This window comes from Carya illinoinensis, chromosome 14 (assembly GCF_018687715.1).
Source record: "Carya illinoinensis cultivar Pawnee chromosome 14, C.illinoinensisPawnee_v1, whole genome shotgun sequence".
NCBI lineage: Eukaryota > Viridiplantae > Streptophyta > Magnoliopsida > Fagales > Juglandaceae > Carya > Carya illinoinensis.
In genome coordinates, this window is record NC_056765.1 from 5613239 (window position 1) to 5684257 (window position 71019).

The following is a 71019-nucleotide window of genomic DNA, read 5'->3' on the forward strand; positions in this document are numbered from 1 at the left end:
GTGAGTTACCAATGGCCTGGGTTAAGTGGCTGCCTTGGGGAGTATGTCTATAACACCAGCGCACATTTAAGAACGGGAAGAACTCCATATGCGGTGATCTATGGTCGGAAACCTCCAACACTCCTCTCCAATGTACATGGTATAGCAATGGTGGAATCAGTGGATCAAACACTTGAACAAAAAGGCCGGCTATTAAAGAAGTTCGCCTCAAGCTCCACCAAGCTCAGAATAGAATGAAAATTTAGTATGATAAGGGACATCAAGAGAGGAGTTTCCACCCAGGGGAGTTTCTAGCCAGGGGATTACGTCTATGTGCGCCTATAGCCTTACAAGCAATACACAGTAGAAAGAAAGACCAATATGAAGTTGTCGGCTAAGTACTATGGGCCATTCAAAATTATTGATGGTGTGGGTCAGGTAGCATATCGGCTTGAACTTCCTCAAGGTGCACAGGTTCATTCAGTATTTCACGTATCTCTCTTGAAATTAAAACTTGGGCAAAACACAAAAATGACTACCAAGTTATCAGAAATTTCACTCAATGCACCATCAATCACTCTCAAGGCCATTTTATCCTATCGTGGCCATGGAAGGAAAGGCTGAGGTTTTAGTCCATTGGAATGATAGCAATCCAACTAAAGTAATTTGGGAGAATCAGGTGATGATCAAGGCTCAAATTTTGAAATTTTTCCTTGAAGACAAGGAACGTTTTGAAGAGGGAAGAAATGTTAAAGTTTAGCGTCAACGTGGTCAATATGGCAACTGTGATGACTCCAACTCCTACATATGGATACGTGAAAATCGAGGTGTCGGAAATGATGACAACACGGGTCACAAATCCTATCGCTAAGTGCCAAGTGTGTGTGTAAGCGAAAGTGTACAATAAAAAATAACGCAGCGGAATAATAAAGACAATCGACTAGTACTAGAATTTGTTTAAATACAAACTCGCTTCAAAACAAGCGTATTAAAAATATTACAAATAACCAGTAAAAATATAAAAGTTGATATGAAATAAAAATTTAATAAAATATTATTAGAATATTATTTTTTAATATTTTTATTATTTTGAGATTTGAAAAAACTGAATTGTTTTTATATTTTGTGTGAAAATTTAAAAAAAAAAATTGTATTGATTAGATTAGATGAATTGGGATCCCTTTTGTATCCAAACCAAGTTCTTTTTTTTTTTTTTTCTTTCTTTTTGAAGTAATAAGATTTCATTTCATCAAAATCAATCAGTACAATATTTTTCCTTCAATACATTATTGATAATAGAAAAAGGTCCCTCCACGATCCAGATTTGATCATCTTCCACTATATATAAGTCCAATCTTTCCAAACTAATGAGCTATGGTATTACCTTCTCTATGAATGAATTATATCTTCTAGCACTTCATCAAACATCTTATTTCAGAATTATTTGGCCATAACTTGTCTAGTTTTTTTTTTGCATCATTATTATTAATGTCCTCGATTATGCAAGTTTGGACATCCCCTTCAAAGATGGCATTTGAAAACCCCATATCCAAGCAAACCTCCATAGCTCTCCACAATGCAGGACATTAATCAATAACTAAATGAGTATGTATTCTATGTGCACAAAGTGAAAGTAGTAATTCACTTTCTGAATCTCAAATTATCACTCTTATACCCATCTATTTTGTGGACCTATCTATTGATAGCTATGTATATTTCCATTTGTATATTTTCATATATTTAGCCTTCAGGAAATCAGCACCAATTAGCTTCTTTACCATATGTGATTATTTCCATTTTAGTTCATTGTAAACGTCTATTTATTTGTAAATCACTACCTAGCAATACAAGATATTATACTCAAACCATTCTCTTCTCTTTAGTTTTAACATGGTATCAGCCTAATCGATCCTTACCCCATAGCTATATGGCCACCGATCCCCCCCTCCCATTCTCTTTTCCTACCTTCTTCACCCATCAAATTCTCCTAGCCTCACCCTCGTCAATGGTCTCCTCACTAGTGAAAATTTTCCCAAATGGTAGAAAGCTATGACACAGGCACTCAATGCAAAAAATAAATTAAGCTTTGTTGATGGCACTCTCACCCCTCATAACCCCTCTTCAGCCGCATATCCTCAATGGAACCAAACAAAAGACATGGTTCTTACTTGGCTCCTTAATTCCATCAATCCATCCATTACTAATTCTCTTGAATACCCTACTGATCTCATGCTATATAGGTTGATTTATCTTCCCGTTTCTGTCATGGCAGCAACACTCAAATTTATCAACTCAAACGAACCCTCTCTTCCCTGCAACAAACAACCAACTCTGTCCATGAATATTATAATCAAATTAAACAGCTTTGGGATGAACTTGGTCATCTCCAGCGTAGTACCGACCTTAAAGACCTATAAAAACAGGTTGAAGATGAGCAAGTTTTTCAATTTCTCCTTGGCCTGAATGATTGTTTCGCCTCTCTTCGAACTCAAATCTTGGCCATGGATCCTCTTTTCCTCCATCAGCAAAGTATTCTCAATTCTTTTCTAAGAGAAACAACAACGGCTGCTTCACCTTCACATTCACACCACTCCATCTGAAAGTTTGGCTCTGGCCATTTGTCCCTCTGGTAGACCCAAATCCACCTTCAAATACACCGTATGCGGCAAGGATGGTCATACACGTGACCGGTGTTGGAAAATCGTGGGCTACCCACCAGGTCGTGAGCCACGTCCCAAGCCACAGACCTCTATCCTTGGTCAAGCTCCATCGTTGGCCCACCAGATTCCCACCACCAACTCGGCGTCGAGCCCTGTCCCTGGTCTCTCACCGGATCTCTATCAGAAACTCATCTCCTTGCTAGTGCCGATGACCCCATCTCCTTCCTCCTCCACTGCTCATTTTGTTGGTAACAGTTTCTCTACTCCTTCCTCTGTTTTTCCATTTAATCGAGATCATCATTGGGTGGTAGATAGTGGTGCAAGCCATCATATTTGTAATCAGAAATCCTGTTTCCGTGATTTACAAAGACTGGCAACCAGTCACTTCGTACGGCTTCCCAATGGACATGAAGTCCTAGCCGAAGGCATCGGGACATGCATTCTTTCTCCCCTTCTCACTCTCTCAAATGTCTATTATATCCCTACTTTTTCTTTTAATCTCTTATCTATTTCCCAACTTATCCTCCATAATTCTTGCGTTATTTTATTTTCTTCTAACACTTATATTTTTAGGACCCACAATTGATGAGGCCGATTGGAACGGGTGATCTTTGCAATGGACTCTATGTATATTGTCCTGAACCTCCTCTTGCATTCGTTGCCCCCACTACTGATAATAAGCTCATATGGCATCAACGTCTAGGTCATCCTTCTAGTTTTATTATTCCCAATTTTTTTAATTCTCTTTGTATTCTTTCTGATTGCGACATTTGTGCTCGTTCTAAGCACGCTAGATTGCATTTTTCTAATTCTTCTAATAAAAGTATTTTTCCTTTTAATCGTATTTACTGTGATATTTGGGGTAGCTATCATACTTCTTCTTTATGTGGGCTCATTATTTTCTCACTATTGTTGATAATTTTTCTCGCACTACTTGGATATATCTCATGCATTTTAAATCTGAAGCCTATACTCATTTAACATATTTTTTTGCTCTTGTTCAAAATCAATTTAACACCACCATTAAAATCATTCGAATTGAGAATGGACAAGAATTTTTATCTCATCAATTCAAAATTATTTCAAGGATCACGGCATCATTCATGAACGTACCTGTGTTGAAACTCCTCAACAAAATGGTGTTGTAAAGCGTAAACATTGGCACCTTCTAAATATTGCTCGAAGCCTTCGCTTTCAAGCCTACCTACCCTTAAAATTTTGGAGTGATTGCATTCTCACTGCTGCTTATCTCATCAATTGTACTCTTAGTCGCATTCTCCAAAATAAATCCCCTTTTGAAACTCTTTTTGACAAACCACCCAACTATGATCACCTACGCGTGTTCGGGTGTCTTTGCTATGCTTAAACTCTATCTGCGCATCGTGACAAATTTTCTCCCTATGCTACCTAATGTATATTTCTAGGCTATTCCAGTACTCATAAAGCCTACAAACTCTACAATGTTGCCACTCAGTCTATTTTTTATTCCCGTGATATCACGTTTCATGAGCAACAATTCCCCTTCCAACATATTTCTGACTCTCCTTCCCACTCCACTTCCATCATTCATCTTCCTGTTCCTGAACTTATAGTTCCCTCTCCTTCCCCCTCTGATTTCCCCATTATCCCCTCTTCTCCACCTCCATCACTTCCCTCTTCCCCCCCTCACCTGTCCCTCGTCCTCGTTACACCATTACTCGCCCCACCTATCTCCACGACTATATATGTCCTACCTTACATGCAGAGTCCACGTCATCCTCACCTGCTCCATCGGTCTCAGGTACTGCTCATCCTCTATTTTCTTTTCTTTCATATTTTCGTTTTTCTCCTTCCCATATTTCTTATTTAACTGCTCTTACCACTTGTATTGATCCCACATGTTATTCTGAGGCTATTTGTCACTCTCATTGGCGTGAGGCCATGTCTTCTGAACGTCGAGCCTTAGAAGACAATTTGACTTGGACTCTTGAGTTTTTTCCTCCTGGTAAGAAACTCATTGGCTGCAAATGGGTCTTCAAAACCAAACTCAAAGCTGATAGTTCTATTGAGCAGTACAAAACTTGTCTTGTTGCCAATGGCTATACTCAAATTGAAGGTCTTGATTATCATGAGACTTTTGCCCCTGTTGCCAAAATGACCATTGTAAGGTGCAAAAATTGGGTCATTCATCAACTCGACGTCAATAATGCCTTCTTGCATGACGATCTTGATGAAGAAGTCTACATGACCCCACCAGCCGGCTATTGCCCCAAGGGGGAGACCAGTGTCTATCGCCTCAGGAAATCCCTTTATGGCCTCAAACAAGCCTCTAGGAACTGGTTTTTTAAACTAACCAATGTGCTTCTTGATGCAAGTTTTCATCAGTCTCAGGCTGACCATTCTTTGTTTACTTTTGTCACCTGCACTAGCATCACTCTTGTTCTTGTTTGTGTTGACGATATTTTAGTCCCTGGTAATGACATCTCTTAGATTGAGTTTTTCAAATGTGTTCTCTCTACTCATTTCAAGACTAAGGATCTTGGTTCTCTGAAGCACTTTCTTGGCCTCGAAGTTGCCCGGTCTCCTAATGGCATCTTCCTTAATTAGCGCAAATATGCTCTTGACATACTTTCTGATAGTGGACAGCTTGGTGCCTCGACTGCTTCTTTTCCCATGGAACAACACTTGAAACTCAGTACTCAAGACGGTGATTTACTTCTTGACCCTTGTTCCTACCGTTGTCTCGTTGGTCGTCTTATCTACCTGACCATTACCAGACCGGACATTATTTATGCCGTCAACATTCTCAGTCAATTCATGCATGCTCCTCGAGCTCCTCACATGACTGCAGCTATTAGAGTTCTCCGCTACATCAAAGGCAGCCCCGGCCAAGGCCTCTTCTTTCCTTCTTCTACAAGCCTCCATGTCACAGCCTACACTGATTATGATTAGGCCAGTTGTCCTACCACTTGTCATTCGACTACCGGCTACTTTATTCAGATAGGTCCTAGTCTGATCTCCTGGTGTACAAAAAAACAGACTACTGTGGCACGCTCTTTCGTTGAAGCAGAGTATCGAGCTATGGCTGTCACTACCTGTGAGCTCACTTGGCTCAAATAGCTTCTCACTGATTTTGGTCTCTCTCATCCTGAACCTTTCACCTTACATTGTGATAATCAGTCTGCTCTCTATATTGCTCACAATCCTGTCTTTCATGAGCGCACCAAATACATTGAGATTGATTGTCACATTGTTCGTGATAAAATTCGTTCTGATCTCCTCAAAGCTGTTCACACCTCTTCACATGATCAAGTTGACGATATCTTCACTAAAGCTTTAGGCCAGGATCTCTTTCATCATTTTTCGTGCAAGTTGGGCATTATGGATCTCCATGCGCCAACTTGAGGGGGAGTATTGACAGCTATGTATATTTCCATATATTTAACCTGCAAGAAATCAACACCAATTAGCTCCTTTACTATATGTGATTATTTCTATTTTAGTTCATTGTAAACGTCTATTTATTTGTAAATCACTACCAAGCAATACAAGATATTCTACTCAAATCATTCTCTTCTCTTTAGTTTTAACACTATCAATTGCAGCATCCCAATTTATTTTAACAAAATTAGCGTCAAGATTTGTTCATATTAAAGATCTTATGTTTGTTTTACTTGTTTATGATCTTTCTTATGTATTTGTTGTGCATCATGATATTCTTATGGAGCTTCTCTTGCTACTTGTACCTTCTCTTGAGGGCTTGCAAACTTGAACGTTTTTCAAATACCAACAAACTTCATCTAAGCCATAGCATTCTTATTGTCATTGTAGTCCATTCTAATTCATCTTGGTGCAGTCTAGAGATCATTTTCTCCCACAATTGTAGCAAACCAGCTTCCTTTGTTGACCACTTTTGTAGAGGGCTAATATCAATAGCTAACACATCACTTACAGTTAAATAAGCCCATAAAGCATGTGTTGATCCTTAAAAAATCGTATAACATGTTGAAATGAGAGAAAAGTCATTTCCTGCCCACTATGGCGATTGGGGCCTTGATCAGTGGTGATCTGGTGCCCTTGGCAGTGGTCCAATGCGATTGTATGTGATGGTGCGTACATCCATGGCAGTGAAATAAAATTAGGTACATAGAAAGAAAAGAGAGATGGACATATTGATTTATGTAGTCCGACATAATGTCTACGTCTACTTGTGTTTGAGAATGAAAAATTCATTATAATATCCTTATTACAGTCTTTCACAACCTTTCATTCTCATTATACAATGAAGATCTTGAATATGTTTACTAGAAAAGACTCATTTGCTGGAGCTCCATTTCGATTGGTTGAAGGAGAAATTGAAGTCGTAGTTGAAGAAGACCGTTTTGAACGTGTATGGACGTCCCATTTTATTTGATACCCCTTTCCACATGCCCTGGACCCTATAGTGGTGAGGCATAGTCTGCTTTGCGTGTCTAACTATCTCTCCCTTTCCCACTTTGTCCTGACACTATCCCTTACCTCCTAATACACTCTTCTCCCTTGCCTTCATGCTTCTTCTCTTATTTCTTAATGGTGGCCTGGTGGGCTAAGCTTGGTCTTAGACATGGATACCTTACCCCCTCAAACCACGAATAAGAGTTTTCCACCTCTTGGACAAATTGGGCATAAAGGATCATCAATCACTTAATTTTTAAAAACATTCCAAAGAAAATACTTCACCACCTTTTGGAACTTTCAATACCCATAATTTTTTATCATTGTTCTTATTGCTAGTTGAAGTTTATCCTTTGAAAGTAGTGGGCACTAGTATTCCTATTTGGCATCCAAGTAAATTGCGTGGAAAATAATAGATTTCGCCGAAGGTTCCGACTGAAAAAAGAGACATGTGCCGAAGGTTTCAACGAGTCTCGTTGACTTTTTTCAGAACGGCTGACGACAGCACATTCATCATCTAAAAGATGAGATTTTGCCGAGTCTTATAGACGATGCAATCTGCAAAACATCGGAAGTGTTGCATTGCATGCTTCTGTTCTGTTTCCCTAGGCTGCAGATACACTTTGTTAGAACTCGTACGGATGTGACGTTGAGGTTTGACATGAGTAAAAATCTTCCAACTGTCATTTGCAAGTAAATTTGAAGGAAATTGACGCCTTAATTCCACCCACTCTCCAAGTTTTCTCGTCTTATTACCGCCTCTCTCTCACTCTCTCTCTAACTATATAGCTAAGTGTACAGAGACGCAGAAAGGGACACGAATACCGTCAAAGCTTTCATCCGTGCGTATGGCAGGAAAGCTTATGAAAGCGGTTCAGTACTTTGGCTATGGGGGAGGAGCTGCTGATTTGAAGGTTATTTTCATATTTATATTCGTCTTTGTTTCTCTATATTACCTGTGGTCTGGATTGAAGGACCATTTCTATCGAAATATATGTTTTTTGTTTTCGTTCCAAATCCCTTTCGCTCATGTGCTGCAGTAGGAGCTTGAGATCAAAATATTTTGGCGATGAATTAGGAAGTTTTTGTTTTCTCTTCAACATATTAGTAATTAAGTGAAACTCCAGTACTGCCTATCATCTTGTGGAAATAATGATTTCGGAAGTAAAGCAATTGGGTAGTTTGGTTATTGCAGTGATGGAGCTTCTATAACTAAATATTATCTTGTATGTTTAAAACAAAAGTAAATAATATTGTGAAAAGTGTTAGGAACGATAAGAGAAAAGTAAAATAAAAGTTGAATCAATCACACACGACACGAGATTTATGTAGATTCGACACCATGCTTACATTCACAGACCTCTAGAGGATTTCATTCAAATGATAATCAAAGATACAACGCAGCAGCCTTATAAGAGTTTAATACGATATAAAGGAAATCTTAATTACGGGTTCGATAGGATTAAGAACAGAAAAAGGGGTAAAAAGAATTTGCCCAATAATAAGGGGCCTTCATTCTTTCTTTTGCAAAATTATGTATCTAATCTGTATTGATTTTTTTGGTTTCTGTAAAACGTTAATATAATTATAGAATTCACGACAAATAGTTTTTGGATGTCTCCCAGATAAATCCTCTCCATTTGAGATATGATAAAACTTGTTACTTTCTAAACTGTCCACTTAAAACTTGTTTGAGGTACAGGTTTTCTAGAATTGCAATACTCTTCAAAATCGTTGAAGCGGCTTTGATATTCGAGATTGTGATCGTTGATACATTGGTGGAAGGAAAAAAAAAAAATCTTCTTTTAGAGAGAAAAACACAGAAAACTCAGTGCCCATGATACAATTGATCTTTCTTGCGGTTTTGTTCGTTGTTTCCTTTTCCTTCATGCTTTATAAGTTTCATTTCTCAAACTGTTTGCACTGCTAATCTGAATCGTCTATGCGTTTTGGGTTGCTAACATTGTATAATTTGGATTTTCTTTTTGCATTTGCTTCTTGCTTTACAAAGCTATAATGTCAAAAGTCATTGACATTATAGGAGAAACTCTGTATCTGCCTAACAAATTAATATAAAGAAACATAATTTTCATTTTTGTTGTAGCATGTTGAGGTTCCAGTTCCCACTCCAGGAAAGGATGAGCTCTTGCTAAAACTGGAAGCAACTAGTCTAAATGCAGCGGACTGGAAAATTCAGAAAGGCAACCTACGGCCTTTCTTACCTCGCAGGTTCCCTTACATACCTGGTAATTCTTCATTGTTCTTTGCTTCTATTAACAAAACTTTATGTGATGCCTCATTTCACCTAAGGAACGAATTTTAATATATATATATACACATTTAATATGACTACATCAATGTGCAAATAGTTCAATGACACTATTGAATTGAATGTGGATGGTTGCATGTTGCAAACTTTTCGGAAGTTTCATTTTTCCCTTCCTTGCTGATCATATTCTTTGTCAGAAAAGGTCTGGATGTGGCAGGAGAGGTCGTAGAGGTTGGAGCAGGGGTCAAAAGTTTCAAAGCTGGGGACAAAGTCATAGCTACGCTTTCCTTTTCCGTGAGTATTAATTGTTATTCCTTTAGTTTTATACTTTCCTGCTATTAACTTGGATATTTCTCATGCTCTTTGTTTGTATGATTGGTGACAGCTAAAAATTTTGAAACGAAGTTTTTTTTTTCTTCCTCTTCTCCAAAATTTGTGGAAATCAGATGTACTTAATATCTTCTCCCGCCCCTTAACTCTTAACAGAATCAAGCCCTTTGTGATATTTAGAAAATCCTTCCATCCTGTTATTTTGTTTAATGATTGTAGAGCATTTCCCGCTTTGTACTACGTGAGTTTGACATGGTACATAGGAACAAAACAATAATGATGTGGTGGCATGGCAAATTAAGTGTTGGATATGCATATTGCTGGAAAAAAACAGAAATTTTTATCAATGGTGCTAATGTGAGATACCCCAGGTGGGAGTTATTAAATTAGTGTACGAAAATGAAACTCTGACCACATTTAGAAACAAGTGATCCTTGATTAGTTCACTAGGTAAGGAGCACGTTCTAGTGACTCTGGTTTGCAATGTAAGTTGGCCTAGGCATTCCTCGAATATATCCATTTTAGAAACTACTTCTGAGCTTAGGATACATATAGTGGTTATCCATCACTTTCCAAGCCGCGCTCATCATTGTCCTTATTTGATATTCTATCCTTGCTTTAGATATGGTGTGGCATGATTTTTTGATGAGGTAGGACAATTGTATGTAGCAACTCCAGATCCATTCCAGCTGTGATAATACTCGGAATTGAGTTATTTTTAAAACCCTCATTCTTTTTGTCTTTTGTTGCGTTATATATCGACAGTATGGAGGCGGACTAGCTGAGTTTGCTCTGGCTAAGGAGAGGCTGACAGTTTCTAGGCCACCCGAAGTTTCAGCAGCTGATGGTGCTGGCTTACCTATAGCTGGTATGACAGCTCTCCAGGCCCTCACCCAATCTGCTGGGATCAAGCTTGACAGAAGGGGCCAGCAGGTAAGCATTCTAATCACTGCCGCCTCAAGTGGTGTGGGTCACTATGCGGTTCAGCTGGCAAAGCTTGGAAACACACATGTAACTGCCACTTGTGGGGCCCGCAACCTTGACTTTGTCAAGCACTTAGGGGCTGATGAGGTTCTCGACTACAAGACCCCAGATGGGGCAGCCCTGAAGAGCCCATCTGGTCGGAAGTACGATTTTGTGATCCACTGTGCAACAGGCATTCCTTGGTCAACTTTTGATCCCAATCTGAGTCCAAATGGAAAGGTCTTGAATATAGTTCCCAGCTCAAGTGGTCTACTGACTTTTGTTCTAAAGAAAGTCACCTTCTCCAAGAAGCAGCTTTTGCCGGTATTTGTAAATCTCAATGCTGAGAGCCTGGATGATCTTGTTAAGTTAGTGAAGGAAGGTAAACTTAAGACTGCAATTGACTCAAGGCATTCCCTGAGCAAGGCTGAAGATGCGTGGGCTAAGTGCGTTGAGGGCCATGCTACTGGGAAGATCATTGTGGAGCCTTGAGAGTGGATATAATATCCTGAGAGTTGTTAAATCTTATATGTACTTGATAGGGTTGTGTATCGATAAATAAAACCATGTATATGTGGTTGAATGGGGGTGTTTGGCCTGATATTGTCAAACATAAATGTAATGCAGATTGCTTAGTGTTTGCAGCTGTAATCTGTAGGCTTTGAAGAAGCCTTTTGTTTAAAACAAGAACCGAGTACGAATGTTTGGCAGCCAAGTCACAGTACTTGCACTCAATTCATCCAAGCATTTGTAACTTTATAATTAGACTTTGTAAAAGTATTCATAAAGATAGGAGGAAACATGTTCTTAATACAAATATGGATTGTTTGAAAAAGAAACGAGTTGTACATGAAAATAAGATTAAACTCGGTTACAAGCTAGTGCTTGACTCATATTCCAATAAATTAAATAAATAAGGTTTGGCAACTTGTAATTCAGTCAAACTCGACTTGATTACACCCTTGACCCAAACATGTCTCTAATATAATAAACAATCTTCTCATTTAATTGCATCAAGATTAGCAATTCCAGGTCCATTACATTTACTTTAAGGCTCAACAATAACCTTCCCAGTGGCATGGCCGTCAATACTCTTAGCCCAAGCCCTTTCGGCCTTGCCCAAGGGATATTTTGAGTCAATCACTGTCTTGAGCTTCCCTTCCTTAACCAGGTTAACGAGATAAAGGAGGTTCTCACCCTTTGGAAACAAGATCAGTGGCACCAGTTGCTTCTTGGAGAAAGTAAGTTTCTTCAGGGCAAATGTGATCAGGGAACTAGGAGCAGGAGTAATATCAATCACCTTCCCACTTGGGCTCAAATTAGGTTCAAAAGTAGACCAAGGAATGCCGGTTGCACAGTGAATAACTGCATCATATTTTCGACCAGATGGGCTCTTCAGAGCTGCCCCATCTGGGGTCTTGTAGTCAAGAACCTCATCAGCCCCTAACCTCTTGACAAGATCAATGTTGCGGGCACCACAAGTAGCTGTCACATGTGCATTTCCCAGCTTAGCCAGTTGAACCGCGTAGTGGCCCACTCCACCTGAAGCAGCAGTTATCAGAATGTTTGCCTTCTTGTCACTTCCATCAAGCTTAATACCAGCAGATTGAGTGAGAGCCTGGTGAGCTGTCAATCCTGCAACCGGGAGACCAACAACATTGACTGCTGAAACTCCAGGTGGTCTTGCAACTGTCAAGCTTTCCTTGGTCACAGCAAACTCCGCCAGTCCACCGCCATTCTGTCATTAATGCAAAAACCACTACAGACATTAGACTATTGAGACAGTAGATACTAAAAGTTTGATACAGGTCCTTTAGATAATATGTCTCATCAACCTGGTGAGTATCCAACATCTTTATCCATAAAAAAGTAATCAGCATGAAATTATGGCATTATCGAAAACTGAAATGATCATATCATTTTGTATTACCATTGCACCCAAGAAAATACATGAATTTAAAGCATGCATTGGATTAGAGTATGGTATGGACCTTGCTAGTTTAAATGGTGCCATGTCATCTGACCCACCATCACAATACATGGTCCGTGAATCCAAAAAAATGTGAGATCAGGTTATTCCTAGAGCAAAATAATAATGTTTAAACTTATATGAAAGTATACAACCATGCATGAGCTCAAGCATATGCTACCATGAAGAAACATGGGAAGTAGTAAAATACTGATGTGAATGAAAAGAGGAAACAATAGTACTCCTTACACTGAAAAGCAAGTCATCATTAATGCTGTGAGGAGTTTCATTGGATAATCTTTGACTTCTAAAGAACTTCCAAATTACTCGAATTACTGCTTCAGTGAATACATACTAATGTTCTCAAATCATTCACAAAACGCTTTAGTTCCCATAAGAATTCACCAGCTGGAATGAGCAATTGACAACCAAGTGTATGCCATTATATTGACTTATAGCGAGAATTATAACAAAACCGATGTAATGGTGTACGTTTGATATGTAAGGCCTACATATCTTTTAGATTTCTGGTGCCTTAAAAACAATCATAAGTCGCAGTCACCAGATTTCTCTTAATATGATGATAGAAATAATGGATCATTGGAATTTCATTTTTAGTCCTCTGGTTATTCTTCCCCAAGACAGAGGACCAGAAGTGTAAAAATTTTCAAATTAAGCAAACCCAGGAATAAACCAAAAGAGTAGATACAATATATTACCCTGGGGTTAGTCATAGCTACAATTTTTTCACCAACTTTGAAGTTTTTGACTCCCGGTCCAACCTCTATAACCTCGCCAGCCACATCAGAAGCTGTTCCAACAAGGAAGGAAACTATCATTGTTACATGACAACCATCAAATCATTTTTTCTGCCACAAAAGGAGTGGGGAAGAGAATGTTCCATGGAAAAAGTAAAATTCATTTACCTGGTATGTGAGGGAACTTGCTAGGAAGAAAAGGCCGCAGCATGCCTTTCTGAACTTTCCAATCAAATGGATTGAGACTAGCTGCTTCTACTCTCAACAAGACCTCATCTTTATTGGGAGTGGGAACTGGCACTTCAACGTGCTGCAAACAAGCATGAAATTAATAGAACAGTCATTTGAGGAAGCCATAGGATCCTAATAATATAATGTCAGTGGCTTAATTTTGTACAGAAAACACAGAGAAAAGACAGCTCTCAGTCATCACTATACAGCCTAAACCTAATTTAGAACTTCCAATTCAGAAAAATAAATAGCAGAATTTAATGGCTCCCTCTCTATCTCCTGTCCGAAGATTTCAGTAAATCAAACAGTTACATAATTTCCATCCGGATGGTCACATACCAACATATATGGAAGAACATCAGGAGGGTTTGGGGGGATTCTCTCTATTTATTTTTATATGAGGTGGGCAACAAGACCAACATCTAGTTTTGGTGTGATGAATGGAATGAAATCAGCCTCCGAAAGTGCCTTCTTGAAGTTGTTTAACATATCCAGCCATTTGCAATTCTCCAACGATAGTCAACAGAGGAACATTGCCTTTATTATTAGATCACTCCATGATTGGGCAGTGGACCTGTTCTGTTTATTCTACAACTTCTTGCACACTTTTTGGTTGAACGGAGGTAGTAAGAATAAAATATGGGGCTCCGGTTCAAAAGGTGGAAGTTTGAAGTTGGTACCTACAATCAGGCTTGACCGTCCCTTTTCTTGGAAAAGCCTTTGGCAAAACATGACTCCTTCACGGATGGCTTTTTTTTTTTTTTTGTATGGACAACAACTTCAGAGAAAATCTTAAACTAGGATAACATGAAGAAGAGGTGTGCCATATGGATTGGTGTTGCATGAAAACAATTGAGAAATCAACCAATCATATTCGGCTTCATTGTGCTGTGGCTGGAGCCTTGTGGGTGTTGCATGTGCAAGTCTTAGGCGTGCAAACCTTATAGAAAAAGGTTGGCCCACTATAAAAACGTAGTTTTTCCGGATGGTAGAGCCTGCTTTTTTAAAGGGCTTGTTCAAATCATTATCGTTTCGTTCTCGGATGGGCGGTGCAAGAGTTCGAAACTTTTGTGCTTAAAGCACTCGATAGCGGCTCAAATCATCCATCTTTTTTCTTCTTTCCTCTACTTTGTATATTGAGTTCTGTCATTGTTTTTCCTACGTGGGGGCTCCCTCTTGTATCCTTCTGTGTATTATAATTGCATTCTTTTACGCTTTTTAATAAAATATTGAATTACATATTGAAAAAAGTGTTTGTCTCACGGCCTATATTATTCTAAAAAATTGTATATATCCTGGAACCTGTAACCATTAAAATAGCAAAATTTCCCCACGCAATGGCAAATCCAAATGCCCTATAACTTGAAGTTTTTCCACTTCGACATAGCACAGGAATCAACATGGATAAGAAAAATTGCATGAGACTATCAAATGGGTCATTACCCCCAAACCCATTTATGAAATCTTATTCAAAACTTCGTCTTCTTTAGTACATCCTGACCCTTCCAAATCGAGAATCTTTACAGCTCCCAGAGACATTTAACAAACCAGAAGGAAATGGTAAAAGACAAGAGATTTGGGTTTCTACAAGCAGAGTTTTAAGAAAGAAAAATTACTAAGAATACCAAGAAAGTACTGGAGAGCAGAATATGGTAGAAAATGAGGAAAACGAAATAGAATAAGACCTGTAAGCCATCTGGTCCGCCACCGTAGGCATTATACTGAACTGCCTTCATGAGTTTCCCTGCCATTTTGATAGGATCAAGAGACATGTCCGCAGCTCAAAGGATTAAAGACTAAAGAGTGGGTGCGAAGTCCAGGAAAACAAGTGTGGAAATGCAAGGGAGGTGTGGCTCTATGGCAACCATTAGCGAGAGAGCGTCTGAAATTGTGCCATTTTGCCCGCCACGTATATCCCATGATATCAATATCAACCTCTTGTTTCTTTCTTCCAATGTAGGACGACGTGATTTTCCACAACAGACGTTAGTGATTTTCCGGGAAAGATCTTCATGGTTGACCGAATTTTAGATAAGTATAGTTATTTAGATAAGCAAAGTTATTTACAGTCAGTTTTCAGTGTCGTATAGTCTTTAGAAAAAAAAAAAAAAGATTTATTATTAAAAAAATTAAATTTTTATCATGTAAATTTCGTAATTATTTATTTTTAAAAAAAAAAATATAACATTTATATATTTTATAATTATAAATATTATTTTTCATTTTAAAAATCGATAAATTTTATCCATAAAAATATTTCTTTAACTGTTATGAAATGTAATATGTTAAATTTTAAAATAAATTTAATATATTATATAGAATCAAGTCAATTTATAAATTTATTTTTATAATATAATTGCTAAAGTTCTCGTCTATAAATACATGAATTATATTATTGAGATTTCGCTTTTATTACTAGTAACTTATTTAATATTATTGACGTTTTGAAAGATGTTGATATTTCTGTAACATTTATAATTGAAAAATAATTTATTTGGTTGTCTATCTTAATCTAACAGTTGTTAAATTTAAGATAGATAACGTTAGGATGCACAGTCGTTTGAATTGAAAAATACTCTCATTTCATATTATCTTATTATTATATATTATTTTTAATTTTTATATAAAATATAATAAATAATTTAACTTTTTTAAATATTAAAATAATAATAATATTAAAAAAATTATATTCTAATAATATTTTATTTAATTTTTATCTAAAATTATTTTATCTTATTTCATTATCTAAATAATGTGCACTCCAAATATGCACATTAGTGCAAATAGTTTTTTTTCTTTTTCATTTAAGCATTTTTTAAATATCTTTAATCATTAAGAAAAAATATAAATTTATTAATAATCACTTTCTTAACTATTAAGAAAAAATAAACATATATAAATGATTAGATTTGATAGACACATTTGAGAGTCATACTGACATATTTCTTCAAAATATTATTAGTATAATTTTTTTTTTTTAATTATAAGATACTTAAGAATGAGTGATTGCATATGTTTTGACTATCCAAGTATTTTTTTTTTTTCTATTTTTTATGCGTTTCGGTTTATTTTTGTTTGCATTTAAAGTTTTTACTATTATCAATTCAACTTTTAGGTTTGGATTGTGCACCATAATACATTTAAGATATTCTACATAAAGCATTACACCATATAACTCTACTTAATTAATATGTAATTTATCATTTTTGTCTTTCTATCTTAATGCTTAAATATGTATATATTTAAATAAAATAATAAAAAGTAATGCTATATATAATTATAGAATGTGCAAATACCGTACACTTCTTTAAAAAAAAGTGAGATTTATAATTAAAAATAATAATATTTTTTACGTGAGTCTCATATTTATCTACTTTTTAAAAAAGGTTGTACAACACTTATATACTCTATGACTATATCTAACATTTTTCTATATTGAATGATAAACTTATTTTTCCTACCAAATGGAATATATTAATAAAATGAGTCGTATGAGAATCATTATTATTTTTTCCTAATATCTACTTAATCAGAATACATAATAAAATAAAAAGAAATATTTTAATTATAAAATGATTTATATTATGTTGGATTGTAAAATTATTTTTATTATAAAATAAATTTAACATATCATATAAATCTAAATTATAAATTTATTTTTATATAATTTATTTATGTACGTAACACTTCTCATATTATTGTGGTAAAACTTCCCACAATGTAACTCACTATAAATATAAAAACTATTACTCATCATAAAGTAGTTTCAAAGTAATAATTTAAGTTATTAAGATATTATATTATTAAAAACCCATTAAAACAACTTTAAAGGTAAAAGAGTGATCAAACTTTACTTTCACATAATTATTAGATAATTATAAATAAAAATTTAAAAATAAGTTTATAGATTAATATTATTTAATGTGTGATTTCATGTCTACTCTATAAAAAAAATTAAGCTTTACAATTAAATATGTAACATAAAAGAATAATACTATATATAATCGTAAAATGTATAAGTACCGTGTAATGGTTTTGAAAATTAGTAGAATTTATTATTAAAAAATTAACTTTTTTATGTAAGTTTCATATTTATTTTTTTAAAATAATTATATAATAATTACGTAATTATAACTATAAATATCATTTTTTTTGACGTGATTGTATATGAGGTAGGCATGTATAATAGTAAATAATTTGAAAAATTATGTTGCTATTATTATTTTTATTCATTATAGATAATTACTTAAAAAAAAAAAAGTAATTCAAAGTTTTATGAGCACAAATTCAAAAAATAAAACTTTATCTGCACGCTGTTCCGTATTTGATTTTTATTTTTAAAATAAAAATAAACTGGTAATCAATTTCCCCTATAAATACTCACCTCGGCCGCCGAATTGTTTCTCCGTTTCCTACATTTGGGGGTGGTGTGGGGTCTTTCTACCGAGAGAACTCCATCAAGAAAGCAGAGAGAGAGAGAGAGAGAGTCGTCTCGTTCATAATCAAACCCCCAAGAATTGAAGATCTGAATTAACTTTGTACTCTGATAGGATCACACGTACAGATACACAGAGAAAGAAAGAGAGAGAGAGAGATACAGACACTTCGATTTGATTGTATCTCTCTTTTCTTTTATTTTATTTTCTTTTTCTGCTGTTTTTCCTTTCTGTCTGTGGGAATAAGATCTTCTCGTCATTCTCCTCATGCAATGTCTGCGTCCTGTCCACCACTGTCATAAAAGAAACCCTCAGATTTCCTTTCTTGTTTCTCTCCTTTTTTTCCCGGGAGTTTTTCTTCTTCTCCAACATTAAAAGCACTTAATTTTAATTCTAGAACGCCTGTTTTTAAATGATTGGTATTTCTTTTATGCGTTTGGGATATTGAAGCTAGGGTTTTCTTTTTCTTTTCTTTTCTTCCTCTTCTTTATGTAAGTGGGTATTGTGCTTGACATTTTTGGTGGTTGGACTTTCTAGGGTTTGGTTACATCTTCAGTGGGAGAAAACCTAATTCTGTTCATTCTAATAAAATACCATTAGGGCTACCGGCGGAGGATTAGAGATTGTATATACAAGGACTTTGGGGATTATATTGTACAGCTTGGTTTCAATTGTTGCTGGAAGCGGGAAGTGTGGGTTCAGTGGCTTTTATTCTGAGTTCGAACATTGAATCTGCGAGATTGGATATTGGGGATTGCCTCTGAACACGAACCAATAGATGCCTTGAGTTATATATTCTTCATGGTTTTGAGGCACTGGGAATTCATCTCTATTTCAAGGTCGTGGTTATTGTTGCATTTGTTATATATAGGTTCTTTAGTTAGGAAATGCTCCTGATACTGGTTTTTGCTGATGGGCAGGTGATTGTATTTTATTGGCCTAGTGAGAAACACAGGTCGACTGATTGGGAATTACTAAATTTGTCGACAAAGCCGATCTAGTGGACGGATCTTGATCGAATATAATCTGGCTAGAGACAGTTGAGCTGATTCAGTATTTATTACAGTGGAGTTTTGGGCTTTTGAGTCTAGCGGCTACTTTTGTCTTGGGGGTTTGATTACTTCGTAGAGTCAGAGAAGTTCTATTGTTATAGAGGGCAGAAACTGGTCTGCAACGGTGATTTTGAAGGGTCATGAAAGAGCTTTTTTGAGCTGGAAATGAGTGCAGGGTCATGTTGCATGGGCAGGGGCCTAGTTTCTGCTTCGTTCCTTTGTTTGAAAAACAGTCCTGGAAGCTAGGAGAAGCAGTTTTGCTGGCAAAAGTATACCATATTTTTGTTTCAAGGATCGCGTGCAATGTCTCGCTGCTTTCCATTTCCACCTCCAGGATATGAAAAGAGGGCTAGAATTGATGATACAGACCTACTAACGAAGGTTTATATATCATCTTTTCTATTAACTGCCGTTGTTAGCTTGAGTTAGGTTCATTCCTCCTTGGCTCTTGCTTATATGGCTTTTATGCGTTCATGTCTGTATTGAATTGTATGATGGTATCAATAAGCTTTGACACAGGGAACTTTGAATCTTCTGTTAGTATGTTTAGCGGAGGAAGTTTTAGGGGGATTATGGAAATACATAAAAAATTTCTGAAGACCAACTTGGAATCTGACTGGTTTAGGAAGAACAATCCTGCTTGGTTAATCATAAACTAAAGGGTAACTTCAAGATCTTACAAATGTATCCATCTTCTTCGGAGATATGCTACCGTTGCGACATATTTAGGACCACATTTCACCAGACAATGTTTGGATGTCCTCATGTGTTCCATATATGCTGGCAATCAGTATACATACCATTTTTTCTAACTCTTGCTTACTAATGGCTTCTCTGATGTCTATTCCTCCTTCCCGGACTGCATTATATGTTGTAACTTCGAAGTGTTTGTAGTTCTCTTCTCGATCGGAAAACAGGAAAACAAGTGTGCTGGTGCAGGACCTGTATAGTTAATATGAATAGGCATAGCCCAAGTACACAAGATGGTACACAAAAGGTAAAGCTATTTAGGAAGAATGTATAGTTAGACACAAATCCAATGCTCATGTCTAGATAGGGTGGACCAAAACATATGTTTACATTGCGATGAGTTCCCTACAGCCATGTCTGACCCCACTTGTAATATGGTTGGGAAAAGGGTTGGGTTAAAGGCCAGGAGAAACTTATAAAATTGCTTGATGATTTTCTTAAGTTTTTGTCGTCTTTACAGGGCTTGTTTAAGGAAAGGTGGACCAGATAGGAGAACTATGAATATACCTAACTTCAGCCTTCTAAGAGTCTCATTTGGTATCTATCTCACAATTATTGAGATCAGCTCTACTGGTGTCCATTTTTTGAAGGGAGAAGAATTGTAAAAGATATAATGATAAAACTTTGTAATTGTTCATTCAAGGCTTTCTTGTCAGTGAAAATCTAAACAACTTAACAAGATTCAGACTGGAGATGGACTTAAAAAGTACAGAACAGACTCAAACTTTGATACCATAATTCTTAAAATTTGCCAGAATACATAGGAAGGTGGAATTTCAAGATGGAACCTCATAGTTCATGCATAGACCACTGGCTTAAGGAGAAAAAAAGACCACTGAAAGTAGTACTTAAGCATATGGCATCATCTTAGAACTGAAGTTGGATGTGAAAATCATTAATATGTTCAACAAATTGTTTTTTTATTCTTCAGTTAATGTTAGGTTATTGTGAACCTACTGGATTTGATTCGAAATTTGATGGCAACGACCAGCAACGTTATATTTGCTAAATATTTTTTTTTTGTACTGAGAGCATTATGTTGTGTGTCAATATTGCCTGAAGTCTTGACATATAGATATCCCCCCCTCCCAGCCCACCACACACATGTTTATATTGAGAACTGTTTGACATCCTAACTAGGATATCTGGTTTACATCGGTAATCGGGGGAATGCCTGCGATTAATATTAATGATGATCTGCATAGCACTGGTCTCCATTGTTCACCATAGTTCTTCGTAGAGTTAAAAGCTTAGAAAATAATTTCAAGTATACTTATTATCTAGGTTGGGAGCTCAGTTGATAGCATTTCCCTACTTATCATATGTTGATCAATCGCATGATAGCACATGTTTGTGCCTGCAATGGGTTGTTCCTACAGAAAGCACCAGTTAAACCAACTTTGTCCAGCTTTTAGCCATTTCTTCTTCCTTTTCTTCAATAAAATGAAATTAAGTAGAGAAAGCAATGTGATTGGGAGCATCATGCATTTCTTTTATAGGACAAAAATGGGCGAAGACAAAGTAATGGCTGTTACTGACATTTCATGGAAAGACATCCACAGTGCAAGCTTTATTGACAAATTTCATGTCGTGCCAGAAATAGATACTTTTTCTTTGTTGATCTGCAATCAGACTCTTTTTTTTAATGCTTTAATAATTCTTATGTTTTACTTGGATGGCTCTTTATCTATCCTTGTTGGTTTTGTATAAAATTTCCTTTTTGCTCTAGCTTTGTTGGTAACTCTAACTTGTTTTTTATTTATTTTTTCACCTAATTGGATTTTTATTTCAGGAGAAGCGCAAGGAGAAAAAGCATAAAAAGGATAAGAAGGGCAGCAGAAAGAGAGAAGGTAAAGAGAAGGAGAATGAGAATAATAAGGAAAAACATAGTGACAAGAAAAACCAAAAGCAAAAGCACAAAGACAAGTACAGGGATAGAGATAAAGTGAAAAACCTGACTTCAGATGAGAAGAGTTTTGCAGGGCAACCAGAGAGCTGTAAAGGAGAGAGGCCTGTTCACAATCTGCTGAATGGTGAGATTAAACATGTGCAGGAGTTGGCCAGGAGAATCAAGGATGAAGAAAGAGCAACCGAAAATCCAATGGTTCAGAAGATTACTGTTACAGGCCAAAGGAAATCTGAATTTCCGAGCAGGGTGGTGGAGGGCAATGTTGCCCATTGGGACGAAGGAAAAGGGAAAACTAAGGAAGAGAAAGAAAATGGCAGGAAGGCCAATGGACAAAGAAACCATGTTGATACAAAAAGTTTGGAGAATGGAATTGATGAAAACTTGTCTGTTCTGCATCACCGGAAAGTTGAAGGAATTGCAAAGCTAATGGAGAAGGATGTTGAGAAGTTAAAGGATGGGAAAGAGAAGAACAAGCACAAGAAAAGTAAGGGTGATAAACCTAGGGATAAAGATCGAGAAAAGAAAAGCAAATCAAAGGATAAGAACAGGGCAAAAGAAAAGAAAAGGGAGGAGAAAGTGAAGGAGATAAGTGAACAGAGTAAACAGCTGCCTAAATTGGAAGACAGTGACTCCCTCGATACATGCAATACTAAGCCATCAGACCTTCCAGGAATGATGGGGAAGAGTTCTTTTGGTGTGGGAAATCTCGGAAAACGTAAGGAGCTTGTCAAAAATGGGCTTACACTTGGTGAGTCCTGTCCCATATCATACAATTGTCACACTGCAGGAGTTCTATTTTGTCTGGTGATTAGAACTACAAATTTGTCCCCCCAATGATGATAACAGAGGCTTTATAGTACTTACATGGTCCTGTAAACACCCATTATTTGTGGGCTACCGGCGGTATATGTTTCTAATCCTTTAAAAGAGAATCTTTTTATCTAAAACTTGGTCCCCAAGTTACTAGTGTTTGGTTTTTGAGCCACTGGTCGGATAGCATAGTCACATAATTTTTTTTCTTTTTTTCCGTCGATCTTTTCTGGGAGATAAATTCTTTTGGTTCTAGATTTTAGCTTACTCTTTTAAGTTTTTCGCAGACAATGGTATTCGGCCTCAAAAGTTGCTGAGACCCATCTGCTCCTCTCATCCTGTCCTGGAAAATGGAAGGAAGTTGGAACCATGCCAAAATACTAGTCAGGTAACATGTGAGAGGCAGGGGGGTGCCAATAATCTTCTGCTGGACATCAAGGAGCACAAGAGTAATGGTTTGGTAGAGCTGCAAAGACCTAATGCATGTTCAGTGAGGTCTTCATCCACCCTAAAAGTCTATGAGAATGGTGAAGCATCTACAAAACCACCTTTGGTCGGGACACAAAGACCAAATGCATGTTCAATAAGTTCATCTCCTCCTGTACAAGTTCATAATAATGGTGGAGCACCTACAAAATCACCACATCCGGACTCCAAGTACCTGATTCAGATACTTTCTATACCGAAAATGGAAGAGTGGTCTGATATTGGTGACCAGGAATGGCTGTTTGGCGGCAATTGTCTACAATCAGAGAAACCAAAGGCAGGCTCTCTTCAAGGCTCTCTTCAGGTCGAAGAGGCACACCATGTGTGGGCAGAAGCTTTGCAGATGGGGTCTGCTGATGTTTATGCTCTGCCATATGTCATTCCATATTAATCGATGTTAGTTGAATATGACTTGGACTTTGATCGCCCCTTAGTGAGGCTCCTACTCCAATGGGCTCTCTGCGGACGTGTTATAGCATATGGCTTCTGGTGTTCATTGGTATATATAAGCATGTTGTTGTGATATTTATTGCATCAAGTAATGGTCTCCTGATTTTTTTCAACACTAATAATTTTTGTTGTATGTTTTCAGGGCCTTTTATGGACTTGTGCTTGCTTATGAGAACTGCCTTCAGATTTCTTTTGGAAGAGACGTCACCCAGCACATTCTTTTGGAAGAGACGTCACCCAAGTGTGCTGGGTACAGGAATATGTCAATATGAAATGCTTCTATGAAAGTTTTGTTACCTTAGAGTTTGGAAATTTAATACAAATGCGAATTGCAAGGTTACCATGGCTCTCTATCTCTCTCCCTCGTATCTATCTCGGGATTTCTTTGTTATTGTAGCACTTCTCTTTAAGATATAGGTAGAAAGAAAATAGGCAATTTTGGTAATCTGAGAATTTTCTTGCAGTTATACAAACAATATTGGCAATTTAGTAAATTATCAATACACAGTAGCGGAGACAAATTACACCGAGGCAATGAAAGGGAAAAAATTAATAAAATCCATGTTACGGTGTTGCTTAATCAAACACTAGGGATTGGGCCACGAAACAGATCCATCTGAAGATGCAGCTCTAATACAGTGTAGCATGAAATTGGTTCTGTATTCTGTTTCTCTGGCGGTATGCTATACAGACTGTAACACCGCACACTTTGGAGGAGAAATATATGGAATCACTGCCATTTCATCCATGCTTCAAAATGAACTTTACATGCAATCTGAGGCAATAGTTTTTCACATCTGTGATGCGTTTGATGTCTCAATAAGTAAGCTTGGAAATAGATTTTTTCTTGTCCAATGAGTGAATAGATCCAGGGTTTATCCTGAAAAAGAGTTCTACAAAATATTGATAATGGGAATAAGGACTTGAATTGCCCTTGATAATTATCTTCTGAAGGGTCTATGCTACTAACTTTAATGTGAAAAAATACAATAAAATTAGAGTGTCAATTTTCTCAACCAACACAACTTAAGAAAGACGGTTTGTCTTCAAGTCTTTTAGAAGATCCATCACAACTTAACAGTGTCATGCTCGCACCACTGCAATTGCAAAAGCCACCCAGAAAGGCAAATTAATGACACGACCTAGAGACAAAAAAGAGGCATTTGAGAAGTTAGAATCATCATTCTTCAGTAGTCGAACTGTTAGGAATACTCTGCAAAAACATAGCCCTCGCAGCAGGATCAGTCGAAAATTGACCCAATACGGCGATTGTAGCTGTATTACTTCCAAATTTCTCAATTCCCCTAGAGATCATACAGGTATGGTTAGCCTCGACAACTACCATTACATCTCCACCAAACAGTGATGAAACAGTCTCAGCAATCTGCCTGGTGAGTCTTTCCTGTACTTGGAGCTTGAAACCATAAAAATGTACTACTGACTGTAACAGGGATTTTCCAATGCGATTGAATCCTTCAGTGCAAAAGTATCCTATATGCACAACACCATGAAAAGGAAGTAAATGATGTTCACACTGAGACCAGAATGACAAATTCAGCTCCGAATGGATCCGTTTTTCACACCGGGTGACTTCCCCATTAGTTTTTAGGAATTCTGGCCTCCCACAAACATTCAGCTTCATCTCCAACTTACTATTTTGGAAGTTCATCAGCCACTTCACAAAACGATAAGGAGTTGCTAAAAGCTCTTTCCTTGATGGATCCTCACCCAAAGACCTCAAAATTGAAGCTACTGCAGTAACCATACCTGGATTGGCTGGTCCATTGCTGGAGGAAGTTTTCTCACCTGAGGAAGATTGGGATGGGCACCAACATTGATCATTTGATTCCCTTCTATGGGCTTTCTCCACATCTATGCCTCTAAATTTCAGAAGACCCAAAAAATCACCCCAAGATTCTGCATTTTCATTTTCAAATAACCCTGAACCCGAACAGACCTGAAGCTTCACCCATCCTTGGTGATTGGAACCAAGAAAAACAGATTCCAAGTTAGGGAAATGAATGTGAAAACATTGGAGAATGACAGCAACACCTGCCGGTTTGATAGTATAATGCAAAGCTGAACAAACTTCGTCTGCTAGACGCTGTGGGTCTTGAAGTCGTTTCGCAAATACATCAGCTACTCGGGAAAACTTACTTAAGCCTACAACTCGTTGACCAGAAGGGACATAACCCACATGACACCTCACCTGGAATGGAAGCAAGCATGATTCACAGTATGAGAAGAGGTCAAGATCTCGAACAATCACAAGTCCACCCACACCTCCAGCATGACCGACTCCATTATCCAGACCAGCTTCAGGGAATAAAGCACCCTGGACAATTTCTTTCACCTTTTGTCTATAACCTTAAAAAAGTTACAAATATGTAGTATTAAGGAATAGAATTAGAAATTAATCGCTTACCCTGCAATTCATCTTAATTTTATATGAAACAGGGACAAAGCTAGTATGAATCCTGGCTGGTCCACAGCCCCCCAAAAAGCCCTTATGTTAATAGAATGAGTATCCCTTCATTGCTAGCATCAGAAAGGTGATTAAGGAGAGGTACGTCTGCTTGAGGGGAAGTCAAAATACAAGCATGTAACAATTTTTAAGTGGAAATAGCATCTACCAGATAAATAATACAAGTGGCCTAGAAATGACAATGTTATACATTTCCTGCCCAAACAATAAAGCATGAGCATTCTAGGCAGGCATGCACCAAAGAAATTATAAGCACCTTGTAGCAAGCCAGTTAATATATCAACATGATATTATTTTCCCTGCTGTTGGGAAGAAGTCGCGAAGTAAAGCTGAATAGAGGCAAGAAACAATATGAATTTTTGGGTGGGATAATGTGGTAGAATACGGTATAACTTTCTTCTTTAATAAATAATAAAATTCTTATTTAAAAATAAAGGAAACAAAATCATACACGACCCAATTAGTGGATGAGGGAACATAGAATTGACCCCATTTTGATAGAGTTGAATTGAGTCGCCTATATAACAATCTGTAAAGGACTTTTTAGTGGGGGAAAAAAATCCGTACAAGACTAAACCGAGGGCATACGGCCAAAAGGAACATAAATCAGAATGCATGCCTGTATTCGTTGAGAACGATAACAAAGCATGAAAGAGCATAGATTCCTATCACCATTTCCCAAAGTCAACATTTTTCAGTAACAAACAGACAGACAGTAATCATTTAGGTATCAACATGCAAAGTTCAAATTATTAGTGTTGAATGTTAAGATGCTAATCTTTGACAATCTATGATTATTATACACAAGCCTCCCAACTACCCTAATTCACAGAAACTGTCTCGTTTGGTTACACAGTTCAGATGGGATGAGATGATTTATTGAAAGTTGAATAAAATATTGTTATAATATAATTTTTTAATCTTAATTTTGTTTTGAAATTTAAAAAAAAAAATTAAATTGTTTATTATATTTTATATGGAGATTAGAAAAAGTTATAAAGAAACGGGGCCTAACTAAGACAAGCCTGTCTAAATCAGCCCAACAACAAAACTGACAAATAAACCTATTCATATAGTTCATTACACGGGATAATACGTCAAAATGAGAAGATCCAAGAGAGAAAAAAAAAACAGGGCAAAATAAAATTATCTTTCTACTAGAATTCATTAATTATCAGTTGTGAATATAGGCACGGTTAAAGAAGGTGAAGGCAAAAGAAAAAAAAGCACCTGTAGTTCCTTCTCGAAGGGCCTTGGCTACGCGAAGAGGGGTCTTCTTGAGACCTTCTCTATCAACATCCTCCCCTAAACCCTGCAACAAAATTTTTACAGCCTCCTTAATGGCTAGAGTCTCTGGCTCTTCTTCAAATCCCAGCTCAATACAACCCGGTTTCACTTCATTCTCAAGTTCCACATCGAAGTGTCCCTGATCCAAAGCGCCCATTGATAGACCACAAATAACACAAACCCAGACACCAAATTTCAACAAACGAACTGAAATAAATCTTCCCAACAACCAATATCCGGTAATGAAGCAGGAAGAAAATTCAAAACCGGATGCACCCAGATGAAGAACAAGAGCGAAACTAAAAAGGGTCACAAAACACCAAAACGAGATGTATAAATCAATCAAAAAATTGAATTTGGGGCACCCGGATGAAGAAGACGACCAACGGAAAGGTAGGTCACCCAGAATATAAATCAAACCCGCCAAAAAAACCAAAACCCAATAAAGAACCAATAAGAATATTCAAAATGTAAGGTACCCGTATAAAAAAACTCAAAACGTAGCAGACATCTCCTGCCGAGGAATCCTTAGAATTATGACTTGAGTTTGCTACCCGTATAAAATAATTCCAATAAATAAAGAATATCCAAAACCTAAGCTTAAGAAAGATGAGAGGGGGGATAGATGGATGGAAGTTGCAACTGGGAAGAGAAACGTAGGGTTGCCGTTGATCGTTGGAATGTATGGATTCTTAGATTTCTATCATCGAGATGCGGCCCCACCTACACCCACCAGAACGTGTGCTGTTGTTTTGTTACTTTGTACGGGAGCGCAGAATGAGGGTCGACTACGCAAAATCACTTTCGCTTTCCTTCACTTTCTTCTGGTTCCGCTCCGATCTCAGATGTGGGTTAGCGGTTTGGATTTAGACGCAGAGGAAAAAGGCAAAGTGTGGTGGGACCCAACTACCAAGAAAAGCAGTAGGGATGAGAGTAGTACCGTCCACCCAAACCCACCGCCAGGCACCAAGGGGAAGGACGATGCGGAATAAGCATTATATATTTTACTTCGTACGCATAGGCTATTGCCCGCACACCTCGCATCTAAATCGATTCGGTCCCATTATCGGAGGCTTTTTGGTCCTTGGTAGGCATAGCCAACTTGCCTTTATTGCTTGGTTTTTTATACTGTGCAAGTCTTTGCATCCTACGATTCACAGGCCAGGACAGAGGTCAAATGATAGGGTTAAACTTGTTCTAAATGGACGGGCTAAGACATACTCTAAACACATCTCATCATCTTAATATTATAATTTTTTTTAAATTTTTACATAAAATATAATAAATAGTTCAACTTTTTCAAATCTTAATTCAAAATTTAAAACAATAATAATATTATTAAATAATATTTTATTCAATTTTCTACTTTTATTTAAAACTATCTTATCCCATTACACTGTCTAAATATCTTATAATCTTTGCAGATTGCATACTTGTAAATAGAAGAATCATTTTAATAAAATTAACTCCTTTCCTTTTTTTTAATTAAAACTAAATGCACCAATCTGTCCATTTGAAACTCAAATACATCCTACAACATCCAACATTTACTTCCTATCCAACAATCTACATCACAATGCTACCATTTTCTCACTTGCTTTGAGATTACTTCCTCATATGAGTCCCACTGGCAACATGTCTTCTTGTTATCTTCCATCTGCTTAAATTTTCCTTCTGCTATTATCCTGTCTTTTTCACTTTTCACTTTCCACTCAACATTCTTGTTCAATTCCTCCTGATTTGATCCCATCTCCATGCTTGATGCCATTTCTCTGATCTACATGAGAGATTACCGCTCCACATACTAATCTGCATATATTCTTTTTTATGCTTCTTCCTGCTAAACTCTTCAGTCCCCATTTCATAACTTCCTCCCAAATCTCTTTCCTGATCATTTCTCAATAGTTTGGCTCCAGATCATCTTGATGAAACCCACTGAAATTAATAGATGTTCCCCTCATTCTATTGCTCATCTCCTTCCTAACCCAATTTCAACATCCTCTCTCCCTCGTAAAGTCTATCACAAGCCATAGACAAAAATGCATGCTTTGAGATTGCTAGTGGGAAGTCAGATAAATTTGCACCTTCCCACTTTTGTAAAACTGGTTGTAATCCTATTCCATGTTTCTGCATTAGTGTAAATTCCCCTTTTCGAAATGACCAAGTTTCACACCATCGGTAACTTTTTCTGAATTTTCACAAAATCTCCTGATCATTCATTGCTATGTACCCATACCTTTCGCACAGTGTACACCCTGGATGCCATCAATCAAGCAAGAGGTGGGTATGATTGCCATATCCTACCTCATTCTTGGTAAATCTCCTTGCAACATCACGCAATTTCAAGATTTGCCTTCAGCTCCATGCACAATTCTGTGGATTTTCCCCAAGCATTTTTTTCTTTCATTGCTCGAAACTACGGATAAGAGGGTATAAATGGTGCAGTGGCTAGAATCCCAACAAAATGAACATTGCTACAAGACATCATGACCTTACAATGCTAGGTGAATGTAATTGAAGTATGGTCTTAGAGGCATCTGTTATTGGAAAACAGCTGAAACATAGTACTAGAAGGATGCTCTCTATCTTTTTTGCAAGAAGGCAGACCCCTTCTCTCTCTAGGATTTAAACCTCTCCCTTCTCTCTAAACACCCACCATAGTTCTCGGCTAGAGGGGGTGGGAGCTTCGGCTCCCTTCCCCCTCCCTCCATCTCCCCACCTCCCTCCCCCTCCCCCCATCCTCTGGTTTATTTTTTTGTGTTTTTTTGTTTTTAGGCCAAATAAGAGAGAATCGCAGATCTGGAAGAATCCGATGACTACCAATCAACATGCGCCCCTCCATGGCGTTGCCTAGCCATCAATCTTCAAGACCACCGAATACGGCTCCAAATAGAGCGACGAATGGCCCGCACACGCAGATTGAAAGTTCCCAGAGTTCCTGCGCGTAGGTCTCACGAACTATCGGGAAGCCCTCTGCCGATGCCATGAGCGGCATTTCTGGTTCCTGTGAGTCACAGACTTTCAAGATCAGCTGTTGGTTCCCTCCCAGCGTGGCACGTGTTATGCACGCACTACAGTACCTAGTGGTTACATTGGTTTTCCGTATACAGTGTTTCCATTGTAATTTATTTTGTGTCTTGTCTTTTCTTTTCAAAAAATAAAAATCCAAAAAATAATACCCTCAAACTTTAGTCCGAATGGAGTGGTCCTCCCCTCTGCTTGGCAGTGCTTATGGTGAGGTTTGGTGTTCCATATCTCGTTTAGTCGGGTAGGAGAATTTGGTAACTCTATCATGGATAGAGTTGTGCTATGTGTTAGATTTAGATCTTTAGAGGTTAGCCGTCTGGACTAGACCATGTCAATTACAGTAATGTGTTGAGAACCTATTAATGTTTATAATTGACTTGTTGTTTAAAGTCAAAATTATATGTTCTCTTTAAAAAATGGAAAGTGATATGTTATTCAAAAAAAAAAAATAGAAGGATGCTCTCTAAAGGCACTTTGTAAAATAATTTTAATTAGTAATTAGCCTCTTTGGTCTCTTCCATTAGAGCCGGGTTACTTATTGAGCTTATTTTTCTATTTTATTATTTTTTGATTCAAAAGCTCTATGGACAATCATTTTTACGTATTTTTTACGCACTTCACTAAGTAATAATAGAAACGTAACCTTTCTCACAACTCTATGCCCAATTATGTTGTAAAATGAAATTAATTTTATAATAATAGTTTTTATAAATTATTTTATAAAAATACCCTTTATTTAAAACATGATTGTGAAAAAAGGGCATTCCAAGACACCGTTCCATCTTCAATATGTTCAAACAGTTTTGACCCCACTGCTACAAAGAAAAAACCATGTTTCTTATATAATGCATGGTAACATATCACAAATGCATGTTATATAAATCAAGTCCATCGCTTGTATCATCACTCTGTAAGCGTGTAACTTTAAACGAAACCAATTCCCATAAAATCAAGTACCTGTCTGCATAGAGCTAGACTGATTGATAATCATAAACTAGCTTTTTCACGTTACATTAATCATCTCATACAAACACCGTGGAGATCTAATGGAGCACGTCTCCTCTACAAAATGTAATCCAACTCCTTCCCCCTTCACTTGGCTAAAAAACAAGTTGATAGCTTTCCAATATCACAAAGAATAGGATCATCTACTTCTTTTGAGATAGACCGGAAACTTGACCTAGGTCATAACAAAGATAAAACAGCATTATTTTCCTGCAGGAAGCAGAGTTACCAAACTATTTAGGGCTTCAAATTTAGCTTGCTGAGAGCGGCAATGATTCTATCTCCTGTGATCATTCTGTGGTTTTCATAGAAATCTAGTATCTCCATAGAGATATTTTTTACCTGTAAAAAACATCACATCATTAATGGTTTTACTATTTTCAAGCTGCAAACCGTAACAATGACCTCAATGAAAATTTATGTGGTTTGTTAAATACATGGTCATACCTGCAAGTCACATGGTGAAGAGTAGTGCTCATGAGGCACAGGACTTAGCAGTGGAGTAACAGACCATTTTCATGCCACTATCATCTATTTGTCACTTGTACTGGATGAATTCTAGTAGAAGATCTAGAGATTCTGAAATCCTAGATAGGTACTTTACTCCTCTAAACTCAAACCTAACCAAAACTACATTCAATTTCTACTCTCAGTATTTGCATTTTCACCATATAGCCGAGGAAATAAGAGAAAAATAAAACTAAAAATAATTCTAAAAACGATATCTTACAAGGTATTTTGACATTTAACCATGATACTCTTCTAATCCATAAAAAAGGCATAATAATGAATTTTAGAGCTTAAAAAAGGTACAGACCACTGGAAATGCTCCAAGACAAGCAATTCAGTCTCTGAATTCAAGGCAAATCAACTAGAAGTTAAAATTATTGGCCGGCCATTAAGACATATCACCTGAAATATGATCATGTATTGTTAAAATTTTAACTAGAATGTGCTCCAATTTTTCACATCCTTTCCCAGTTTCCATCAGTTTTTCTCTAGGCAACTAGACAATCTAACATTGAAAATTGGATGCTGAAGACAGGACCTGATACCATGATTGGTTTTTTTCAACGACTGATTTTAAATGACTTGCACACTGCACAGCGAGTAATGATGAGGCATCCAAAAGAGGCTGCCAGTTCATTGTTTTACTTTAGATTTAATTGGAATGAGAGGTAACAGACAAACCATGACAAAAATAAGACTTAGCTGGGAAAATGTACCGCATGCATATCAACACGAAGCTCTTCGAACCATGCAGTGGTATCTCTTTCCCTGAGTACGCTAGCAATGTAAATGCAAGCTAAAGCAATCAGATGTGGAGCATGTATGAGAACAAGGTCCATCTTGTAGGTGTCATTCACAAGTCCCCTGCATGTTTCAAAGCATTAGGGTTACATCATCTCTATGTTCTTTTTTTTCTCTCTTTTTTTGAAAAGAACATCATGTTTACACTTTAGTAAATTAATCAATCTTTTTATTTTGTCTCCAACTTAAATGAGGTTATCCTTGTTTCATTTTTTTCCCCCATAGGATTCTTTTTCCCTACGGCATCTTCTCACTCTTTTTGCATAAGAAAGAAAGAACCCTATCTAACTCAAACTTGATATATTTAAAAATTTAAAAATTTATACAAGTTTGCTGTGATTTTAGTGAAAAGAAGCCTTCTCAACTATATATACATACATATACATATATATATTTCTACAATGCATATGGTGAAAGATTAGTAATAAAATCAATAATTGGAACAAATCTATCACAAGAATATTGAAACTATATTTGTCCTGAAAAAATTAAAGATAAAAAAGAATAGATAAGCATTGACATTCATCCCAGCAGCCACCTCAGAAAAATGACCATGCTGGGAATTGGACTCTTACCAAGTTACTTGAGTCATACTTATATCATTCAGACCTGCATCATGAAGCAACCTGCCAAAGCAAGGAAAAAATGACAGACTTCACCGACTGGTCATAAAAATAAAAAAATAAAAAAATCGGATGAAGATATCTCACTGAGAAGATAAACTAAAAAGATAAACTAAAAATCTTTCAGAAATGAGCAAACTATTAAAAACATGCAAAAAGATCAACATTGGCATCTTTGGAACCAACAGATATCTTGTATAATACTTGGACATAGGCATCAAGCATGGCACCTAATTTAGGATAGTGCTATCTCAAAGTTGGATATTAACTAGCAGTGACCAAGAATACGAAGACAAACTGCATTTACATTTGAGCCAAAATGTTTAGTATCAGATATGCAGCTATGCTTGTAATCTAATCTCAGTTCAACCACAAGCACAGATATACTATTTGATACTATGACAAAAAATCTAATCACCCAATCAAATGAGGCCTGAGAGAGAGAGAAAAGGAAAGGAATTCAGTGGCTTAAATAAGGGGAGAGATACCAAGTCAAAATAGAAAATGACCACAACTAAAATTGAACACAATGAATTTTACAAGATTTTATCTTAGCATTCAAGTCATTCATCAAGTTGATGGAGCTTATCTCTAACCAATTAAAGTTCACACTAAGAGATTAATTCACAGAAGATAAAAACCAAATATCTTACAGCCAATCTGAAGTTGCCAAAGAAACATGATAAAAAGGATCAAATACATACTGAGACAATGCTCGGTAAGGATGGAACACAACTAAATAATAGTTGAGTGCTTCTAAAATCTTCATTTCCATTTCAAGGATGTCTTTGATCTCATACCTATCGTACCTATACTTTTCATCAGAATCTGTGAAACAAGAATAGGTGTGCTCTAAGAAATTTCAACAGTAAGTAAAATGTCAATGATTGAATTTGGTGGGAATTGAATGATTTAATCTATATAAGTTCAGCATCAAGTAGTTACATAATTTCTTGAGGTAATATACAAGAAGCCTGGCCTGCACTGTGCTTTCTTCTGCTTTCGATGCCAGGTACAAGCAGGTTGGAGCCACGAGGTGCGGATCATATTCAGTCATACTCTTTCTGAGGTAAAAAAAAAAAAAACCAGTCAAGCTTAGCCACTGATTGCAAATCTGGGCTTAAATGCACCTCGATGTATTTTCTTATGAGATGATACTGAAATGGCAACATATACAGCAATCTCAGGTGCTTGTAAGAAAAACAGAGTCTACAAATTCATAAGAAATGGGAACTACTAAGAAAAGAATGTCCTTATAAATATTCAAGAGTAATATAACAGAGAAAAATAAATATTAAACTGCCACCAAGTTAACAGTGCAGCAACATAAAAATAAGAAAATCTATGTTTTTCTTATAAAGCTCTCTCCCAAATTTGGTTAAACAAAACCACATGAAACAGGCTGTCATTCTCAGTTCTATTTTTTTTGCATGAATCAACATGAACATTGTAAGGTTGCTCTTGTAAATGAAATTCAATGGAATCCACAAAGACAATGTATTCATCCATGGGATACACCAGGATGAGATATTCACGTCTTCACGAGTGCAACTATTGCTATACACACTTAGGGGATATGTACAAGTAGCATGACTAAAATTATAACTTTTCCCCGTTAATTAATGTTTTGCTGAGTAAAGATACTGATGGAGCAAAACTACAGACACTCTGTAATGACATGATATGAATAATATCGGAAGTAGAATATGGTTGTAGGGAAAAAATACTAAAAATGAAAAAGTTCTTCATACACATAATACAATGAACTAGCATTAATCAATTACCAAGTGATTTCTAAAAGTCAAAATGAACTTCATAGTTGTTACTCATATCAAAAGCAAAAATTAGGCATAAGCTTGTGGTCACAGACCAAACTTATTTTTCCATCATCAGTTAATTACTTCAAATACCTGGTGTAAACACGTCTCATATATGCCACAGCAGTAGCAACCACCCTGAAACATTTGACCAGTATGATAAAGATTAAGTGGTGAAAATAGTCTAATAAAACTTTTATTTACCATTTTTATGAAGTTAAGGAAATATAATTTACCAAATTAATTGTTATTATGTAGTCCCGGAGTATGCCAAAAAAGAATTTAGTACCTAATGCCCAAAATTTTTAGAAACAAATCAATTATGTTCCACTTGTATCCATAGAAGTAGCAAAACTACGAGCATCTCACTCACAAGCCAATAAAGTTGAGACAGTACCCATTATTTTCCAGGCTGTCTACTTATCAGAAAACAACTTCCAACCAGTCAAATCTAGCTTTGAGAAATTCTGAACATCCTATTCTTTTCTATCTCAAGTTGAAATTGGGTTTTAATCAATTTAGCCATCAGGTGTGGCCATATGTGATATTTTATCCTGGAATAAGTGACTTCTATTATTCCCAATAAACATTGCTCATCCTTCCATTAAAATTAATCTTTCTTTTAGCAAGCCCGGACATTGCAAAGTACAATGTATTTAGTAAGGACGACATATCCAGTTGAATCCTCCAAGAATATCAACAACCATGCTTCAAGACAATGCATTTTGGTGTTGGTTAGAAGTAATTCATTAACATATGAAACTCTGAAATTACATTGTGATATAACCTTTCAACATAAAAGACACAGGTAATCGTTAAAGATACATGCTATGGTATAACTACACATCACACCACTAAAATACAAATATGTTCATTTCACGATGCATTAAAGGAACTTGCTTGAAAACTCTCAAAACCTCTATCAGAGAGGACTATCAGAAAACATTATTTCTTGCTCTAACAAAAGGTAGAACAGTCTTAAGAATCTAATCCTCTAATAAATATAATTATAACTGAATTTTTTAAGAAGTAACTGCAGTAAATCATTGTCAAGATTAGCAGACTTCTAAACAAATGTACTAGACCCTGACAGACTGATGATCTGCCTAAATCTTAAATATCTCCAGGGAAAACTGTACAAGTCATACGTGAACCAAAACTGTGAACACCATCTAAGCAGGGTCATAAAAAAAATAGTTCTACTTGTAAAATGAAAAGAGAATATGAAAGCATAAATTAGGAAATCATTGGTGATAGCATCAGTAGCATTAGGAGCATAAGTTCAAACCTTTGCCTCACTTTTACATGTTGAGCCAATTTCAACATATCTGTAATGACATTAAGGAAAAAAACAATTTTGGAATGATGTAGATCTGGGAAGCAAAATTATTAGCAGTGTCATGTGTACACAAGTGAGTGCCAAAACGCGTTGCCAAGAAAGACCAAGTAATATTTCCATGATTATACAAAGTATGTGGGTGGGATCTTCAGATTAACACAAAAGGACAATTAACAAAGGAAACCCATAAAATCAAGAACTGCAGGAGATGGTATGAAGCCAAAAAATTACATAGCAATTTCCAGCAGGAAACCTAATCCTACTAAAACACTCACATACAGGCAGAGAGAGAGAGAGAGAGAGAGAGCATTTTCCATTCAGCTACACTTTGGCAACTATTGATACATGAATGAATAGTATCTCTAATAGCATAAGAAACCCAATGCAACAACTTGAGAACCATATTCTGAAAATAAAGATTATGCATCTTGTTTTGCAGTTTAGTCTTGTAGAAACCTAGTTAGGTACTTCTCATGTATACTTCCTTAGTACTTGGGCTTTGCCTCCTTCTCTAAATAAAACTTCTTGATTACCTATAAAAAAAGGTCTTGAAGAAACCTATTATATCAAGGTAAACTGCACTATGAAAGCAGAAATACGCAATCATATTCCTTTCAATCCCTTGACAAAATCATAAACCACATGCAACTTTGGCTTGGGTTATGCCTAGAAGAATAGTAGACCCCTTGCTAATTGGAGAGGAAAATATGGTCGCCCACAAAAAGATGGTCCCCATCTATCTAGTGTAGTGTATTTAGAGGGAAAGGAATGATATAACTTTGGTGAATAATGAAAAAACAACTAAAGGAGAGGTTTTGATAGTGAGTTGAGATGAGATGAGATGAGAGTTGAATAAAATATTGTTAGAATCTTTTTTTTAATATTATTTTTGTTTTAGGATTTGAATGAGATGAAATGAGATGTTTTCTGAATCCAAAAAAGTGTTTCTTTTTCAATGCTTCGTTCCTCTGGGCAACTACTACAAATTTTAGTGGACTACGATTTCATGGCTTTCTTGTATCTTTTCCTATTCTAATTAGGTGTCTTCTTGTATGAAAATGATTAAACTACAATTATCTTACAACTCTTTTACAATTCTATATTAAATATATGGTAATTTTGTTAAATTAAAATTCAACTTTAATGGAGTGGCATCATTGCTTTGTTTGGTTGTGAAATGAGTTGTAAAAAAGTTGTAAGAGGGTTGATGTATAAATCTGACATTCCAAGCATGAACAATCATTATTTTCTTCAATATACTTACATAACTTAATTAAAAAAAAAAAAAAACTGTAAGCCTGAAAAAGAAAAGCACCTACAAGTACTGAAACAAGCTGAAAACCAGAAGAAATTCAACAAAAAAAAAAATATTTGAATGAAATCCAACAAGCAAGTGAGACTGGGAGAGGGACAGAGATCATACAATTGGCCATATGCATCTTAATGAGCTTGAAATCTTCAAGAGTGATGCCCTTGTCTTTGTCAAGTGGTTGCACCACATCCACGTCTTCCTGTTCCAATAGCTGTTTTCTTGAAAATAAAATACCCACAATTCAGAAACAAACGACTAAATAAACCAAGACAAATACGAAAAACAAAGTAAATAAAAAATGAAAAACAGGTTGTGTTGAAAAACGTACTGGTGAGAGGATGTCCAGAAATTGGCAGCCATTTTTCGTATCAGAGACCAGGAAGATTCTGAGAGTGCTCTTATGCAACTGTCAAAAGTTGCTTCGATCGTTCAAGATTCAGTTTTTCACGGTACAGAGTAGAAGGAAAAATCTTAGCCTCGAGGCAAGTGGAGGTCGGATTCTTGGAAGGAAAGGAAAACTCGTTTCGGCCCATTTCTTGGTCCCCGAATCCACATAAATCAGGCCGACTCAAGTGCCCAGAAAAACTTTGCCTTGAGTAGCCCAAATACGGAGTTAGGCTGGTTTTGGATAATGAAGAGATTTCCTTTTTAAGGGGGTGAGGAGTACTCCATACCTCAAGTTGAGAGTTATGTCGATGATAATGGTGAATTGATTTTAAATATTCTGTAAATAATAGTAAAAAATTAATAATAAAATAATAAATAATAATGAATAATAGTAAAAAAGATATTAGTGAATAATAATAAAAAGTAATGATAAAATAATGAATAACAATGAAATGTTCTCAAAATACTTCATTTCACAAACGGAGCTGTATAATCATATTTACATAAGAGTTTTACTACTCATTATTTCACATGTCACATAATAATTATTTTTAAAGCTGTACTATTTATCATCCTCATATACCACATACCATGCTTATTTTTACTGTTTTTTTATTCTTTTTAAATTAATTGAATTATTCCACTTATTATTCATTATTCTATTTATCATTTATACACTACACATTTGGTAAAAGAAAAATAAAAATAAATGTGGTATGCGGTGTATGAGAATGATGTGTAGATTTTTTTTTTTTTTTGATTTATTTATTTTTAATTATAAAATTAGATTTTCTGAATGTTACATATTAAAATAGTTTTTAATCTCAAATATGTTAAATTACATTTGAGAAAAGAAAATTTCTACTCATTATCGCTACACTACACACCACATATGATTTTTATCTTTTTATTTTTTTTCTCTTAACAAGTATGTGTTGTAGGGATGATGAGTAGAGGAACTCAATTAGTTTAACAGAAATAAAATAAAAAATAGAAATTCAAATAAAAATTAAAAATAAATATAATATATATTATATAGAATAATAAGTAACAAAATTCGAACGATATTCTAGAGAATCTTATTGGGAAATCATAAAATCCAAGGTTGAATTAAATACCTTGTCGAGAAATAATACAAAGAACACGTTGCTAAGTCCAAAATCTTGGCCAATGCAAACTCCTTTTAAATTAGAAAACTATAGCGATTTCACACTTTAGAATGGGACATTCTATTGCTTTTTTAATCCTTATCCACAAATTTTCTTCTCTCTATGTCATAATTCATAGGAGGTCCTTCATTTTTCTCCCTCTTTCTATCCTTCTCAGTTCTCCCACCAACCCACCCTTTGTCCATATCTTTTTCTTGCATTTTTATCTCATTTCCTTCTCCCACCAAAATCTCACATGCAACACCACCATATTTACCATTTCGACTATATTTAAAGAGAAATGATGTTTATAATTTTAAAATATATAAATTTCGTCTATTCATTTTTTTAAAAAATTAAGTAAATTTAATATACATATGAAAAAATTATTTTTCTAATAATGTATTTCAATTTTTTTAAATAAAATACACGAAACTTGCACATCTTAAAATTAAATTTAACATTACTCATATTTCATATCCGATCCTGCAAATCTCACATGTGCAACACGGCTGTATGTGCAGCATGCATGGATTCCTCTCGTCTCTATTTATTCCAAATCTACCTAACTTTGCTCCACCATCGTCAAAACATAGCCCCACATGTAATTTTTTATTTTTTTAATTAAAAAATATTAAGAAGATGAAACAGTATTTTATATTAAATTTATGATTATACATAAAATATTACATTTGTTACGTGTTTATAACTTAAAGGTGTTTATCTTTTTCGTATATAAGATAAAATAATTGTCAATAATTAAGATTAAATATATAAATTACATATTTATTTAAACTATTTAGATTGATATAATATTTTTATTGAAATTAGTCAATAAATTTATATTTTATACTTTTTTATATATGATATGAAATGCTTAAATGGTATCAGATATGATTTTTAATATTTGTTTTTTATTAATATTAAAATATCCGATTCGAAATTATCCTGAGCCACCCGATTCATAATCGGTCCTTACCCGATCCCGAATTTTCGAGCCTTAGTATAATGACCCATCAGCAATTTAAGACATTTGATCTTAATTACCCGACTTTATTTTAACTTTGTCTCACTGAGAATTCAGAAGGAAATGAATCATGATGCAGGGGATCTCATCAACATCATCGTAACAACAAACTCAATACTCTTCCCTTGTTATATATTGCAGCCTCAAGTTGCATCGGAATGGTTCATCAAATAGGCTATAACTAAGCAAATTGTCATTATAGCGATCCTCTATCTCAGTCAATTAGATTAAGGATGTGACGCCCCCGACTCCCACGTACGGATACGTGAAAATCGAGGTGTCGGGATGATGATAATATAGGTCATACATCCCATTACCAAGTATCAAGTGTATATACATGTAACACATGTACGTAGAAACTATGCAGCGGATAATAAAAGTTTTTAACTAAGTACCTGAATTTTATTTAAATACAAATTTGCTTAAATCAAGCGTAATAAAAATATTACAAGTTTAATATTGTTTCAAATCAAAATTACATAACATAAAAGTAAGTAAAATAATTTCCGAAAATAAAACAACTCTAAAGTCAGTACTCTGGCGGAGCTGCCTCCTCAGGTTCAACCTCCTCCTCCTCATCTGCAACAAAATTTACGGTACCCAACACGGTACTGTAGATAAGTAATAATCCAAACAAACATCAAGATAAAAATATACTAATGAAATAACCAAATGTATGAACATGATACCATATGTATATATCCCAAAAATCCACATTTACCACGCAAGCCAAAATCTCCTTTTTGACCCAAAATATTTCTTTTAAAACATTACTTGTCATTATCCCAGATAATGGCCCGAAGATCCAATCTCGCCATTTTCTCAAAAAATGGCCTATTAACTAAACCATCAAAGCACTGTAAGCGGGAATTGCAGGCGAGACTCTATCACCATCCCTGCTCACCACCATCTCTACGCGTGCACCGTAGGCGAGAATCACAGGCAGAACTCTACCACCGTCCCTGCTTACCACCATTGCTACAAGTCCATCTGTAGGCGGAATCGTAGACGGGACTCTACCACCATCCCTACACGTGCCTCTGACTCAAACCAGTCAATCCAATCGTTCAAATATACCAAAAATTATTTCTCGCTTGAAAACCCAATTTTCAATTTCTAACACATGTACATGCATGCAATTATACGAATACCCAGTTTTTATTTTACAAACATGAACATGCATGCACTATGCAATGCAAACTTCAAGACATAATATCAAAAAAATCTCAACATCAACCAAACATAATTAATTCCATCCTCAAATCCATCCAACCCCCGACTTCTCGGACTCAGTCCAGCACAATCAACCAATCACAATTTATTGTTAAAGTAAAAATATATTTTAATTTAAAAGAAAGCTTGAAAAATACTTACAACGCTATATAATAATTTTCGGATGATCAACAAGTTATAAAAGGTGGAAGAAAAATAACGTAATAGTGCAAAAGCACTGTGGCCGTGGGTTGTAAAATACTCACCTTTGAATGTGGATGAACCTAGGCTTAAGATTGATAGGAAATGGCTTAGAAGTGTTTATGAAACTAGTGGAAGTGAGGGTTGGCCGTGAGTGACGGCGAAAACAGCGGTAGAATGTCAAAAATTCCAAAACGGAAAGTGAGGTCATGAGGGCTGCTTCGGCGACAGATCAGAGCCAAAAATAAGTGGTTTAGAACTACAAGAGGTCAGTGATGAAGTTGTGAAGAGGTGGTGGTCAGAAGTGGAACGACAGCGGCGGAATGGCCCAAAAGCCGTGGGCTTGGAGAAGCTTGTAGGGGCAAACGGCAGCTCGGATGGAGGTGAAATTTGGTAGGGATGATCACCGATCGGAGGGAAATAAATCTGGGTGGGCGGTGTAGGTCACGGCACTGGCGAACGGTGCTCTGGGCAGACAACGAAAACTACAGTAAAGAGGAAGGAAGAACTTCGTGCGAGAGAGAAAGGGAACCGGGGAAAAAGTATGAGAAAAAGGAAAGAAAAAAGAAAAAAGAAGAGAAAAAGAAAATATGAGGAAAAGAAATGAGATACAGTCTTCACATTTAGAGTTCAGAAACTGATCTAACGAAAACAACTTTAAAAGTTATAAATCGAATAAAATAATTTAAACATAACATCTAGCTAAAATATAATAAATAACTAGTAAATACTAATAATAAAATTTTAAATAAAAAACAAACTAAAATAAATTAAACAGCAATTTAAACTCAAAACAATAATTAATATTAAGAAAGCTCTACAAAATAAATTTCACAAGTAAATAAATCCAATTAAAATTTGATAATTTAAAATAAAAGAACCAATATTTTAATTAAATTAAAACACTCATTCAATAAAAATACATGTAAAAAGGAGATATCATAAAGGGGATGTTTGGATACAGAGATTAGATATGAAATTCGCAAAATTTTCAAAATTTTTTATAATTTCATTTTCAAATATAACTCAAACACATAATATTTTTTAATTTCAAATTTTTAACTTTTTTGTCTAATAATTAGTTAATAATTAGAACTTTTACAAATTTTAAAATAAAAACGATGTTAAAAATTTTAACTTTATAATTTTTTTATTCAAACTCTCTCTCATCTCTTATAAATTATTAAAATCTCTTAACTCAAATTATTTCACAAATTATCTTCTTCAATTTATATATGAGAATTATTATAGAGACAAAAAAATTATAAAAAAACAAACTCACAAATTAATATGATTTTATGAAATCAGTTAAGTATACTTTACAATAAAAATAATTTTATAATATAATATATTTCATTAAACCATATTAGTGTGTATATTTTTATATAATCTAAAATATTTTCTTTTATTTATTTATTTTTAGAGTGTGTCTACACTCACTATTGGGGGCTCCCGTTCAGCTGAAATACATATCTTTTTACATTATTGTTTTTAATATTTTTAAATGTTTTTAATAAAAAAAGTTATAATATTATTAAATAATATTTTCTTAATTATTAAAAAATAAACTAAAAATAAAATAAAACTAGAGCAATAGCTCAAGCGGGATCCACCAGCAGTAGAGAAATACTTTTTACAGTCGGGAAATGCAGTCGGTATGCAGTCGTAGAGAAAAAAATAAATTAATATAAGACTTATATGAAAAAAAATTATTTTTATAACTTTTTTTTATTTATGTAAATTTTTCTGAATATAAAATAATTTTTTTATAATTTTTTTTATTTATTTTGTACAACTAACTGTATATCGATTATATTTTCCAACTGTATTTAGCAAATTCTCAGTATACCTAGCTTTTTCCTTATTTCTAAGTAGTGTTCACATTACGTACCTGTGGTCGTCGGTTGGGTTGTCGCTTTTATGGATAATGAAAATCTGGCATGTAAGCCAAATCGAATAAAAAAACGACACGACGTGCGTGAAACACGAAGCCCGCTTTTCTGTGCACGGACATTGAACAACCTGGACCAGGTTACCTGGTTTCGATCGATCTTCGTCTTTTTCTTCTTCAGCTGCTGGGACGCCTAGCCTGCGAATGACCACAGTTTCCTCGAGTGGTGCGAAATGAATCCTTCTCTCTCATTGTCTGTCATAGGACAGGACAGGACAGGCTATGTCAACAGCTTTGGCGCCCACAATCTGAGTCCCTCCCGGTCCGCTCCTGCCCGAGGATATTGATGGCCACCTCAACGAATCACACTACACTTTTTTTAAGCACAACAAAATATTATAATAAAAAAAGTTATTATAAAAATAAATTTATAAATTTAAGTGACTTATTATATTATATTAAATGATAAAATATTTTTATAATAAAATTAATTTAAAATATATTATAAAATTATATCAGTTTATAAATTTAACTATTTTTATAATTAAAATATTTTTCTTTATATAAATATTGTAAGATTTATTTAATATATTTCATAATTTAGGCCTTTTGCCAACCTCTTCCAAAATTTAATTCTACATTAGATTATTTATTTAAACTATATTATATGATGGTTCGAGAGGAGAGAAAATAAACTGAAAAAATTGAATGCCTAAAGTTACTATTGATCTTCATATTATATATTGAGCTCTGTAGCTAAAATTTGATCTTTTACTTTTGAGAAATGATAGGGTCATCGAATTTTTGTGCATATATATATTTGTACTGATTTTTTATTTAATAATGAAAGAATTGTATTTTAATAAGCTTATAAATTTAATTTTATTAACAAAATGTTTAAAGTGATTTTAAAAAAAATATTTGAAGAAAAAAGAGAAAAAAAATTATATTATTCGATACTCATTGGTTACCAAATTTTCTGTAAGAATTGTACGGTACTTTACTTTTTAGAGCAAATGGCTACACCAGTACTTTTATTCTGATAGATATATTAAGAGATTATTTCGAAAGTGTGATGAGATGATAAAAGTTTTGATAAAAATTAAATAAAATATTTTTTAAATATTATTATTATTTTAAAATTTAAAAAATTTAAATTAAGATTTAAAAAAATTATTATCACATTTTTTGTATAAAAATTATAATAATAAAATGAAATAAAATAAATTTAAAGTGTTTATCAATTCCTTTAAATTTGTACAAATCATATTCCTTATTGCTGATAAAATTTCTCCATGCAAATAGGTGCATTAATTTCAAGCTACTGCCTTTACTTCTTCTTCTTCTTCTTCTTTTTATTTTTTATTTTTTATTTTTTAATTCAACAAAAATAAAGAGAAGGACAAATGAATTTTGCTATAAATTACACATGCAAGTCTCGTTTCAATCTGCATTCCATCCCAATATCTTCAAGCTCATATAAGCAACATGGAGTTTTCCTTCCAAACAATCTTAGCGCTTATAGCTTTGCTACTCCTCTTTAGTCATGTCTTGAAAAAGGTTGCATCACGTACCATTTACAGGCGTGACGCCAAACTCATTGCAGTCCCTGAACCATCAGGGGCTCTGCCCGTTTTGGGTCACCTCCATCTTCTAGGAGGCCAAGGCCCAGCCGCCCGAACTCTTGGTGCCATGGCCGATAAATTTGGTTCACTCTTCTCTCTCAGGTTCGGTCTCCGGCGGGTCTTGGTTGTGAGTAGTTCGGAGATGGCAAAGGAATGCTTGGCTACAAACGATAGAGTTTTTGCTACGAGGGCGAGCATAGCAGCGGGAAAATACATGGGTTACAACAACGCCGTTTTTGCGCTTGCTCCTTATGGAGAGTATTGGCGTGATGTGAGAAAGATGGCCATCCTCGAGCTTCTATCAAGCCAACCGATTGAAAACCGAAAGCATGTCCGAGCATCAGAGGTGGAGTCGCTCGTTAAAGATGTGTACTCGGTGTGCGAAAACAACGGGGTGGTGGATATCAGTGATTTGCTCGAGCACATGACATTCAACATCATCCTCAGGGCGCTAGTAGGAAAGCGATTTTCCAGTAGCGAATATGGAGAAAGAAACAGCGAGGGGAACCGTATCAGAAGCGGGATAAAGGAGGCTTTGCGTCTCAGTGGGGTTTTCGTCATGTCGGACGCCATTCCATATCTTGAATGGATGGACTTCCAAGGGCATGTTGGTTCCATGAAAAGAACCGCAAAGGAACTTGACTCTGTGGTTGATGCTTGGCTCAAAGAACATCTACGACAGAAATCGGTGGGTGAAAGTGATTTTATGGATGCAATGCTATCGACCCTTCCGGCAGATGCTGTGATTGCGGGCCATACTCGTGATACTATCATCAAGGCGACAACAGTGGTATGTTAACGTTGTTGTCATGAGTTAGCTTGTTCCTAGCTCGACTGTTTTAAAGATGGAAAAATATAGTTGCAAGTATAGTTGTGCACTAATCTGTATATCAATGTGATGTGATTGGTTAAAAGGTAGATTTTATTGAAAATAATATTAATTTAAATTTTAAGTATGAATAAATTAGTATTAGTACACAGATTAATGCATAACTTTGCTTGTATGTAGCAAAACTCTTTAAAGATTATTCTTCATGGGCTTTCCGTGATATTTTGTGTGGTTGGTATGTATCATGGCCAGCCATGATGATCGAAGACAGTATTTTTCTTGGGTGCAAAATCTAATTAAATATATAACTAGTCAAGAATAACTAATAATATATGATTTAATTAATATTAAGTAATGTTACATATAATTATAGAGTGTGTATATGCTGTGTAATCATTTTAAAAAAGAACGAGGTCTACGATTAAAAAGTTAGTTTTTTTTTTTTTTTTATGTGAGTCTCTTATTAATTCATTTTTTTAAAGAAATTGCACGGCACTTGCACAATCACAACTATAAATATCATTTATCATTAATATTGTATCAAATCACTTAAGATTATAATTTTTTATATATTGTAAAATAGATTTACCTTTTATATCAAGTCCTATCAATTTGTAAATATTTTATTTTTTTAAGATTTCTGTGTAAATCTAGCATTTCTATTTCATATTTTTGTTTATTGACATTGGGTATTTGAGAACAGCAACCCGATTAATTATGAGAGTACACAGGCTCTCGATAAGGAGTTTTTCGCAAGTGCAACTTGAGTAACTTAAGAAAAAAATCTAATCCAATCCAATATCTCCTAAAGATTATTTGCACTCAAGAAAATTCAAACCTTACACTTTGAATGGAGCAGACCATGCACCGAGACCAATATCTTTACCACTTAAAGCCAACCCCGAATTGTTATTTCTCTTTCATAATTAACCCCCAAAGTTAGTTAAAAAAGTTCCAAAAGTTTAAAACACTTACATATAACCAAACAAAGTTTACCAAAAGATTTACATTCGTTAATTATTGAAGGTGATGAAATAGAAAAAGGATCCCTTTAAGGACCTTGATCCCGATAAAATTCATTAATCTGCATGCCCTCCTATGTGCATGTGAATTCCTTATAATTGAGTCACTTGATGATCAATCACTTGCATATATAAAGGAAAATTCTATAAACTACACTGTTATTTTACTTCCATTTCACTATACAAGATGTGGTACAATTATCATAATTAAAGGATCCTTTATTGGATAATTTTTTATTATCGAATGGTAATAAATAAATACAACTTCTTATATAGTAAGATGACATGGTCACGTGGTATATAGCATTTCTCATATATTAATTTTAATGATCTTTTTTTATTTCTTATAGAGATAAATACATATTTTATATTTCATTAAATCCATAAAAATATTTTATGTTCAAGTTTTTTTAAAAAAATCTTCTACTATATTCATTCATCGATTCATTTATTAATTATTTGCAGGTTCTCATCCTAACCGGCGCAGGAAGCACAGCTGCTACTCTAACATGGGCACTCTCGTTACTCTTAAACCATCCGAAAGTGCTCAAGGCTGCCCAAGAAGAGCTAGACATTCACGTAGGGAAAGAAAGATTGGTGCAAGAATCTGATATCAGCAACCTAAACTACCTCCAAGCCATTGTCAAGGAAACCCTACGCCTATACCCACCAGGTCCTCTCACAGGGCTGCGCGAGGCCATGCAAGATTGTAACCTCGGCGGCTTTCATGTTTCCAAGGGCACCCGTTTGATCATCAACCTATGGAAGCTGCAACGAGACCCGCAAATATGGTCAAATCCGTCCGAATTCCAACCGGAGAGGTTTCTGACAACTCACGCAGACATCAAATTCGGGGGCCAGAACTTTGAGTATATTCCGTTTAGCTTTGGCAGAAGGTCGTGCCCCGGAACTTCTTTCGGCTTGCAGGTGGTTCACTTGGCACTAGCTCGTTTGCTGCAAGGATTTGACATCTCCACCATGGGAGGTGTGAAGGTGGACATGCGTGAGGGACTGGGAGTTGACTTACCTAAGGTAGATCCACTCGTACTTGTACCCAAGCCACGCCTTCCAATGGAGCTTTATTAAATGCTTTGATAGGTTGTTAATTATAGTATATATGTTGCTTGTTAGAGGTTAAGAATAGAATAACAATTGCCCTACTCTTTAGGCAATTAATCATCCGCTGTATTCCCCATGGAGCAAACAATCTGTGTTGAAATACAGTTTCTTAGTTGGCAGGAGATAAAGTAAATCTGCTACAAATTTTAGGGGTGTAAGGAGTTCGATCGAGACCGACCAGTCCAGTTTCAAGTTCTATAAATTTTGAGTCAGATTGGACCGAATCAAAGTCTTATATATATTTTTAAAATATTTTTAATAATTTAATATATTATTTTTATATAATAATTATATAAGTTAATGATGTAATATTTACCTAATTTATTATCATTAGTCATATAAAATATAAAATAATATATATTATCAATTAATAATAAATCATAAATTATATGATAATTTATATCATTATATGTAAATAGTTAATACATCATACATTCATACATACTCTACTATTTAAACTTAATTAAAATAATTAGATAATTTTTTTTAAATACCTAAATTACAAGTAAATATGAATAATCTATATATAATAAAATATTTTATATTCATTAACCATATATAAAATGTATAACATGATTAATAATAAAGAATAAAGTCTAAGTTAGTAGATAGTAACTATTAACATCATAAATATTTTTTTAATAAGTTAATTACATAATCTACATTAATAATTTATTTAATTTTAATTTAATAATTTAAATAAATTTTATTTATTAATTTATTTAAAAAAATAAAAAATAATTAGGCCGGACTGGTCCGGTTCGGTCCTTCGGTCTGGCATCACTTTAAGGTGGAAAAAATACAGATAAGTAAATTAAATTTTAAAAATATTAATATTCTCCTTTCAATATATATTGGTCTACCTTAAATGATTTTTCTCGTCCAAGTTCAGACAAAACAGTAATGGATTCAAATCCTTCAAGTAGGACTCAATTATTGAAGTAATGGGGGAACACCCTCATTTATCAAAGAACAAAAGGTATGGAAGATAAGACAGAAAATAAATTCAATACAGGGATCGAACCCGTGCGCTGGACCCCAGGGATGGTGCCAATTTGCTCTGGTGTGCACCTGATTCATGGCTAACTCACCAGTACACCAATTGAAGAAACTAACATACCAGTTGCTAGCGACCGAGTAAATTACATAGCATACAGAAGCAAGCAAACAGAGAAGCAGTCCCATTATCAGGATGAAAATGATCCAATAATCTATCAACTAAAGAGATGAAATGAGAGAGACACTGGATACCATTCAAAACCCTTCATCTTTAATGACAGCAGATAGACTATACATTCGAAAATTCTTGAGTACTTGCAAAATAAAGCGAAAAGGTATGCAGCCAAACTTCTATTTACAAAGAGAATTACCCGAAAGCAGCAATTTTTTCTACTTAATAACCTCCCTGTTCGACTAATTATCCTCGAGCTTATACACACTGTCAATGTATTCTTCTGCGTCCCAAAGGAATGAACCAAAAGCAACAGCCTCCAATGCCAACCTCTTCAGACTCGAAAATGAAGTAAAGATCAACTCATTATTCTCAATTACATTAACCTTTTCATCCCCAAAAAGTGCACAGCAATGACTCTCAATCAAGTTAACAGCCTCCTTAGATTTAAGTTTTGCACATCTCTGCAATGTAGCAGGGTCAAATTCCTTCACATAACATTTCAACGTTTGACGTTTCATTTCCTGGTTAGTTGACCCTTGAGAATATGACATAGATTGCACATTACTGACACGGCCAAAGAGAAGATTTTTCAATCCATACGGACACATCTCTTGGAACTGAAGGGGGGTCCTACGCCCAAGATTGTCCTGGTTTACCAAAGCTAGACCTTGCTCCAAGTGGTGCCTCAATGAGGCAGACTTCAAAAAGTAGCCATATAAGATGGAGGCCGTGTATGCTTGGCTAAGCTTGAGCCGTGGAATCTTGGTAGTTGCCCAATGGTCTGTGACACTAGAATCTGCTCTCAAGCCGCTGACAGTTGTGACATGTTCCTTGACCATCTCCAAAACCTCCAAGCTGTGGATGGACTCCAGCTCCCAGTCCCTTGAAGGCCATATCTCTAGTCTGCCATTATAAATGCATCTAGAGAGTCTTGGAACCAAGGGGACTTTTATCTCAGAAAATTTATAAAAGATTAACATGTACATGACATCTTCAACTGCTAGTTGGCACTCTTGCTCCCTTAGTAGTGCAACCCTCCTATCATTCATATATATTTCAGGTCATTAAAAAAAGATTTAAGAAAATAAATACATTTGTTCTGATAATATCTGCAAATTAAAGTTCCAACATAACAGTTCAGTCGACAAAGTATTCCAATAACAGTTCATCCACCGGACCACCGGGGTTCTAGGCACTCAACATGAGTCATTAATTCCACCAAAGACACCAGAGACAATCACAATGCCATACCAACATGAAATATGGACCTCAATTTGAGAAGTTCCATCCATAAAGAACATCAGACCCAAAGACTAAAACAACAGGCATCAAACTAATTGGAAGATGATGCCTCTGAATTTTGATTCCAGAATTAGGAGTTAAAAAAGACTACTGGGAAAGAATATTCAGTACAACTAGGTGTTAGTTTATTAAGGCAATGCATGGGCATGAATCATGTAAGGGTAGGATAGGTGTTGATAGAATGGAACACAAAGCAACATGAAGAGTCAAACCCTGATCATGTCATCTCACAATGCTGAACTTATGTCACAAGGTAGGACAGTAACTGAAAATAGAGGATGTTATCTTACAATCCAGATCATGTAGGCGTCTAGCCATTTCTATCAGATTACAGGACACATAAAGCAGTTATAAGCATAGATGAGACACACTGCAGCCCTTCATTACATAATCTTTTATACGGCTATTGCAGCAGAATTCATTATGAATGGCTTCAAATGCTACATAAATACCATAAACAATATGCTGTCAATAGATCTTACCATCTCCAACAAACACGATTGGGCACATTGCGTTATGCTACTGTGGTTAGTTACAACGAAGTTAAAATTTTCTTTGTAAGTGTGATACCTCATATAATAAGGATAATAGTAGGTGGTGTATGAGATCCCACATTACTTGAGAATGAGAAATTCTTGCTCTTTATAAGGTTCCAATGGGGCTCCAATTGTATAATTGATTAGTCCTTTTGGAGTATAGGCCATGTGGTTTAGGCCTTCCATTGGGGCGTTACAGTAAGTAATACTGTAGAGCATCCATTTTAATGCCAATAGCAAAAGGCCCTTTTCATCTTTCATACATACAAAACAGCCTTCCCAAGTTCCCATTGAATCTCAAAAAAAGACAACATAGAAAACAGAAGGGAAAATGAGGCAATTAGACGTCCTGTTTTGTTTTTACATGCTTCAACAAGTTTCCGAACTTTGATCTGGAGTTTCCCAATCTAATCTGCTCAAATTTGGAAGAGACTGGAGCCATCCATAAGATGAAATTTAGCAAGTCGCAGGTCATGTCAAATTGCTGATATCATTGCATGAGCACATGACGCTATGACAGTTCAAAGCTACAAGAGGGGACTACTTAATCCCCACAAGTTTAAAAAACCAAACATATTTCTAAGATACTTGCCTCGGATCACACCCTGATAACGACTCCAAAGTCACCCGCTTTACTCAACAAACTCTATGTGCATACATCATATAAACAAAAATAAATGAATGAAACAGTACATACATACATAAAGACGCATATATAGCGATACATAAGGAGATATAAACCGACAACTAAAGATAAATACTAAAGGAGCAGACCTGTGAAGGCAGGCTTCATCAGAGCCAGCGCTGAGCCGCATACGGGAAACGGCGCCATCGCGAACATCGGCCAAGAGCTTCAACTCATCCGCGACGGCGATGTGGAACAACTGGCGGTGGTTCTGCAACACACTGCTCAAGAACCTCCCCGGCTGGGACCGGGGCTCGAGCGGCGAATTCAGGCTGCTACTGGGCTCGCAGTGGCTAGCCCCGGCGCTAGCGATTATCGAAAAGACCCTCCTGGGCCTGATGGAAAGACCGGATGTGGCACGCCTGGCGAGAAGGGGATTCTTGGGGAAGTCGAGAACAGTTTTCGTCGAAAAAGGAAGTGGCTTTCGAAACGAGGGAGGGGGATACGGAGAAGAAACTGTGAAAGCAGTGGGGGTGGGGTTGCTGTGGCGTAAGAAACAACAGTCCATTAACAGAGTGTAAGAGGAAAGGCAAAGGATTTAAGAAGTTTGTAGTGCAAAGTGTGAGAGAGGGATTGGGCGAGTTCAATGTATACGATCCGGGTTTGACCTTACAGTGGCAGAGGGAGAAGGACAGCCATGAAAGAGAAAAGGGAAGATCAATTGCCAATTATTATATAAAGAAAGAAAGAGAAGTGTCATCCCACAAAACCACTTATCAGTTATCACACTACAATCCTATTATATTATTTAAAAAATTCGGCTTTATCTATATATTTTATTTAAAAATTCATGCATAATTGAATCTCTCACGCCCACAGAAATATCTTCTTAGTTGTTATAAGGGGGAAACAAATACACTTTCCATCTTCAAATCATCATATTTTTATATTTTTTATATGAATTATTGTTATAAAGTCTGACTGAGAATATCATTTACAATATTTAAATAATAAGATTTACTTTTTAAAATTTAAAATTTATCTTTTAAATCAAATTATGACATAAAAATATTTTATTATGTATGTTCTATACATCGATTTAATAATATAATTTTTCGTTTTACATTTGATAAAATGATATTAATTAAAAACTAATTTGTTGATCTAATAAGCTATTTCAAATTGTTATATTGAGAGAAATATTTTATTTGCAAATAGATTTTATAAAATTAAATTTACAATTTAACACTGTTTAATATAATATATTAGATTATAAAATTATTTTTATTTTAAAATAAATCTAACATATAACATAAAATCACATATAAATTATAAATTTGTTTTATTTCTTTATATAGAAGTTTCTGGCACTAATATTGTAAGTTTGCCTTGTAAATTCTATTAAAGGAAAATATATCTTTTATAAGCATAAAGAGATTACATAAAAATAAATTTATAAATTAATGTGATTTTATGTAATTTGTTAAATTTATTTTATATTAATAATAATTTTTTATAATCTAAAATATTATATTAAATTACGTTAATTTATAAATTTATTTTTATATAATATTTTTGTAGTTAAAATATTTTTTAAAAATGATAATATAATAATGATGGTAATCTACAGGTCAAGCCTCCATTTGAAAAGGCATTAGCAAACGAGTCAAATCCATCTACAATTTGGGCACCACGCACACTGAAAATTTGCCCCCTACGGCACCCTGAAATGGACTGCTTATCTATTTTGCCCTTACTTATCAATTTCATTATTCATTTTTATTTATTATTATTATATTTAGACAAGAGGTGGAGATGTATGATATTTTTTTAATATCATTTTTAATATCTTATATAAGATATAAGATATTTTTTTTAACAACAGTGCTAGGCTGTCGTTAGAAATGATCGCCGAGCATGCTGCCTAGCAGACTAGCCCATTATTAGTTTTTTATTTTATATTTTTTTAATATTTTTAAATATTTTTAAAAAATAAAAAAAAATATATAAATACATTAAAAGTTCTATAGGATATAGGATAATATTGTTTATTATCTAAGCAACAGACGTGGGTAGTATCTGCCAACTGTAAAATATTGAGTAAAGTACCAAAGATAGACATATAATTTTTTTAAAAATGTACTTGTAAATGGAGAATATTAATATATAATTTTAAACTCAAATTAGTAAAGATTTAAATATCTTTAATAAAGTAATATTAACACTGATTGATTATAAAATAAGTTGTTATAAGAATATTTTTATCCTGAAATATTTAAAATTTAAATCATAGCCTTCAACATTTGTCTTTCATATCTAGAAAGAGTGATTTTACTCTAATACTTGCAACTGCTTGCTGGAAGTTATCGTTAGATTAAAATTAATTTTTTATTTATTTATTCATATTTATTTATTATTATAAAATATTTTTAAAAAATATAAAAATATATCAATACATTAATAGTCACTTTCTTAATTATTAAATAAAAAAATTATAAAAAATGCAATAAGTATCAAAATGAGATGCCAAAATAGCATTTTTTATCTAGAAATTTTATCATCTATGGTGTTGACAGTGTAGTTGTCATCTCCCAACCAATAGTCCTTGCACATAGACATTTTATTTGGAGATTGTTAGTTGGCTGCATAATAATAATTTAAAAAACCATTGATAAATAATAAGAAAATAATCATATGTGCGATGTTATATTTTATTGAGTTATTTTATTCAGAAATTTGTGTAGAGAACACACCATTCATATCATTAATTAATACGATATAATTTGATTTGTAAAACTCAAACCCGCAAATATTTCTTGTAAATTAAATCATGTCGTATCAACAGTATGCAATGTGTATACTCCATATATACCAACTTATAAATAGTATCAAGTTTTAACTTTACTGGTGCTCAATATTATTGTAGTCGAAAGCATCTCTCTCCTTCTCTGCTCTCTCTCAGGAAACAACCTCACCTTCAGAGATTTCGACGGGGGTGGGGAGCTTCGGCTCCTTCCCCCCCCCCCCCCTCTCATCCCCTTCCCCCCTCTTCTTTCTCTTTAATCTCTTCTTTCTTGTTTTAGTTTTTCTTCGACAGGTTTTGTGTTCTCAGGCAAATAAAGGGGAGTTACCGACGGAGTCGTGTCCAGCCATCGACCGCCAAAACGCGTCCCACCCGGACGTTGGCCAGCCGCCGATCTTCAAGACCACCGAACGCGGCGCCAAACGGCGGGGAGCGTAGCCCGCACGCGCGGGGTGGAGTCTCGGCCTGAACAGAACGTGGGGGTCACGCGCCGCTGGGGAGCCACCTGCCGACTCAGATCTTGGATTTTCCGAGACCTTAGACTCCGGGAGATCATCGACCGGCCGTCGGTTCTCCCCAAAGAATGGTTTGCTCAGCGAGCACCACTTTCTTGTGCTTTTTGTCCATCGGTTTTCAGTGTTTTTTTAGTTGTTTTTCTCGGTTTTTATTTCGTTTTTCTAGTTTTTGTTTTGTGTTCCATGGTTCAAACCGAGCGAGGCTATGAGCTTTTTGTTCGGACACAGCTTTGGGCTGGTGCCAGTGGGTAAGGCAGTCGACGTTACGGCCGGTGGACGTACGGCCGACCTTTGCAGTGGAGGTAGTGTGGTCCGTACGCGAGCTGGGTACTCGTGCTGTTCTTGTGCTCCTAGTGCCGACGCCTGGGGTGGGTGAGCCGCCGGGGCTCACGCCAGTGCTTGGTTTTCGTGGTTTTGGTGTTTGTTCTTCGCTTTGCAGTATAGTTTTTGTAGTATATTAGTTTTTTAGGTATACTGTTTTGGACTTAGGGTTCAAATCAGTGTTGGTTTTGTCGTTGTTGGTTTTTTGTTTTGTAGGTTGTCTGTGTCTTTAGGTTTTAGTCTAGGTTGTATGCTACTGGACCATTTGTTCATAGCATTTGTCTCCATAGTCCGCCTCCTTGGAGGTAGGAGGAGCCATCCAGTCTCTGGTCATACAGAGCTGTTACTCTCTCTTTTGAGAGTTTTAGAAGTTCTTAGACAATGTCCGTCACTTTGTGTGCGGAGAAGCTCCTAAACAGATGCGTTAGTTGATTTTATAGTCGAGTTCTCTTGACTTATAAGTCACAGTTGTAACTTCGCTTATTGAATGAATGCAATGAAGTATATTTCCATCAAAAAAAAAAAAAACTTATAAATAGTATATTTTCTATTTTCTATTTAGTATATTTGCCCAAAAAAAGGAAAAAGCAAAACAACTTGAAAAACCATGTCAACGACAGGCCGTTTAAGTTCTATGGCAGCAACGTGATCACAGCCATTCTTGCATAAGCAATTCTCTCCAAAATAAAAACAAGTCGTTAATTGAAATTGTCAAAGAGTTTAGCTTTGCTTACTATTTTAAGCTGTTTCAATATCCGTCAGAAGTTCAGAACCAAATTACTAAGTCCATACATAAAATAAATTACCAATTTCTCAACTGTATTGCCGCAGATTGATTTTCTCTCATCCACGAATATTTCTGCACCAATTTTTCCCCCAAGCAAACAAGCATTTGCATTTCAGTGTGCGCCCTTTTTTAGTGATCTTGCGCCCATCTCGGCCCCAAGACTATATAAATTCTTGTGCTATTACGAGAGGAAAATAACAGAACTTTGGAGGAATAACAATGAAGCGTTTACTCTTGTGCTTGGTTCTCATCATAAGCATGGTGGTGCTAAGGGGCGGCACCGGTGCTGCCGCATCGAACATCGATGCTGGCGTGCTAGACCCATGCAAGAAGCCTGGAGGTCCACACCCCGGTTGTAATCCTGACGCCAAGGCACCTCCTCAAGAGGCTAACAAATACGAACATGGTTGCAACCAGGAAGATCACTGCCGTTCTGGAGGAAATTGATCACCTCCCTACATGCGTACTCTGATCTTGGCCGAATGGCTAATCCCAAAACTTCAAGATAAACAAACGATCAAGCGCGTCCGTGCATGTGTGCGTGTGTGGTGTATTGTCAAGATACCACTGGATTACCATATTGTATGGTTTATGTTAAGAAAAATTTTGTCCTTCCACCCTGAAAAATTTTGTTTTCAAGTTGGTTTAAATGATGTGCTTTTCATATTCTTGACAAATAAAAATAAAAACTTTTGAATCTTACCTATCAGATCTTGCCTCATCAAATGTGAGAATGATGTATTCTTTATACTGGCTATAATGTAGAAAGCTAGATTCTTAACCAATTGAGATAATGTATGAATAGATATATCGCTCCCTAATATATAGATTAAAAGTATCAATGATGTCCTCTATTTTATTTTACAAATTGTAAAATCATTATGTGGCAATCTTGTTATCATCAGGGTAAGTAAATAACTATATATAGATAGATAAACAAATAAACAAACAAGAAATTAATTATACAGATACTTTAAGCTCCCGTATTTCTATAAGGTGAACTTGATTGTTATTTTTTGCCCGTCTTATTCGTATTTGTCCTCTACAAATATGCATACTATCAACCATTCTTCCAAAACCAATTTTTTCAGAAAAATGGTATCTCTTGTTGCTATTTTAAGCTGTGACCCTATTTAAATGTTGCCAGAAAGGGAGTCTTGACAAGCTGAAAGGGGCTTACTTTAGAGAGTTAACATGAGGTCATCGTTCTGGTATTTGATTCTCATAAGCATGGTGGTGGTAAGGGCTACTGATGCGACTAATCTGAGTTGCCATATCTTTAATCCATGCAAGTTGCCCGGAAGCCCGCACTCAAGTTGTCCTAAACAAGCTAGAGGGCCTCCTAAAGAAGCAAACCCCTACAATCGAGGTTGCAACAAGATTTTCCGCTGCCGCGGATGAAGCCAACAAAATTAATATTATGTTTGGCAATAGAAGATTTCCAATGCAAACATGTTTTAACTCAAATATCTTTTTCCCTCTCCTTCAAGAAAATTCCCCCCTAATTCATGTTAGTGGCACATGAAGGAGCGGTAACTTTTGTACATCAAGAGATGTTGGAAAGTGTATTAGGTCAATGGTAGTTTGAAAGGGAATAGCCATATATATGAAAGTTCAATATTAATATATATGCATGTGTGTCTATTTCTTATTCTTCTTTGGGAAAAAGCTTTTCCATTATTTGTTTTCTATTTCTTCCTCAACCTCTTCCCCTTCTTCTTTTAAATTTTATTTTCTACTTCGTATTAAGAAAATTAAAAAGCAGTGATCTATGCAGCTTTTCCATGCAACCCCTTCTTTTTAATGTCAAAACACAAATAACTTTCAGGTATTGGATGAAAAATGCCCAAAAATACAAAGTACATAACAAAATCGATCGATCGAGAGATAAGTTGTTCATGAATTGCCCCCAATATAGTTATTATATTTTTAAGCCATATAAAACACATAATCTACATTACTTAAATGCTCAGATTTGATTTGTTAGATTTAAATTTTAAAATTTAAATTCTAAATAAAATTATGATATGTAAATATTTTATCTGATGACTATACACACCGTCTTGAGAATGAGAAGTATAAGGTCTATAAATAAAATATAAGTGCTAATTTCTATAGAAATCTTATACAAGTAAGTACATAAATTAACATGACTTAATGTGACACACTAGATATACTTTATAATAAAATAGCTTTACATCTAACACATTATACTAAACCACATTAGATTGTAAACTTCCTTGTATAAAATTTCTATATAAATCAAACATTTTTCTAAATAAAGAATTCCACACTGATATATTTTTATATTGGACAATGCTAGAGTCATTACAACAAAAATTAGATTTAGTGACAGAGGAAACTGTCACAAGAAATGGAAAAAAGGTCACGAAATACATTAGGTGACGGTTATAAATCATCACCACCACCGTCACGAAATGTGCGTCACAGAATACATATGGTGACAGTTTACTGTACAAGTGTCACTAAAAATATTTTTAGTGACGGTTTGTGATGTGTCGTTTCAAATAACGTTCGAACGTTTACTTTTCTGTGACGGTTAGAATCTATCACACAATATTACATTTGAACGAAAAATATAACATTCGAATGTAAACTAGACAAATTGACATCCAAATGAGAGCAGGTAACGTTTTTTGACTATAGTTCAAACGTATCATATTTATGTTTGAACGTTTATAAGTTCGAACGTTACGTTTGAATTTTGATTCCAACGTAAAGGAAACAATGTCCGAACGTGAGAATCATAATGTTCGGACGTTCTTTTCAATGTTAAGAAACTAGAGTTTGAACGCAAGAAGTACGTTTGGAGGTTTGGAACGTTAAAAGTTTAAACATTTGAACGTAATGTTCATTTGTCGGTGTAAACGTTCGAACGTTATGTTACAATTTTGTGTGGTTACTTTTGAACGTGTGTTCGAATGTGAAATACTGTTCAAACGTATTTTATTTACATTCGAACGTACATATCATAAATACTAAACTCATCCCACTAATAAACATACCAATTGTATTATATTACATAACATATTTCACAACCAACAATGTTTGTAACTGTTTTCCAAATAGATATTAAAAATTTAATACACTAATAAAATTCATTTATTTTTCTTTCCTCGTCCACCACGATTCTGTTGCAATGATATAACACGCTTCATTTGCAGCATCATCTCTCGCTGCATTTGCTCTTGGACCTCACTACGTATTTTTTCCTCCTAATCTATTTGTTGGTCCTGCAAACGCGTCTCTAAATGAGACTGTCGCTCTAAGAGGGACTCTAACTCTTGCTGTCTAGACCTCATATACTCATTCTCGCGTCGTGCAGCTTCTAACTTTTTGCTAAGATTATTAATTTGTGAAGTCGATGAGGTTGAGGAAGATGAACTGGAATGCTTGAAAGATCGTCTCAAATCTCTTGCCATACTAGAGTTGGGCCTGAGCACTTGTGTGAAAATGTCTATGTCACTAGTAGAGGACTCCCCGGAAGTTGATTGCATCTCCATCTTTTTTCCCAACAGTTTGAAAGATCAAAACACACAATAGGTAACGTATTAAAAGAAATACAAATAAAAAAGAATTTAACCATATGTTGCATAATTTATTTAACAAAAGGAATACCGCTTACATAATTAATTGCAGCGACAGGATCCATCTACTCACTATACTCATTAGTATGAGCAGCAGCATAAACATGAATGAGAAAAAAGTTTTAAGGATCATCACGTTTCTAACAAAACGACATTAGCAAATTTAAAAAGATAGTGTTAGTACTTATATAAAAAAATAATAGAAAAATAAATGAATTATATAGTTTATTAATTACCATTTTTTTAACAAGACGATGGAATGATCTTGAACCAGCATGATGGTGAATAGTCAGAGCGGATCTATTATGTGTATTTGTAGAACTTAAGTACTACAAATGCACATTAAGAATGTTAATTGTAATATATATATATATACATATAAGATAAACAACAAATATTAGTGTAAATAATTAATGAAAATAAGTATAGAATACCTGATATTCTGGAGATGCAAAAAGATCACAACACTTTATCAGTCGTCTAACTTCATCTTCTGGAAAGGTGACTGTGCAGCCTCTTCAAATGACTCAAACTTCTTGAAGTGGTTGTGACATCTTCCCTTGTGACGTCAGAATAGTGTAGCCATTAACTTATTCACAGTTCTCAAATCCTCGTTACGACCAAAGTCGAGGTCAAATTCATCCTAATTATAAATTAATTATGATATACTAATCTAGGTGAAAAAAATGAACTGTCAAAGTAAACTCACCAACACACGACTTTAAATGTGTTCCTTAATCTCATTTGGTACATCTCACCAGGAGCGCACATAAAATAGAGCATAAGCTCAGACTACTGTACCAATATAGAAGGAAAGCGCTGTTGTAGTATCATCTACTCTTCCAGTGGAATTATCAGGAATTGTGACTTTCAGTTTGCCGTGCCTTCAGTTTTTCTCAAGTGAGATGCCGCGTGTATAGCCACGACCACAATGAGCAGATGTATCAACTAATATAGATAATAGTATAATTTTTATAGTTATATAATTATTGAGACAAAAGTATTAATTATATGATTAATTATCAACAACATTTCCTTATTAGTAGGTGTCGACTGGGCATCGTTCTCTGTAGTGTTAACTTCATTTTCAGGTGGGGAGTCCTCAATGGGTTCGAGACTTGGACTTGGTGGAGGAGGCACATTTCTTCTTTGTCTTTTTGGCGGCATACTTGAAATTGATTATATATACCAAAAAAATGTAATTAGATGAAATTAATTATTATTATAAAATTCTATACTCATATATGAATAAAGTTTTTAGTACTTTTAGTTTTCATCTTCGAATGTATTTTCCATGCTTGTTTCAGAATCTCTCTCTATAATATCTTTGTCATCATCATCAACATTTTCTTCGTCCTCCTTATCCACTTCCCCTCTGGATTCTTCTTTGTCTTCTTTTTCTTTCTCAGTTTCTTGAATTGAATGATCATTTAATACAGACGGATCGAGATGGATGAGTGAGACGTCATCTCTACATAAGGGGAGCAACTCGAGTGCACCGAGGTCAACAAATAAGTTAATACCCCCTCCATCTTCCTAGTAGGCTTCTACATTCGAAGTGTCATCTTCATCTCCACTAGTATTGTAATATGCACTCGTTCCTACTTCATATATATTTCGAGGGACAAATTTTTATATGTTTCGTCAAGTTATCTCTCCACTATTTTCATTAGCTCTTTTCATTGGATCAATCAAGTAATAGATTTGAGTAGCTTGACAAGCCAATACGAATAGATCATCTTCATACCATTTATATGCAGTATTGACACTCATAAAATGATTATCCCTATATATCAAAACCCGACTACCACCTAGATCCCACCAATCACATTTAAAGACATATGTTATAGACCCACCCAGATATTTCAATCCGATAATATCACGAATGAATCATAATAATCGATATCATCTATTCCATGACTCCCCTCCACCAACACACCACAGTTTTGAGTCTTTCTATTACGTTCAACAGTCCAGAGTATGGAATCTATAACCTCGAACCGTGTATGTAGTGTATCGAAGTGCTCTATTTGAGGGACCATGGGCCAATGCATATACTTCAAAGACAGATCCGAGATCACGAGCACGTTGTTCCAAAATCTAATAATTGAAATAATGTTATTTATTAAATATTACCTAGAGTTAAAACTTTTATAATCTAACATATTATATAGAGTTTAGTTCATACACGTTGTTCAAACCATCCAGAAAATTCTTTCTCGTGTCTTGCCACTATATTCTCTACGCCTTCCATCTTAAGTTTGTCCATGTGCTCACTGTATATATATGCAAAATCATATTATTTTATGTCACAAAAGTTATAGGTAACCTCATTGAATCTAGAAATATTTAAACATTTTACAACGACATACCTGAGATAGTGATCAATCTCCCGACAATTATTTAGCATGTACCATCGAACTTTACCCAACTCTGTATCAAGTAAATCGTAACCCGTTTATGCACCCAAGGGTCGTACATTCTAAGAAAACACTAATAACTCACGAGGAGGCGGAGCAGCAAGATAAGCATTTCGCTCTTGACAATTAAATCGTGTCTCAACACCACGAAGATATAAAGAGCAAAATGTTAACCATTCATCGTGTATATAGGCCTTTGCTATTGAACCCTCAACTTTGGCTTTATTCCCAACAGTGTGCTTCAGTCGATCCAAATATCTTTCAACTGGATACATCTAACGGAACTGCACCGGTCTACCCAACATTATCTCCTGGGGTAAATCTATTGCTAAAAAATTCTTCTACATACAGTTCTTATATACAATCGGTGTGCAGTCGTTGACGCCACGTCAGTTTTAAAAAACAAAAAAAAAAATTATGAGCTTTACCTTATGAGTTCGCCAACCTCTTCATCACCAAGCTAGTGCACCTCAAATTTCAAGTTGCAAAATCTCACACAATGTAAAACCCATCACGGTTCTTTGGGTATTAAAACATTTCCCTCCACTTGGTAGGCTCAAAAACTCCATGAATGGTACTTTCCCTTTTGATTTTGCTCCACTTGGTAGGCTCAACTTCCTGAACATTTCGCTTAACAATTTTATACTAGTAGTTGACCCAGACAAGTACTAGAGATTTGGAAAATCCGCATTCATTCAGTCTAGGACCTCAATTTTCAATACTTCCAAAACACCAAGCATTGATCATGTCCAACCGCATTCCAAAACCCCACCTCACAATCGCAGACCCATCCAAAAACACAACCCTTTGAACACAAACTCAAGCACTAAAATCCCAAAATCAATAAACAAAGCTCTGGTTTTGGGTCTATCATGTGCATCTGCGTCAGTCTTTGTTTTCATGGCCATTTGTATGGGTTTGTTGTATAGAAGGAACATACTTGCAAGACAGAACAAATGGACAATCTCCAAACCGATCCAATTGCCCTTCAAGTACGAGAAATCAAGGTCGTTTTCATTCAAGACGGAGTTGGGAAAGTCATGGGTAGCGAACATCAAAGAACCAACTTGCGCTCCAGTGGTGATGTTCGAGAAGCCATTGATGAATCTGACTTTCAAGGATTTGATCGCCACCACTTTACACTTCGGCAAGGAGTCCCAACTCACAGAAGGTAGGAATGAGCTCGTCTACTGAGCCATCCTCCAGGGAGAAATCCATGGAAATTTTTGAGAGAGGTTTTTGTCTTAAAAGGAGAGAAACACAGGGAGTCTTTACGAAATGGAATTCGTCTTCAAGGGAGAAGGGAGAGTAACACAAAGTGGGAGGGGTGGAAGGAGGGAGAGTCAGACAGAGAGTGAAACGATGCGTTTTTATTTTTTCACATTAAATATACTTGCACTGCACTTGCCCCAGGCGACTGCATATATATTTTTTCATTGATAAATGGATCATGACATCAAAAAATGATGGTGGAAAGATCTACTCGAATTTACATAATATAGTAACAATATCTTCTTCCAGTTTCTGTAGCATATATCGCTTTACTACCCGAGCACACAAATTCTTAAAAAACATACACAGTTCAGTTATGACGACACGTACGGCAGATGTTAGCTTTCCATGAATTCCCACCGGTAATAACTTCTGCAAAAATACGTGACAGTCATGACTTTTCAATCTACCAATTTTCCAGTCATTAGGGCTTACGCATCTACTGATATTTGAAGCATAACCATCTGGCAGGTTCACACCTTGCAACTATTTGCAGAAGTCCATCCTCTCCTTCCTTGTCATCGTAAAACATGCATGCGGCATGACCACCCTATCACCTTCCACCCTAAATGCAGATTATGTTTAATTCACATTCTCTCAAGATCTTTCCTTGTATTAATCGTATCTTTTGTCTTTTTACTAATGTTCGTCAATGTACCCAGTATATTATCACAAATATTCTTGTTTATGTATATTACATCCAAACTATGTCGTAACATGCAGGATGACCAATACGACAAGTCAAAAATTAAAATACTACGCTTTGTCCAATTCAATTATGCTACACCTCGTTTTCTCTTGTGCTTTCCCCGACCTTTGCCAAAATTGTTCGCTGCCACATGTACGAATTGTTCCAGTATCTCTTCTCCAGACAATTCATTTGGCGCAATTCTATCATCTACTCGCCCATCAAACTTAGCGGATTCTGTTCTTCATGCATGATTTGTTGGTAGATAACGTCGATGACCCATGAAACACAACTTTTGAGAATATTTTAACCACTCACTAGTAGTTTATTTATTACACGTCGGACACGCTAACTTCCTTTTAGTACTCCAGCCGGAAAGATTCCCATATGCCAGAAAGTCATTTATCGTCCACATTACCGCAGCATGCATCTGAAAAGTTATCGATGTCGATGCATCATAAGTTCTGATGCCTGTTTCCCATAACTCTTTTAGCTCTTCAATCAACGGCTGTATATATACGTCAATGTCGTTCCTAGGTGATCTCGGGCTGGGGATAAGTAAAGTTAACAAAAAATTGGGTGCCTTCATGCACCTCCATGGTGGAAGATTATAGAGAATCAACATTACAGACCAAGTGCTATAACTTGTACTCATATTTCCAAAAGGGTTGAATCCATCAGTTGTGAGTCCCAGACGTACGTTCCAAGCTTCTATCCCAAACTTTGGATACTGATTATCGAAAGATTGCCACGCAAGTGAGTTAGTTGGGTGCCTCATAAATCTATCATTATTAACTCTTTTCTCCTTGTGCCACTTCATATCGTGAGCTGTTTTCTTATACATATATAATCTTTGCAACTTAGGTCTCAATGAAAAATATTGCAAGTCTTTAACCGGCAGGCTTTTCTTACCCTTCCACCTCAACTCTCCGCATACAGGACATGCTTGTTTCTCCTCGTTCTCATTCCAAAATAAAACACAATCATTCTTGCATGCATGTATGGACTTATACTCAAACCCTAATCCCTTTCTCAACTGTTTCGCTTCATAAAAGTTCTTCGGCAATGCAGACTCTTCAGGAAGCATTTCGTTAAATAAGTCTAATACCATATTTATTGCTTTGGTTGACATCCCACACAATGACTTAATATGAAGCAACCGTACAATAAACGACATTTTGGAATGTTTTGTATAGCCTGGATACAACTCGCGCTTTGCATCTCCTCACATTGCAGGAAAATTTTTAGAATCATTCCTTCGGCCACTTGAGGCATTGTCATCAACCTCATCCATAAACATCCCAGCTCCAATGTCACTCAACATCTCCTCCATCTCATCTCGCTCATAATCATCATCTACGTGCCGCGAATAATTCGGATGACTGAATAATCCATCCGCTGATTGTGCATACGACTCACCATGCAGTACTCATCGAATATACCCCAAATCCATACAATTCACAAATATATGACTTTTAACTTCATTCAACCCTATCACACACAAATTTTTACAACCTCGACATGGATACTTAATGTAACTACGACTATCAGCAGAGGCCCTTGCAAAATCAATGAAGGTTCTTACTCCACGTGCATAGGGTATGTAATCCTTTTCAAGTCTATTGCCTAGCAGCATCTAACTTTTATCCATTTCTAAAAACATCTAATTATTAGTAACACGTAATATACTATAATACACATACATGTCATGCTCCCATTCAAATTACTTTTTCTCAAGATAGTTGGTCCTATCCCATTCGAGATTATATTATCCATATTGCACAAGTTCAGCAGCACCTCCCCATATTTCTCTAAGTATACATGTTCACATAGAGGGATTGTGATCCTATGAACAGTATACCCGAAGAACAAGAAAGGAAGATACCGAAACTTCATACTAAACGTGTTCAGTAGGAATAACAAGAATGTGCAATACATATAATATAATCTCAAACTGTCCATACTGGACAATTTATAAATTAGTGTACACATAAATATACACTAATTTCCAAACGGGTCTAAGGTTATTTATGCAATGTCATACAATATCTTACAAAAAACACTACAAATAAATTCTCAACCATGTTGAACAAATATTCTCATGTGTTATATTGTTAAACAATATGTTAGATAGAATAATATACTTACACACTATCTTTCTTGTAAAGAATGATTGAGAATTACCTGAATGAACATGCCTAACAAGAATGTCCAATTACTTAACTGTCACAAACTATCCGACCTTGATAACCCTCAAGGCCGGATAGACTTTGGGAGTCAAGTAACTTGACAGACATCTCTTCAAAATAATTCTTAAACATTCTCTACAAGACGAGGAAGTTTATGAGCATATTTACAATATCTCTCTAGTTTAACAAAATAACACAATTATTAGCTCACTATATTTATTATAGATAAATACTATATATATTTTTATTATAATTAGGGATTCTTAATCTAATAATTATAATTGTTATTATATAATTATATTATATATTATAGTACTTATTTATTTCTTATTTACTAATACTATACTATATATTAGATTATAATTTGTATTAGGGATTCTTAATCTAATAAATTATAATTGTTATTATATAATTTCAGATATAATAAATATATTGCATATATTGCACAACAAATAATCACACAATATAAATACTATAATATATATATATCGATATATAAATTCTTTAATTACACATATTACACAAACAATCCACAATAATTCACAAATAATATATTGAACCCAAGGTTTCAAGTTTCATGTGATTATAAATCTACACATGGATTTTGATGATAACAAATAAATTCAAAGAATAAAGGAGTTTCAACCTCAAGTTGTTCACACAATGGAATCAAGCACATCAAAGAACCAAGCATGAGCAAGAAGGAAATAAGTTCACATTAAAGTCATAGAGTAATGTTGTAAATCTCTTAAAATTCGAAATTAGGATTAATGGTCAAAATTAATATTTTATCATAAAGCATTAAAATACATTTTCCACATGTGCATGAATATTTTTGAAAATTAAATTTGAAAATTTTGAAAGATGATTGATTGTCATCTTTTACATGTGCATGCCTTGATTAAATGGTTGAACTTTGAAAATATTAAAGATAATTGATTGTCATCTTTCACATGTGCATGTTTTATTTGAATATTTTCAAAAGTAATTGATGCTTTTTTAGACTTATACAAAAGGTAGATGATTTTGTTTGAAAAATTTGAAAAGTAAAGTGTGCTCATTTTGTCATATACAAAAAGTAAAAGATTAGGTTTGAATTTTTTGAAAAGGAAAGTGTGCTCCTTTTGTCATATGTAAAAAGTAAAAGATTAGGTTTGAATTTTTTGAAAAGGAAAGTGTGCTCATTTTGTCATATGCTAAAAGTAAAAGATTAGGTTTGATTTTTTTGAAAAAAATGAATGATGTTGTCTTTGACAATTGAAAAAGAAGAACCGTTTATTTGAATTTTTTGAAAAAGTGAATGATGTTGTCTTTAACATGTGAATCTTTTTAAATTTGAATATGAAGTCTCATATGCCTATTAATAGATCATTTGAGAGCTTCACATTTACAACACTAAGAGCATACAACATTTATTCAAAGCTTTCATTCTCTCTTCTCTAAATATTGAGCATTAATCCTTGTTCATTTTGAGAGATATAGTTTGCGCTGTATTGTTCTTATTTCCCTCATTGAGGAGTGTTTTCTGATAACCTACCTACTATCAGCTCTTGTATCAGAAAAAGGGTGTGTATAACGCTTGTGTGTGTAGAAAGTATTCTACACGGGGAATAGTTGAATCACCACGTGTAAGGTGATTGCAAGTGTAGAGGGTGTTCTACACGGATCTTTTGTAGCGGTATTGTTCAAAGGTGTAATAGGTTTTTATCTCCACCTGAAGGAGGTTGAATAGTGAATTTGGGAATCCTCAAGGGGTAGATTGAGGCGAGGACGTAGGCAGTGGTGCCGAACCTCGTTAACATACTGAGTTTGCTTCTCTCTTACCCTTACTCTTTATATTTATTGTTATTTCATATTTTGTTTATATTTTATATTTGATTTATAATTGTTATTTTTTTTAATACAACTCAATTCACCCCCCTCTTGTGTTAGTCATATGGGCAACAATTGGTATCAGAGCTAGTTGACCTGTACTGTTCATACATGCAGATCACTCATGGGAACTTTCGCTTGTGACTGTGTCACCGAAGCAAGACTCTCCGACCATGAGTGACGGTGCACCGGTCGAGACGGTGGCTGGCTAGTCTGGTAGGTACAATTGTTAGGTGACATATGTGCGACCTATGATCAGTAACAATTGGTATCAGAGCTAAGAGCTCTATTATAAGACTAACTATCTTTTGAGTTAAGATCTTATGGCTAACATTTCAGCTTCGTTTGGTGAAGGTCAATCTAGCAGTCGGCCTCCACTCTTTTGTGGAGATAATTACTCATTCTGGAAAGTTAGAATGAGAATATTCCTTCAGGCTCAAGGTCGAGAAATCTGGAAATGTATTGTAAATGGACCTTATATTCCAACAAAAGTGGTTGATGGAGTAAAGGTCAAAAAGGAAGAAGAAGAGTTTAATCGTGAAGACGATAGACTTTATACTTTGAATTTAACTGCTATGAATTTATTATTTAATGCTCTCAATGGAAATGAGTTTAATAGAATAATGACTTGTGCTACGGTAAAAGAAATTTGGGATAACTTGGAAGTTACTTATGAAGGAACTTCGCAAGTCAAGAAATCAAAAATTTATATTCTTACTCATGAATATGAAATGTTTAAGATGAATGATGATGAATCTATTTCTAGTATGCACACTCATTTTACTAACATCATAAACAGTTTGACAGCTCTTGGCAAAGTTTATTCCAAGGTGGAGATAGTAAGAAAAATTCTCAACTCTCTACCAAAACGCTGGGAATCAAAAGTGACAGCGATTCTTGAAACTAGAGACCCCAAGAAGCTCGAAGTCAATGAACTCATCGGGCCACTTATCACCCATGAGTACACATTGAAAAGAGGAGAAAAAGAAGGAAAGCCAAAGAAGAGCTTAACACTTAAAGCTGTTCCTCATGAAAGTGAAAGTGATGAAGATGAGGAAAATGAAGATAAAGATGAAGAAGTTGCGATGATAACAAGAAGAATTCAGAGGTTCTTGAAGAAAAATAGAACTCCTCCAAGGAAATCTTTCAAAAAGTTTTCCAAGAAAGATTCAGGTAAAAATGACACTTTAATTTGTTATAAATGCAATAAACCTGGTCATATCAAACCAGATTGTCCTCTGCTAAAGAAAGATCGAAACAAGGGCAAGAAAGCAATGAAAGCTACATGGAATGATGATTCAAGTAGTTCAGATAGTGAAGCAAGTAATGGAGAATCAGTAAATCTTTGTCTTATGGCTAAAGATGACATTGAGGTAACAAATCTTGATAATATTGAAGATCCTTCATATGAAGAATTGTAAAATATTTTAGAAGAGGTATATGAGGAATTTGAAAAATTGGGTATCAAGTATACTGCTTTGAAAAAGAAAAATTCTTCTTTAAAAAATGAAATTGAAATTTTAAGAAAAGAAAGTATCATTTTGAAAGATGAAAATCTTGAATTGAATAAGAAGAAAACCGATTTAGAAAATATTGTTAAAAACTTTACGAATGGAAAAAGAAATTTTGAAAAACTTTTTGGTAGTCAAAGATGTATTTTTGACAAGGCAGGTTTGGGATATATGCCAAAACAAAAATACAAACCTTATAAAAATTTCTTTGATAATCATTCTACATCAAAGACTAATATTCAAAATTCTTTTCATAAAAATAATTTTGTCAAAAAAGGATATTATTATAATCATTCAAGTTTTTCATATATGTCACATGCTATTTGCAATTTTTGTAATAGAAATGGTCATAATTATCATACTTGTCCTATTAGAAGAAATCATACAATGACTATTAGGGCCATATGGGTACCTAAAAATCTTGTTTCTTCTAATACTAATAAATAAATGACCCAAAGAACTTGGGTACCAAGAAAAATCATTTTAATTGTTTTTATAGGTATGCATGAAGTCTTCCACAAGCAAAAACAAATGGTTTTTAGATAGTGGATGTTCAAGATACATGACGGGAGACAAGACTAAGTTCTTTGATCTTAGATCTAAAGAAGAAGAACACGTGACATTTGGAGACAACTCGAAAGGGAAGATCGTGGGAATAGGTAAAATTGGTAATGAATTTTCTCTCATAATTGAAGATGTTCTACTTGTTGAAGGTCTAAAACATAATCTTTTGAGCATAAGTCAATAATGTGATAAAGGATTTACAGTTACTTTCAAAATGGATAAATGCATTATTTTGAATGATCATGATTGTAATATTTGTTTTATTGCTTTTAGAAGTAACAATGTTTATACAATCGATTTTGAAGAAATTACCCCACAAGATGCAATTCGTTTTTTAGCTCAAAATGAAACTAGTTGGTTATGGCATAGAAGACTAGGTCATGCCAACATGGAACTTATTTCCAAACTTTCAAAAAATGATCTTGTGAGAGGTTTACCAAAAACATATTTTCTTAAAGACAAAATTTATGATGCATGTCAATTTGGTAAACAAACAAAAATTTCTTTTAAAACTAAGAAACATATTTTCACTACTAGACCATTGCAACTGATACACATGGATCTTTTTGGATCAAATAGAGTTGCAAGTCTAGGAGGAAAATATTATGCATTTGTTATTGTTGATGATTTCTCTAGATATACTTGGGTCATCTTTCTTGCTCATAAAGATGAGGCACATAATGCCTTTACCAAGTTATGC

General features: G+C 35.1%; 7 protein-coding genes across 16 annotated transcripts; 3 read left to right on the top strand and 4 right to left on the bottom strand.

Moving 5' to 3' along the window:
* Positions 1-7598: 7598 nt before the first annotated feature.
* On the top strand, positions 7599-11329 carry LOC122294333 (chloroplast envelope quinone oxidoreductase homolog). The gene is made up of 4 exons (XM_043102970.1): positions 7599-7966; positions 9157-9298; positions 9524-9615; positions 10417-11329. Exons 1-4 carry the CDS (start codon positions 7901-7903, stop codon positions 11104-11106), a joined length of 990 nt encoding a protein of 329 aa, XP_042958904.1. The 5' UTR covers positions 7599-7900; the 3' UTR covers positions 11107-11329.
* A 75-nt stretch (positions 11330-11404) lies between these two features.
* On the bottom strand, positions 11405-15475 carry LOC122294332 (chloroplast envelope quinone oxidoreductase homolog). 2 transcript variants are annotated; one of them, XM_043102968.1, is made up of 4 exons: positions 15258-15475; positions 13510-13651; positions 13303-13394; positions 11405-12352 (listed from the first exon to the last, which is right to left on the bottom strand). In XM_043102968.1, exons 1-4 carry the CDS (start codon positions 15342-15344, stop codon positions 11663-11665), a joined length of 1011 nt encoding a protein of 336 aa, XP_042958902.1. In that variant the 5' UTR covers positions 15345-15475; the 3' UTR covers positions 11405-11662. The 2 variants fall into 2 exon arrangements, with proteins under 2 accessions (XP_042958902.1, XP_042958903.1); XM_043102969.1 differs by lacking the exon at positions 15258-15475 and adding an exon at positions 13912-15190.
* A 2494-nt stretch (positions 15476-17969) lies between these two features.
* On the top strand, positions 17970-23805 carry LOC122294607 (protein Son-like). 4 transcript variants are annotated; one of them, XM_043103497.1, is made up of 6 exons: positions 17970-18188; positions 18609-18847; positions 18929-19441; positions 21603-22467; positions 22817-23514; positions 23608-23805. In XM_043103497.1, exons 3-5 carry the CDS (start codon positions 19364-19366, stop codon positions 23404-23406), a joined length of 1533 nt encoding a protein of 510 aa, XP_042959431.1. In that variant the 5' UTR covers positions 17970-18188; positions 18609-18847; positions 18929-19363; the 3' UTR covers positions 23407-23514; positions 23608-23805. The 4 variants fall into 4 exon arrangements, with proteins under 4 accessions (XP_042959431.1, XP_042959430.1, XP_042959432.1 ...); XM_043103496.1 differs by having other exon boundaries at positions 17970-18850; XM_043103498.1 differs by having other exon boundaries at positions 17970-18847; positions 18929-20057.
* Positions 23806-24289: 484 nt separating this feature from the next.
* Positions 24290-28339, bottom strand: LOC122294609 (GTP cyclohydrolase 1-like). The gene is made up of 2 exons (XM_043103499.1): positions 27181-28339; positions 24290-25832 (listed from the first exon to the last, which is right to left on the bottom strand). Exons 1-2 carry the CDS (start codon positions 27392-27394, stop codon positions 24646-24648), a joined length of 1401 nt encoding a protein of 466 aa, XP_042959433.1. The 5' UTR covers positions 27395-28339; the 3' UTR covers positions 24290-24645.
* A 2844-nt stretch (positions 28340-31183) lies between these two features.
* Positions 31184-38327, bottom strand: LOC122294460 (cyclin-C1-2-like). Of its 6 annotated transcripts, none has more exons than XR_006237627.1 (9): positions 38000-38327; positions 37783-37889; positions 36309-36348; positions 35114-35158; positions 34149-34267; positions 33908-34031; positions 33156-33206; positions 31717-32643; positions 31184-31611 (listed from the first exon to the last, which is right to left on the bottom strand). XR_006237627.1 is itself a non-coding variant. In XM_043103209.1 (9 exons), exons 2-9 carry the CDS (start codon positions 37796-37798, stop codon positions 31507-31509), a joined length of 648 nt encoding a protein of 215 aa, XP_042959143.1. In that variant the 5' UTR covers positions 37799-37882; positions 38000-38326; the 3' UTR covers positions 31184-31506. The 6 variants fall into 6 exon arrangements, 5 of the variants coding, with proteins under 5 accessions (XP_042959143.1, XP_042959142.1, XP_042959144.1 ...); XM_043103209.1 differs by having other exon boundaries at positions 32496-32643; positions 37783-37882; positions 38000-38326; XM_043103208.1 differs by having other exon boundaries at positions 32496-32643; positions 38000-38326.
* Positions 38328-44903: 6576 nt separating this feature from the next.
* Positions 44904-48254, top strand: LOC122293280 (dimethylnonatriene synthase-like). The gene is made up of 2 exons (XM_043101801.1): positions 44904-45952; positions 47479-48254. Exons 1-2 carry the CDS (start codon positions 45026-45028, stop codon positions 48097-48099), a joined length of 1548 nt encoding a protein of 515 aa, XP_042957735.1. The 5' UTR covers positions 44904-45025; the 3' UTR covers positions 48100-48254.
* A 1126-nt stretch (positions 48255-49380) lies between these two features.
* On the bottom strand, positions 49381-52535 carry LOC122295034 (UV-B-induced protein At3g17800, chloroplastic). Its single transcript, XM_043104040.1, has 2 exons — positions 51919-52535; positions 49381-50344 (listed from the first exon to the last, which is right to left on the bottom strand). Exons 1-2 carry the CDS (start codon positions 52335-52337, stop codon positions 49546-49548), a joined length of 1218 nt encoding a protein of 405 aa, XP_042959974.1. The 5' UTR covers positions 52338-52535; the 3' UTR covers positions 49381-49545.
* Positions 52536-71019: the final 18484 nt, after the last annotated feature.

What these genes read in the sequence shown, in the direction of transcription:
- LOC122294333 (XM_043102970.1), top strand. Translation starts at nt 7,901, where the DNA reads ATGGCAGGAAAGCTTATGAAAGCGGTTCAGTACTTTGGCTATGGGGGA. An exon ending in CAGGTTCCCTTACATACCTG is followed by an intron (nt 9,299 to 9,523) that starts GTAATTCTTCAT and finishes TTGTCAGAAAAG; the next exon opens with GTCTGGATGTGGCAGGAGAG. An exon ending in TAGCTACGCTTTCCTTTTCC is followed by an intron (nt 9,616 to 10,416) that starts GTGAGTATTAAT and finishes ATATATCGACAG; the next exon opens with TATGGAGGCGGACTAGCTGA.
- LOC122294332 (XM_043102968.1), bottom strand. Translation starts at nt 15,344, where the DNA reads ATGTCTCTTGATCCTATCAAAATGGCAGGGAAACTCATGAAGGCAGTT. An exon ending in CAAGTTCCCTCACATACCAG is followed by an intron (nt 13,395 to 13,509) that starts GTAAATGAATTT and finishes TTGTTGGAACAG; the next exon opens with CTTCTGATGTGGCTGGCGAG. An exon ending in TAGCTATGACTAACCCCAGG is followed by an intron (nt 12,353 to 13,302) that starts GTAATATATTGT and finishes CATTAATGACAG; the next exon opens with AATGGCGGTGGACTGGCGGA.
- LOC122294607 (XM_043103496.1), top strand. Translation starts at nt 19,364, where the DNA reads ATGTCTCGCTGCTTTCCATTTCCACCTCCAGGATATGAAAAGAGGGCT. An exon ending in ATACAGACCTACTAACGAAG is followed by an intron (nt 19,442 to 21,602) that starts GTTTATATATCA and finishes TTTTTATTTCAG; the next exon opens with GAGAAGCGCAAGGAGAAAAA. An exon ending in CAAAAATGGGCTTACACTTG is followed by an intron (nt 22,468 to 22,816) that starts GTGAGTCCTGTC and finishes AGTTTTTCGCAG; the next exon opens with ACAATGGTATTCGGCCTCAA.
- LOC122294609 (XM_043103499.1), bottom strand. Translation starts at nt 27,394, where the DNA reads ATGGGCGCTTTGGATCAGGGACACTTCGATGTGGAACTTGAGAATGAA. An exon ending in CCTTCGAGAAGGAACTACAG is followed by an intron (nt 25,833 to 27,180) that starts GTGCTTTTTTTT and finishes AACTTTTTTAAG; the next exon opens with GTTATAGACAAAAGGTGAAA.
- LOC122294460 (XM_043103208.1), bottom strand. Translation starts at nt 38,031, where the DNA reads ATGGCTGCCAATTTCTGGACATCCTCTCACCA. An exon ending in TTCTGGACATCCTCTCACCA is followed by an intron (nt 37,890 to 37,999) that starts GTACGTTTTTCA and finishes TTTATTTTCAAG; the next exon opens with AAAACAGCTATTGGAACAGG. An exon ending in CATGTAAAAGTGAGGCAAAG is followed by an intron (nt 35,159 to 36,308) that starts GTTTGAACTTAT and finishes CAAATGTTTCAG; the next exon opens with GGTGGTTGCTACTGCTGTGG.
- LOC122293280 (XM_043101801.1), top strand. Translation starts at nt 45,026, where the DNA reads ATGGAGTTTTCCTTCCAAACAATCTTAGCGCTTATAGCTTTGCTACTC. An exon ending in TCATCAAGGCGACAACAGTG is followed by an intron (nt 45,953 to 47,478) that starts GTATGTTAACGT and finishes AATTATTTGCAG; the next exon opens with GTTCTCATCCTAACCGGCGC.
- LOC122295034 (XM_043104040.1), bottom strand. Translation starts at nt 52,337, where the DNA reads ATGGACTGTTGTTTCTTACGCCACAGCAACCCCACCCCCACTGCTTTC. An exon ending in GATGAAGCCTGCCTTCACAG is followed by an intron (nt 50,345 to 51,918) that starts GTCTGCTCCTTT and finishes TATGAATGATAG; the next exon opens with GAGGGTTGCACTACTAAGGG.